This window comes from Triticum urartu, chromosome 3A (genome assembly GCF_056163025.1).
Source record: "Triticum urartu cultivar PI428250 chromosome 3A, HENAU_Tu73, whole genome shotgun sequence".
NCBI lineage: Eukaryota > Viridiplantae > Streptophyta > Magnoliopsida > Poales > Poaceae > Triticum > Triticum urartu.
Window position 1 is genome coordinate 172,109,147 of NC_141875.1, and position 72,089 is coordinate 172,181,235.

Consider the following 72,089-nt stretch of genomic DNA (forward strand, 5'->3'; position numbering starts at 1 on the left):
GGATCAGTGCCACTGGCATGTGTACCTACAGGCAACCAGTAAATGGGTAGAAGTTAAACTGCAATTGCACAAATTATGTGAAATACTGTAAGACATGGGATGCAGCTCACCTCGATGGCAAACAAAAGCATCGGCCGTTATGACCCTGCGTAAGTACATGGACATGCATGTTAAGTGCAACAGGGTTAGCATCCACTAAAAATAGCAAATGGGCAGCATCTCTAGTGATATCCTGAGTCATGTATTGTAAGTTTGTTGCTGGTATTGGTGAAATTGAGCTGGACACGGTAATATTTGATCATCACACAGTGTGTAGTACTGAAATAAACAAGGCATGAACATGCTTAATACATCAACCGTACAAATCATAGTCGTTGCAAGTGGTATTGGTAAGATTTAGCTAGTCAGATCTTACCTGTCAAGTCTTGGGGGGTAGTCGCTGGGGGACTTCATCTGCGCCAGAACCGGCACCATGTCGGAAGCGACGGCGGAGGCGAGGTGTTCCTCCGGGTCAACACGCACAACGGCCATCACGCCATGGACCGCCATCAGCTCCTGTAGGAGGGGATTTGGAGGCATGAGGATGTTTCACAGGCGCCATTTAAGCAATCAGGCGGGGGACGTGATAGAGATTGGTGGGTTACCTGACCGGATCCGAGAAGAATGTAGATGTGGTTGAAGCTATGGTTGCGGTAGCGGCGGTTTGTGATGTCGGTAGGGGGAGGCGCGAGGGAGGGGGATACTGATGGGAAGGGGGTGTGGTTGGAGGAATAAATTCTGAAATCGCGCGCCTAATGAAAATTCCGGTGCAAAATTTGAAACTTGGGCGGGGGAAACACACAACGCAGACGAAGCGCGTAAAATACTCATGTGCGAGAAAAAAGAAAGTTGGCAGAAAAAAGAAAGGCGGCCAAAAAAATGTACACGTGTACTTGATTTTTTTCGGTCAATGGTACGCCTAGTTTATTAGGAAATATCACACAGGTAACTGACTTATGGGTCATTAACACAAAAAACACAGACGGGTACGGCATAGAAACCATCTTTTGTGATCTTCTAATGATTAACGCAAAAAAACACACACGGGCACACATGCTAATCAACGCTCAAAGCCCTCAAAGGATGCTCTTACCGACATTGTACGTTAATACTACAATCTTAAAGTACTACTGGTAATTTGCTCTAATACTACAAACTTAAACTACTTCTCACATGCTGCCATCAGGGCATGCTGGCCAGACGTCGGTGTTCTCCTTCCTGGCCTTGTAGGCGGCAGCCCACCGTGCTTCGATCTCCGCCAAGCTCTCCTCACCATGGCATGGGCCTGTTTTTTCTTGTGGCAGTGGGACTCTCTTTTCTTGATTGCTTTCTGCCTTTTCCGCTCCTTCTGTGCGGCTTTGGCCACCTCTAGATCCACCACCCATTCGGCCATGGCAGCCTCAAAGTCCACCCATGTAACTGTCTGGCCGCCGGCGGCGATGAACTCGGCGCGGTGAGATGCCATCACTTCCTTACCATGTGTGCAGTCACGGACGGCGAGGAACGCGGCGCGACGGGATGACATCGCTTCCTTACCAGTTACTGTGCGTTGCGGTGCCATGGACGAGACCTGGAAAGAGCTCTAGGACGGAGGGGCCGGGCAGCCGTACAGTGTGGTGCGGCCGTACAGTGCGGTGGTATTCATCTCCGTCGCTTCCGGAAGCAGTGCGCGCTAAGCCTATTGTGTGTTGCGTTATGATTGGCTGGAACCCCAGCCACGTGAATTGCGCGTGTGCACCGTTGGATGCGCCGCGATGGAACGACAATCCACGTCCCTCACATCACACCCGTGCACCTGTAGCTGGATTGGATTTATATGCGCTAAATGCCTATAAAATGCACATAATCCCCTAAATATGGTAAATGAGCCCGAAAAAATGCCAAATTTGAACATGGTGATTTGCAGGGTGTATGTTCGTCGTAGAAAAAAACTCTTGGGCAAAGAACGAAGAAAATTTGGATTCCCCTTCAATCTTGAGGATTTACCTTTCGAAAGCATGGAACTTCCTCGGTGATGGTTCGATTTATGAAGGGCGTCATGACAACATAAGCCAAACCTTCTCAAGGCATGGTGAGGTCATACCATGGCACCATGCCATGCGTCATGTTTTTTAAGCATTTATTTTATTTTTTCTATAGGTTAAAACCCAACAAACAAACATTTGTGGTTGACTATTGCCACACATTTCATCAAAATATCTATCCATTCCTTGTAAAAGGCATGATAATTTACTAAATGGCACTATCATGGTTTTCTAGGCCATTCTCGTGGACCCTTTCATGCATCAATTGTTTGAACTTGAATTATGCGCATTAATGCCAAGGAAATGCACATAATCCCCTAAATATGGCAAATGAACCCCGAAAAGTGCCAATTTTGAACACGGTGATTTGCAGGTTGTATGCTTATAATAGAAAAAAAAACTCGTGGAAAAAGGACAAAGGAAATTTGGATCCCCCTTCAATCTTGGTGATTTCCCCCTCGAAACCATGAAACTTCCTCGGTGATGGTTCGATTTATGAAAGGCGCGCATCACGACATAAGGAAAACATTCTCCAATTTTTACCAGGGCATGGTGAGGCCATACCATGGCACCACGCCAGGCGTCATGTTTTCCAACCATGTGTTTCATTTTTTGTATAGTTGTTAACCGAGTAAACGGCGTGTTTATGGACTATTGCCACACATTTCCTTCAAATATCTGCCCATTCCTTGTAAAAGGCATGAGAATGTGCTAAATAACACAAGCATGGTTTTCCAGACCGTTCTTGTGCATCTTTTCATGCACCGATTGTTTGAATTTGAATTATGTCCATTAATGCCTAGAAAATGCACATAATCCCCTAAATATGGTAAATGAGCCCGGGAAAATGTCAAATTTGAACATGTTGCATTTGAGGCAGTATGTTGATTGTTCAGAAAAAAAGCTGAATGACAAACTTGGACGGAAATTAGGATTCCCCTTCAATCTTGGGGATTTCCCCTCTCAAAAGCATGGAACTTCCTCTGTGATGGTTCGATTTATGAAGGGCGTGCATGACGACATAAGGCAAACCTTCTCAAATTTTTACCAGGGCATGGTGATGTCATATCATGGCACCATGTCAGGCGTCATGTTGCTAAGCATTTATTTCATTTTTTCTATAGTTGAAAACCCAACAAACAGACATTTATGGTTGACTATTGCCACACATTTCATCGAAATATCTGTCCATTCCTTGTAAAAGGCATGATAATTTACTAAATGGCACGAGCATGGTTTTCAAGGCCGTTCTTGTGGACCCTTTCATGCATCGATTGTTTGAACTTGAATTATGCGCATTAATGCCTAGGAAATGCACAAAATCCCCTAAATATGGCAAATGAACCCGGAAAAGTGCCAAATTTCAACACGGTGATTTGCAGGTTGTATGCTCATCATAGAAAAAACTCGTGGACAAAGGACAAAGGAAATTTGGATCCCCCTTCAATCTTGGTGATTTCCCCCTCGAAACCATGAAACTTCCTCGGATGATGGTTCGTTTTATGAAACGCGCGCCTCACGACATAAGGAAAAAATTCTTCAATTTTTACCAGGGCATGGTGAGGCCATACCATGGCACCACACAAGGCATCATGTTTTCCAACCATGTGTTTCATTTTTTGTATAGCACGAGCATGGTTTTCCAGACCATTCTTGTGCACCTTTTCATGCACCAGTTGTTAGAATTTGAATTATGTGCATAATTAATTCCTAGAAAATGCACACAATCCCCTACATATGGTAAATGAGTTCGGAAAAATGTCAAATTTGAACACTTTCATTTGAGGCGGTATGTTGATTGTTGGAAGAAACTGAATGACAAACTAGCATGGAAAGGTGGTTTCCCTCTCGAAAGCATTTGAGGCGGTATCTTGGTGATTTCCCTCTCGAAAGCATTGAATTTCCTCGGTGATGGTTCGATTTATGAAGGGCGTGCATGATGACATAAATCAAACCTTCTCAGCTTTTAACCAGGGCACGGTGAGACCATACCATGGCACCATGCCAGCCGTCATGTTTTTCAAGCACATAATTCATTGTTGTATAGTTGATAACCCAGTAAATGACGTGTTTGTGGTTGACTATTGCCACGCATTCCATTGAAATCTCTGCCCATTCCTTGTAAAAGGCTTGAGAAATTACAAAATACCATGAGTATGGTTTTTCCAGACCGTTCTTGTGCACCCTTTCATGGACCAATTGTTTGAATTCGAATTACGTGCATTAATGCCTACAAAATGCACATAATCCCTAAATATTGTAAATGAACCCGGAAAAGTGTCAAATTTCAACACTGTGATTAGCAAGGTTTATGTTGATCATACAAAAAAACTCATGGATGAAGGACAAAGGAAATTTGGATTCCCATTCAATCTCGGTGATTTACTATCGCACACGATTCATCTATGTTGCCTCTGCGAACCATGTGTGTTCACTCACACATGCAAAAGGAAAAGAAAACACTCGCCCACTTCGTCCCCACTCACTCGCCGCGGACTCCTCCGCAACTCTGCACCCTAAGCTCGACGATTGTTGGCGGTGGGCGTAGGTCGCGCTCCAAACGGCACCGGATTTCACCTCCACCGCTTTTCGCCGCCTATCTGCACCGACATTCTAGACTCTGGTCGACTGGGGTTTTCTGCGGGATTGGGCCGGGGATTTTTCTCATGGAGAAGGTAATCAACTTAATTAGCGAAATATTCACTCATCTCTTATCGCAGTCCATCCGTCGCTGTTAATCAGCCGGCGGAAATCACCGTGGAACCATTTTTGTTCTAGCTGATTCATGGGTGTTCATTCATGTGTGCACAGTGCGAGCACAAATCGGGTAACTGTGGTCGTGGCCAGTCGCAAACGAAGTTCTATCTCACCATTCCAGATGACATCAGGGAGCGCTCGGTATGTTCAATCTGAACCTACCATGGTCGGCGTGGCCTAAATTTGTGAACATATACCGTTTGTTGCTACATTATCTATATATTTGCATTAAATCTTTGTTACATTATCTATTTTTAATTCTATATTTTTGTACTTTGCTTGCATCTATATATGGATATGTTCTATCAGTTACTCCCATATTTTCATCTTGCTCGGTTATTTCAATATATCTAATTTACGATCTTAATTTTCATTTCAAGCAGTACATCCCTTGCTTTGCAAGAACAGGAGTAGAAGGAAATCTTGGGCTTTACATTGCTGATGACTCCCAGGATGTCATATTGACAACGGAACATCGATTTACAATGATGGTTAGCGTAAAACTTGATAAAGATGGTCACTCCTATTTTAATGCGGAGCTTTGGAGAAAAATGTCTAATTGTTATGAAGTGAAAGCTGGCAATAAAATTCTAGTGCGTGCACCAGAGCTTGGTCTAATTAATATGGATGTTTACTTCCCCAATGTCATCAGCCGATCAAAGTCTGATCGAGGTTAGTGTCCTTTCAACGTTCTCCATGTTGTCATATTAGTATTTACGCAACCAATTGATCACTATTTAAGCAACCAATTGTGATATCATATTCTGACTCTGTTCCTAGGCAGTAACAAATTCTGCTTACCAATTTATGCGCACTATATATTCTTCTGCCATGTTCTGAATAAATAATACCTTTCCACCTTTTAAGCATGATATGTTGGATGCATAGTGAACGATCTGTATGTTACTAAGCATACCAAATTTCACTAGAAGGACTTGAAGCATGTCATAAACTTTGTTGATAATCTGACAGAGATAGCACAGCGTATGAACGCTAGATTTTGGATGGGATTAATTAGACCTATGGTGCACACACTGAACAAGACCAATTGTGTGCACAAAGCGTTGGTAAAAAGTCTTATTTTAATGTTGATGCTCATAAACTATATATATCTTCAATGATATGTTACAATTGTTTTTTATTCTACATGTCAACAGAAATTGCCCCCTGTAGCCATTCTGGGATCGATTTCCCGGCGTGGTCGAATTACACTTGTGCCTGCTAATAACGCCAAAGTGATTGCAAGGTATTGCATTTCCCGCAAAAATGGAACCATTCAAATTAACAAGTTCTCGCTTCTCGTGGCAATGCATCTATATTGGAAAATTGGAGACAGTCTTCTACTCCTGCTCTACCAAGGCACAGGATGGCTGTTCCTTTTCATTGACGAGATGCTGAGTCGCCGTGATCAAGCTGCTTCCAGTGGATAGTTGTGGTTGTTGGCCCTCAGCCTCTTAAAATGTGCTAGCTGTTACTATATATGTTAAGTATGTAGATATGGACCATATGGTTGTTGGCCCTTAGCCTCTTAAAATGCGATAGTTGTTACTATGTTAAGTATGCAGATATGGACCATATGGTTGTCAAAACTGTGTTACGAAGATCCTCCTTTTGTCGAATAGTGTAAGCACTATATATATGTTACTCAAATGTTGTTACCCAAGTTCATAAATTTTTATGGTAAGTATTAGTATCGTACACAGTTCATTGAGTTTAAGCGTGTGCCCGATGTCCAGAAGGCATTTTCATATTAACTGTCCATATTGCAAATTCACACACATGTTCACATAAGAAAACGTATGTGTAACACAATAATCATCGCACACGAGTACTCGCAGACGCATCATGTGCGATGCTCCTAGCCACCGCAAGCAACTAGTTTGCATTTTCCAAAGTTTTTTGTACACACAGAATCACACACAAAGTAATTGTATTGACTGTCTGTGCTGTAATTTCTCATCGCAAACAGTTCATCCGAGTCGGCTGTTTGCCACGTATCACACACATCTTGTTTACACGACTCGTTTGTGTTCTTTTGGCTCATCGCAAACAGTTCATCCATGTGAACTATATGTTGCATATCACACACACCTTGTTAAGTTGAACCATTCCTGTTGTGTTCCCTAATCGAAAACAGTTCGTCCGAGTTAACCGTATGTCGTATATCGCACACACATTGATATGGCTGCCCATTTCTGTTGTTCTACCTCATCGCAAATAGTTCGAATGAATTAACCGTGTGTCCTCCATCGCACACACATTGTTATGGCTACTCGTTTCTGTTGTTCTCCCTCATCTCAGACAGTTTGAATGGATTAACCGTATGCCCTACATCGCATACGCAACTAAAATCTTAACGATGTTTGATGCAGCCATCATCGCAAACGTTTTGCACCTTTTTGACGGGTTTTTTACACCACCGTTTGCGATTATTGCATCGCACACAGTTTCGGCAAAGGGTCTCTGATCGTAGTGTCGCGTTAGCAGTCCCCTGCAGTAGTGGGGGCATGGAGCAGACACCACAGTTTGGTTATCTTTTGCAAGCTGAAGCATTTGTGGCATCCAAGTTACCAATAACCTACAATCTACAGGTAAGTCTTTGCATAAAGGAGTTTGGATCAGTTACCAACATTTTCCTTTTTAAAATGTTTTTGATTGAATCAGTACTGAATCTTTTTTTGTGCTGATGCAGAAAAAGGCAAAGATTGCCAAAGTGGTTAATGACCTGTGCAAGGTTGTAACTGAACAGGTTGACACCTTCATTGAAGTAGTGGCCAAGATCGATGACAAGGAGCCCGATATTGATCCCTACGTACAACAACCATCAGCGGGAACCGACACGTCACGCCATGCTCCAAAAATAAAGAGACGGGTTTCACCTATTCAAGAAGAAGAGTTTGTTGAGGAGGAGTTAGAAGAAGATGATGAAATGGAAGCGGCGCTAGATGTTGAAGATAATGAGGACACAGGTGAGGATGAATCAGAGGAGGAGGACAAAGAGGAGGATGACAAAGAAGAAGATGTAGAGGAGGAGGAGGAAGAGGAGGAGGAGGAAGAAGAGGAGAAAGAAGACGAGGAGGACAAAGAATAAGATGACAAAGGAGAGGAGGAGGATAAGGACGAAGATAATGAGGCAGAGGAGGAGGAAGAAGAAGATGAGGCCAAAGAGGGGTGTGGAGACAAAGGTGTAGCAGTTGATGGCAGTAAGGGGGAAGGAGATAATGAGGAAGAATGCGAGGATGTTGATCATGATGATCAAGGGGATCCAATGGAGACAGTGACAGCAGCGATGATGATGATGACAAGGGCCCTGGTTCTAGGGGTACAGGCGGCAACACAACTAGGGGGACTAGCAGCACTGTCAACCCTAGCAGCAGCGGCAACTCAATGAGCAGCAAGAGCACACTACAGATGTGGATGGAGAAAAATTGCTGGAAAGATGAGGATTTTCCGAAGTCAAAGAAAAATGACAAAGTGGAGTCTCAGGGGAGCATTGATTTGTTCAAGCTGTGCAACCTGAAGCCAACTTTGCCAAACACTTTCCCCGTGCCAGACATTCATCACCAAGAGATGTGTCAGAACATCGATTTTGACATTGATCAAAAGTTGTTCTTATTAAGTAAGGCTGAAAAGAATCAAGTTGACATGGAGGAAGCAGGAAAGGGTCTTGACTGGGTTCATTCAAAGGAAAAATACATGAAATATTTGAAGCAGCTTCCAGATATAAGCTCCAGCAAGAGAAAGGCAACATCCGTGGCAAACCCTCATGTGGTCCAGAAGCGCAAAGCAGTTTCAATGAAGAATAATATGGAGTTGCCTCAAACCAAGCAACAAATGCTGAGCGCAAATGCTGAAATAAATGTGGAGAAGGAAGCTGTGGTGCCAACTGTAGTGAGCAAAGAGCCAATCACCACTCAAGATGTGACAACAATGCATGTTGAGCCTATAACCATCACAGGAGTTCAACAGATCAAGGGGAAGACTCCTCTTTCAGCAGTCCCACCTAAACCAGCTAAGTAGCAAAAGATTGTCAATTTTGCCAAGGGCACAAAAGGTCTGGGGTTCAGACACGAGACAGAACAATGTGCCACAGCCATCGATGCAGGAGTTCCAAGTTCAGCTAGATTGCTGCCATCTGAGGCTGGAAAGATGCCAACTGCAGATACTAGTGTACCAACTGAAGTGTCAATTAGCAGTGGGGTCACAGTCAAAACTACCACTATTGCTCAGAAAGCCACCCCTACAACTGCAAGCCCCAAGGTGCCAACTCATAGAGATACTTCAATGCCAAACACGGAAGGACGTGATCCAACTGCCAAACTGCCGTCTCCAAGAGCTCACAAACAGCATCCAAGCAAGCCTTCATAACCAAGAGCTGATTTTTAGCACACATTAACATAAGAGGAGGTGTTCAACATTGTAAGCAGGTGCAAGCCTCCTAGGCCACCAACTACAACATTATTGCGAACCAAATCAGCGAACGATGCACCTGTGAATGTGCCGCAAGGAGATGCCCTGGGCCTTCAACCCATACACAGATCAAACTCTTATAGCTATCATGGTGACGGGTACTATGATGCACCAACTTTTGACCTAGGAATAGATGGTGATGCTAAGCTTGCTACGGCACTTGCTCCAGCAGCACAAACAGGGGAAGCCAACGTGGTTGTCATATATGAGGGTGAGTTGGAGCCAGCAACTGGGAATGAAGGATGTGTTGCTACTAATGCTGGCAAGGGATTAGCTCACCGGCCAGATGTTGGATCACGAGATAGCTGCCACACCCCGATATGCTAGAACCAGCAGTTGGCACAAGTAGTTCTTCAGGACCACCTATTGCACGAAGACAGAGGAGGGTAATAAGGCCTGGAGCATCTCAAAGGTCCCCATTCATTGATTATAACAAAAAAGAAGACGTTCAACTCCAATGAGGCAGTCAACAAGCTTTACGCTAGGTTCAACTCCAATGAGGCAGTCAACAAGCTTTACGCTACCCTCTTGTATTGGGTCAAGCATCACCCAGGAGCAAATGATGATGATACCAGGTAAACTAACTCCCCACAGCCTATATACATATCTTTTTTAGTTGCACAATACCACCCACTTAGTTGCACAGCAAGCAGAGCATGTTGCACAGAACAGTGCTTTTAGTTGCACACTCTTGTTTTTTTAATACACATTTTTTGTTGTTGTTGTGACCCTTCAAGCTAACTTGTCTTTTATTTCTTTTAAAAAAATTCAGCCTTGAGATAATCAGGTATGGTGCTTTCTACATTTCTATAAAGGAGTTAGTTGATTCCATGAAGCATGTTCAATGGCTGTCAAGAATTGTTATTGAGACTGGAATCATACACATCATGGATAACTTACCATAAGGGTCAAAGAAGGTCGTTATGCCACTGAGGTTTCTGTAAGATTTTTCAAAACCTTTTTCCCCTCTTCTTTTTTGTAGCACTTTTTTTGACCAATTCAGGGAGTCCTTTCATCTAGTAAGGAGTTGGAGGCATGTTTACAATTTCTGTAGATCAATTTACAGCAAGGGATCCACAATGTGACTGAGATAAACAAGAAGTTTGAACACAAGAACCGTCTCGACAAGCAAGACTTGGTCAGTGTTGTGCCTAGATGATCCATCTCTTCGTTGGCACTCATAGCATGTTCAGTTGCACATGACACATCTATTAGTTAGCAAATACTTTCTGGCAACCTGTTTTAACTTCACCATTTTTACTATTTTCTTACCTACAACATGTATCTGTGTCTGAATCGTTCACGTGTGCAGGTCATGCTGTCAGTGCTTGAGTGCGCTGATATAAACGACCGCAAAGGAGGCAGGCATTATTGGGTCTTCAATGTCAACTTGAGGGACGGACGCTTTGAAGTTCTTGATTCAAGCAGGAAGCTAGACAACATTACCCAAAGTCCAGCATCGAGCACTTCCAAATTATTGACATTGACGTACCGAACCAACACAGCAAGTAAGACAAGAAGCATGACATTCTTCTCAATTTTTACCATCAATCTATATTTTTTAAAATTTTCTAGATGTATGCTACGTCTTGAGCTTGCGTTGGTTTTCCCCGAAGAGGAAGGGATGATGCAGCAGAGTAGCGTAAGTATTCCCCTCAGTTTTTGAGAACCAAGGTATCAATCCAGTAGGAGCCCATGCTCAAGTCCCTCGTACCTGCACAAAGCGATAGCTACTCGCAACCAACGCGATTAGGGGTTGTCAAGCCCTTCACGGTCACTTACGAGAGTGAGATCTGATAGATATAATATTTTTGGTATTTTTGGTATAAAGATGCAAAGTAAAAAGTAAAGGCAAAGTAAAAAAGCAAAGCAAGATTAAAGTAATGGATATTAATATGATGAGAATAGACCCGAGGGACATAGGTTTCACTAGTGGCTTCTCTCAAGAGCATAAGTATTCTATGGTGGGTGAACAAATTACTATTGAGCAATTGACAGAATTGAGCATAGTTATGAGAATATCTAGGCATGATCATGTATATAGGCATCACGTCCGTGACAAGTAGATCGAAACGATTCTGCATCTACTACTATTACTCCACTCATCGACCGCTATCCAGCATGCATCTAGAGTATTAAGTTAAAAACAGAGTAACGCCTTCAGCAAGATGACATGATGTAGAGAGATAAATTCATGCAATATGAAATAGACCCCATCTTGTTATCCTCGATGGCAACGATACAATACGTGCCTTGCTGCCCCTTCTGTCACTGGGTAAGGACACCACAAGATCGAACCCAAAGCTAAGCACTTCTCCCATGGCAAGAACTACCAATCTAGTTGGCCAAACCAAACGAATAATTCAAAGAGACTTGCAAAGATAACCAATCATGCATAAAAGAATTCAGAGAATATTCAAATATTATTCATAGATAGACTTGATCATAAACCCACAATTCATCGGTCTCAACAAACACACCGCAAAAAGAAGATTACATCGAATAGATCTCCACAAGAGAGGGGGAGAACTTTGTATTGAGATTCAAAGAGAGAGAAGAAGCCATCTAGCTACTAACTATGGACCCGAAGGTCTGAGGTAAACTACTCACACTTCATCGGAGAGGCTATGATGATGTAGAAGCCCTCCGTGGTGACGGCCCTCTTCTGGCGGAGCTCCGGAATAGGCCCCGAGATGGGATCTCGTGGATACAGAAAGTTGCAGCGGTGGAATTAGGTTTTTGGCTCCTGTTCTGATAGTTTGGGGGTACGTGGGTATATATAGGAGGAAGAAGTATGGCGGAGGAGCAACAAGGGGCCCATGAGGCAGGGGGGCGCGCCCTTGGGGGGGGGGGGCGCCCCCACCCTCGTGACCGCCTCTTTTGTTCCTTGGAGCGGGGTCCAAGTCTCCTGGATCACGTTCGGCGATAAAATCACGTTCCCGAAGATTTTATTCCCTTTGGACTCCGTTTGATATTCCGTTTATCTGAAACACTGAAATAGGCAAAAAACAGCAATTCTGGGCTGGGCCTCCGGTTAATAGGTTAGTCCCAAAAATAATATTAAAGTGGGAAATAAAGCCTAATATAGTCCAAAACAGTAGATAATATAGCATGGAGCAATCTAAAATTATAGATACGTTGGAGACGTATCAGGCATCCCCAAGCTTAATTCCTGCTCGTCCTCGAGTAGGTAAATGATAATAAGAGAATTTTTGATGCGGAGTGCTACTTGGCATAATTTCAATGCAGATCTTCTTAATTGTGGTATGAATATTCAGATTAGAAAGATTCAAGACAAAAGTTTATATTGACATAAAAAATAATAATACTTCAAGCATACTAATAAAGCAATTATGTCTTCCCAAAATAACATGGCCAAAGAAAGTTATCCCTACAAAATCATATAGTCTGGCTATGATCCATCTTCACCACACAAAGTATTCAAATCATGCATAACCCCGATGACAAGCCAAGCAATTGTTTCATAATCTAACTTTTTCAAAACTTTTTCAATCTTCACGCAATACATGAGCGTGAGCCATGGATATAGCACTATAGGTGGAATAGAATGGTGGTTGTGGAGAAGACAAAAAGGAGAAGATGGTCTCACATCAACTAGGCATATCAACGGGCTATGGAGATGCCCATCAATAGATATCAATGTGAGTTAGTAGGGATTGCCATGCAACGGATGCACTAGAGCTATAAATGTATGAAAGCTCAACAAAAGAAACTAGTGGGCGTGCATCCAACTTGCTTGCTCATGAAGACCTAGGGCAATTTTGAGGAAGCCCATCATTGGAATATACAAGCCAAGTTCTATAATGAAAAATTCCCACTAGTATATGAAGGTGACAACATATGAGACTCTCTATATGAAGAACATGGTGCTACTTTGAAGCACAATATATGAGACTCGCTATATCATGGTGCTACTTTGAAGCACAAGTGTGGAAAAAGGATAGTAGCATTGCCCCTTTTTTTTGGGCCTTCTTTTTTCTTTGGCCTTTCTCCCTTTTTTTATTGGGACAATGCTCTATGAATGATGATCATCACACTTTTATTTATTTACAACTCAACGATTACAATTCAATTCTAAAACAAAGTATGACTCTATATGGATGCCTCCGGCGGTGTACCAGGATATGCAATGAATCAAGAGTGACAAGTATGAAGAAATTATGAACGGTGGCTTTACCACAAATACTATGTCAACTACATGATCATGCTAAGCAATATGACAATGATGAATGTGTCATGATGAACTAGATGGTGGAAAGTTGCATGGCAATATATCTCTGAATGGCTATGGAAATGCCATCATAGGTAGGTATGGTGGCTGTTTTGAGGAAGGTATATGGTAGGTGTATGATACCGGCGAAAGGTGCATGGTATTAGAGAGGCTAGCAAAGGTGGGAGGGTGAGAGTGCGTATAATCCATGGACTCAGCATTAGTAATAAAGAACTCATATACTTATTGCAAAAATCTAGAAGTTATCAAAGCAAAGTATTACGCGCATGCTCCTAGGGGGGTATATTGGTAGGAAAAGACCATCGCTCGTCCCCGACCGCCACTCATAAGGAAGACAATCAATAAATAAATCATGCTCCGACTTCGTTACATAACGGTTCACCATACGTGCATGCTACGGGAATCACAAACCTTAACACAAGTATTCTTTAAATTCACAACTACTCAACTAGCATGACTTTAATATTATCACCTCCATATCTCAAAACAATTATCATGCTTCAATATTTTATTAGTATTCAACACACTCAAAAGAAAGTTTCACAAATCTTGAATACCAAGCATATTATTATTAAGCAAATTACCATGCTACTAAGAGACTCTCAAAATAATTTAAGTGAAGCATGAGAGATCAATAGTTTCTTTAAAACTAATCCACCACCGTGCTCGAAAATATCTAAGTGAAGCACATAGAACAAAATTATAACACTCAAAAGATATAAGTGAAGCACATAGAGAAAAATTATCTAGCTCAAAAGATATAAGTGAAGCACATAGAGCAAAACTACTACGCTCAAAAGATATAAGTGAAGCACATAGAGTATTCTATCAAATTTTAATTCATGTATGGCGCTCTCACAAGGTGTGTACAGCAAGGATGATTGTGGCATACTAAGACACAAAGACACAAATAATACAAGAAGCTCCAAGCAAAACACATATCATGTTGGTGAATAAAAATATAGCTCCAAGTAAATTACCGATGGAAGTGGATGAAAGAGGGGATGCCTTCCGGGGGCATCCCCAAGCTTTGACTTTTTGGTGTCCTTGGATTATCTTGGGGGTGCCATGGGAATCCCCAAGCTTAGGCTCTTGCCACTCCTTGTTCCATGATCCATCAAAAGAATTCACCCAAAACTTGAAAACTTCACAACACAAAACTCAAAATAGAAAACTCGTGAGCTCCGTTAGCGAAAGAAAACAAAAGACCACTTCAAGGTACTGTAATGAACTCATTATTTATTTATATTGGTGTTAAACCTACTGTATTCCAACTTCTCTATGGATTATAAACTATTTTACTAGCCATAGATTCATCAAAATAAGCAAACAACACACGAAAAACAGAATCTGTCAAAAACAGAACAGTCTATAGTAATCTGTAGCTAGCGCAAGATCTGGAACCCCAAAAATTCTAAAATAAATTTCTGGACGTGAGTAATTTATCTATTAATCATCTGAAAAAAGAATTAACTAAATATCACTCTTTAAATAAAAATAACAGCAGGTCTCGTGAGCGCTAAAGTTTCTGTTTTTTACAGCAAGTTCAACAAGACTTTCCCCAAGTCTTCCCAACGGTTCTACTTGGCACAAACACTAATTAAACACAAAAAAACACAACCAAAACAGAGGCTAAATAATTTATTAATTACTAAAAAGGAGCAAAAGGCAAGGAATAAAAATAAAATTGGGTTGCCTCCCATCAAGCGCTATCGTTTAACGCCCCTAGCTAGGCATAAAAGCGAGGATAGATCTAGGTATTGCCATCTTGATTCTTAATTCTTTTAGTGATGTTATGCTCGAATCCGGGAGGTTCCTTAAGTTTCCCTTCATATTAAGAGATCTTGAGATCTAAATAATCCAACCGCTTATTGCAAAGAGTAATTAACATATTCATGCGGTGAAGATTTCCGCTAACGCTCTTAAGAGGTTCAAGAGATTTTTGTAAAATCTTAGTTACTTCGCAAATTTTCTCAAAAACTTGCGTTTCCTCTTGGGTATGATGGGGCCCCTTTTGTTGAGGTAAAGTTCCTACTATACCTTCCATAATTTCATGAGCGATACTGGGATCAATTTCAATAAAATTGCCTTTGGCAACACAATCCAAAAGTTGTCTATGAGATATATTAAGCCCAACAAAAAAATTGCGAAGCAAAATTCCGAAATTTACTTCTAGGGTGCATTTACGATAAGATTCCAACATTCTAAACCAAGCATCCTTTAAGTTTTCTCCTTGCTTTTGTTTGAAGTGAAGGACTTCAAACTCGGGAGACATAGGAGCAGAAAGAGGACTAGCCATGAAGACAAGCAAACAAGCTAGCACGCGAGCAAACAAGAGGAAAACAGAGAGGGAGGATAGGGAGAGAGAGGGAGAATAAAACGGCAAGGGTGAATTGGGGGGAGAGGAAAACGAGAGGCAAATGGCAAATAATGTAATGCGAGAGATAGGGATTGTGATGGGTACTTGGTATGTGGACTTTTTGCGTAGACTCCCCGGCGACGGCGCCAGAAATCCTTCTTGCTACATCTTGAGCTTGCGTTGGTTTTCCCCGAAGAGGAAGGGATGATGCAGCAGAGTAGCGTAAGTATTTCCCTCGGTTTTTGAGAACCAAGGTATCAATCCAGTAGGAGCCCACACTCAAGTCCCTCGTACCTGCACAAAGCGATAGCTACTCGCAACCAACACAATTAGGGGTTGTCAAGCCCTTCACGGTCAATTACGAGAGTGAGATCTGATAGATATAATATTTTCGGTATTTTTGGTATAAATATGCAAAGTAAAAAGTAAAGGCAAAGTAAAAAAGAAAAGCAAGATTAAAGTAATGGAGATTGATATGATGAGAATAGACCCGGGGGCCATAGGTTTCACTAGTGGCTTCTCTCAAGAGCATAAGTATTCTATGGTGGGTGAACAAATTAATGTTGAGCAATTGACATAATTGAGCATAGTTATGAGAATATCTAGGCATGATCATGTATATAGGCATCACATCCGTGACAAGTAGATCGAAACGATTCTGCATCTACTACTATTACTCCACTCATCGATCGCTATCCAGCATGCATCTAGAGTATTAAGTTAAAAACAGAGTAACGCCTTAAGCAAGATGACATGATGTAGAGAGATAAATTCATGCAATATGAAATAAACCCCATCTTGTTATCCTCGATGGCAATGATACAATACGTGCCTTGCTGCCCCTTCTGTCACTAGGTAAGGACAACGCAAGATCGAACCCAAAGCTAAGCACTTCTCCCATGGCAAGAACTACCAATCTAGTTGGCTAAACCAAACGGATAATTCGAAGAGACTTGCAAAGATAACCAATCATACATAAAAGAATTCAGAGAATATTCAAATATTATTCATAGATAGACTTGATCATACACCCACAATTCATCGGTCTCAACAAACACACTGCAAAAAGAAGATTACATCGAATAGATCTCCACAAGAGAGGGGGAGAACTTTGTATTGAGATTCAAAGAGAGAGAAGAAGCCATCTAGCTACTGACTATGGACCCGAAGGTCTGAGGTAAACTACTCACACTTCATTGGAGAGGCTATGATGATGTAGAAGCCCTCCGTGATGACGGCCCTCTTCCGGCGGAGCTCCGGAACAGGCCCCGAGATGGGATCTCATGGATATAGAAAGTTGCGGCGGTGGAATTAGGTGTTTGGCTCCTGTTCTGATAGTTTGGGGGTACGTGGGTATATATAGGAGGAAGAAGTACGCCAGAGGAGCAACGAGGGGCCCACGAGGCAGGGGGGCGCACCCCCACCCTCGTGATCGCCTCTTTTGTTCCTTGGAGCAGGGTCCAAGTCTCCTGGATCATGTTCGGTGAGATAATCACGTTCCCTAAGATTTTATTCCGTTTGGACTCCGTTTGATATTCCATTTATCTGAAACACTGAAATAGGCAAAAAAACAGCAATTCTGGGCTGGGCCTCCGGTTAATAGGTTAGTCCCAAAAATAATATAAAAGTGGAATATAAGGCCCAATATAGTCCAAAACAGTAGATAATATAGCATGGAGCAATCAAAAATTATAGATACGTTGGAGACGTATCAATGTACTGCTTTTTCTCTAGTTTAAATGATTATTTGTTTTATAGATGTACAATCTATAGTTTTATAAGACTCACAACTAGTTTGCAATCTCTGTTCATTTTTATGTTTTTCTCATGGATTATCTAGCCAGTTGCACAGTGGAACATCAGTAGTTGCATAGTGGCACATAATTAGTTGCACAGTGCCACAGAGTACATAATCTTATTGGTTTTAAATTTCTATGACAAATTTTCCTTTCCCCACCGCAGCAATGAGTGTGGGCTGTTTGCAGTGCTTAACGCCATTGAGTGGAACGGTAGCCAACCGCCCAACTATGAGCCCAAGGAAGTACTTAACATTAGGAAGAAGATGCCATATGATTGGGTCACCAGCGTGCACAACTCCGCCCCATGGAGGAAGTTGCTGAGATATGACAAGGACTAGGTCAGTACTCTTTTTATGCTCTACCCTTTTTTAATGCCTTGCTGGTTTGCACAATTTTTTGATAGATTTTGTAGTTGCACACTAGTAGTAATTCCATTGCAACTCAATGTCATCACTTTTGTTGACACATTAGGAGCACTGGGCATACAACTGTTCAACAACAAAATATTAAACCATTTGCCAACAAAGGCACAAATAGCAACCATTTACACAGTGCATGAACTAGTTCAAGGAAAACAACTTAGAGAAGAGAAAGCATAGATGTTGAATGTGTCCAGTTGGTCCCAACATTGATAAAAAACCATCATTCTTTTCCTTTCCCCCTTTTTCCATACAAACGATGCAAGAGAATCATAGCGGCCTGAGTGGACACACAACGATAGTGTGCTCTGTAGACTGGCAGTGGCTCCATTTGTTTTTCTTCTTTGGGTGTAGCTCTAGCGCCGATTTGTACCGTCGACTCTTCGCCCTACCCTTTGTAGTATACCTTGGAGGATCCCTGGGCACAAAATCATCAGAGGCTTGTGCAGGGGATGCAACCTCCGACAGGGCAGTAGGACCAGTGTGCGTGGGCGCTGGACCATCACCAGATTGTGTTCGATCACCTATGGAATAATCATATAAAAAGTTTAGTATTTTTTGCGCAACCAAGATTGATGTTCTCTACAACCACACAACTCATGATGTGCAACTAACCGGTTGTTGTGTGCAAATTAAGTTGAAAAGAAAACTTGTAGTAGTACGGCCCGTCATGGAACTTGGATGGTAATCACCTATAGATAGAATGGGAAAACCAAGTTAGTTCTTTATCTTCATGCTCAAACTAACATAGCGCGCTCAACAGGGTTTTGGGGTGGTGCACATAGGCCGAATGAGTTTGTGTGCATGCGCAACTAGGTAGGCTGTTCTGTGCAACTAGGCACCATGATGTTTGCAACTGAAGTTACACACCTAGTTAGATGTGGAGTTGGGGCAGGTAATTAGTTGGATGATGAGCCCCTTGAGTACTTCCTATAGGGCCATTGAAGGAGCACGCGGGACACTACTTGTTGGGCCAGGTGGGGGAGGCGGTGGCGGAGCATGCCGTGTAGGGCCACGAGGTGGAGGAGGTCCTCGAGGGTTGCCATCACCTGATGGCCCCATAGCAGCGACCGGTTTTTTATTTTTCTTGGACTTGTTCAGGTGGCCAATCTCAGTACGTGCTCCGTGCATATGCTTGTACACAATGGCCTGTGCTGCATCAGAGCCACTCGCAAACTTGGGTAGTTTCCGAAAATCGTATATGATGTTTCTTTCCCTTATCTGCTTCTTTGATTGAGGAGGCATTTCATCCGGTTGCTCATACCCGGTCCCTGGCGCACTAGGAACAACAGTAGGTGTCCACCGTAGCATGTACCTTTCCGATATGACATCAACTCCAAGATGGGTGAACACCTTGAGGATGTGGCAACAAAGCATGTCGTCCTTGTTCATTTTGCAGCACTCACACAAATAGTAACCCGCCCCAACCCTTCCTGCACCAAGTAGTTTCAAGAACCATATTTGAAAACAAATTACTGGTTTGGTCTGAGCTCAAAAATATCAGCACCAACTTGGAACGCATTGTAACGTCTAATCAGCTCAAACTCTTCTCGGAACTTGCGGTAAAGGTCCCTAGTGTAGGTTTCGTAAGCTTGCCTCTCTATTGGGAAGTTGGACCATAGCTCATTCTCAAGGTGTCATGTCCTGTAATCATAGTAGCCTTCCTTGGCAAGGATGTGGTTCTAATTTTTTTTCATATTGCTTGACGAAGTTCAGCATTGAGTTGTGTGGGTTCACATATCTTTTTAGGACAGTGTTGAACCCCTCACTACACTGTGTAGACTGCAGGAAGGGGAAGAACCTTTGTTTGAAGTAGCACGGCACCCAAGTTGACCTGTATTCGTACAACTTCTCAAAGTGTGTGTGTGTGGGTGTGTCATAGCCTCGTACTTCATCATCGTCTGGAGTGAAGCTGAAGTCAACACAGTAGTTGAAATCATCAGAGAGCCCTGGATTTCGGCACAAAAGCCAACCAACTTTTTCCTGAGCCTTTTTCATGATGTGCCATCGACAACAGCGATGCACGGTGGTGGGAAAGATGTTGTCTATTGACTGCTTCATCACACCATCCTAATTGGGTATGAAGTTATCAGGAGGTTTGCCATCCATAGCCACTAGGAATGCTCGGAAAACCCAATCAAAGCTCGATGCCAACTCCTGCCTCACAAACGCGCAACCCAGCATGAAAGATTGGCCATGTCGGTTTATTCCGATGAAGGCCGCGAACAACATATTGTACATGTTGGTCATGTAGGTGGTGTCAAATGATATGTAATCGTGGTACGCCTCGGCATAAGCTTTTCAAGCTAAGCCATACACCCAAAATATGTTGACAACTTTGTCCTCTTCATCATATTTTACCTTATAGTAGAAGTCTGGATCGGTTTTCTGTATATCATTGAAGTGCGCAATTGTCTCAATCATGTCACCCTCCTTTGTGTCATCTCTACGGAAACTTGTACATAGATTTGTTATCGCCTTTGGTCCGAACGGCACCATCATCTCAGATCCATAAAGCTCTACCATTATATGCATCATACGTCCTGCATAATACAAAAAGAAACAATATATCTTTTTTTAGTCGCACAAATGCACACATCCAGCTACACAATGATATGACATGTGGTGGCATAGAGGATAGTTGCAAGAAATGGACAAGTAGCTGTGCCTTTAAAAACACTTGCATTTTGCACACAGGACATTGTGTAGTTGCACAATGAAGGTAATCTAGTTGCACAACAAGCACTAAAGTGATATAGAAACAGCATGGGAAGTTGGACACTAGTTGCACACTTAAGACATTTTAGTTGCACACTAGTACCATAACAGTTCCACACTGGACTGCCTAGAGGGAAACTTAATTATGTAAGGTATATAGAAACACACCTGTAGTCAAGTTGCAGTTATACAAGATGCACAAAAACACCTTTTTATTAGGAGAGATGCCTTGGTGTGATCTCAAGTATTTGGACAACAAAGGTTTGTTCACCAGCGGATGATTGTGGTCACGAACAAAGTGTGTCACCTCCCATCGCCCATCTAGCAACTTCACCAACATTGTTGCCTTGCATTGAGTCTACTTTATTGTCTCGCATTTCCAATTCTTCTTTTTCTTACTAGGACCAGCCTCCTCTTCAGCAAAGATTGGAGGTTCATCTTCCATTTCCTCATCACTATCAACAGGTTTTGGATCTGGTATGGGGTCCAGGATAGGAGGAGCCTCAACTCCTCCATCATTAGCTTTGGTCTTCTTGTACTTGTTGCAACAAAATTGTTGTTTTACCAATACATTGGTGAGAGTTGTCCGCCTATAGGTGTTCATCTTGACAGAGAAACCCATCCATAGGGCGTAGCTATTGTAGTGATCCTTAGCAATTTGAAGGCTGTCAAACCTCATGCCAACATAGGGTTCCATGGGTTGAGAACCAGCCTCATCCTCTCCTTCTTCTCCTTGCACATCACCGTCAACAGCACCTGCTCCTAGCTTAGTCCTGGTTGGACCAGGAACATTTGCCGCGGTGCCCGTGTCATCAAGAGTATGGCTCTCTGACTGCAAAGACACCACTACAGGAGCAACACAGGTTGATGACTGCCCTGCCACATTGTCATGGCCCATAGGGTTAGGCCCACGACTTGTCTGTGTGTAGTAAACAGAGAGCTCATTTTCTCTCCCATAATCAGCACTAGCTCCTAGTGGTACGCCGGGTTGCTGCTGATCCATATCATGAGGAATCTCATTGAGATCGGGAGGCAACTCAATGAGATCAATCATTTTCCTTTTTTTGCTACTGCCACACACCCCCTGCACATAAAAAAAGATGGAAGTGATGTCATCAGTTTAATCATGTAAGAGTGTTTCAAACAACCTAAAAACTTTTTTGTTTTTATGTGCTACAACACAATCATAAGAACTTGCATACCATTATGACAATCTTAATTGCAAAAGCTACATGTCTATAGCAGAATCTTTTTTATAATAGGTATGCATGTTTTTGAGTGCATAGAATGGTTATGTTAGTTGCACAGTTTATAGTAAATAGGTGGCATAGATAAAGAACATGACTTTTTTACTTCAGTATTTTTCTGACTTTTTCCTCTGTTTGCTACAATGTTCTGCAGGTTTTCTGTTGGCAAGGAGCTGATTTAGATTTTTCTGCACATAATTTGATGCTACAATTGAGATGGAAAATCCAGGTGAAAGAAGAAAGAAGATTTGGATGACAGATTATAGATATATGTTTCATCGCAGTTTATGTTTTTAATTCTAGTATATTGAACATATTTCTACACTATAGCTTTCCAATATGTGTGGGACAAGAATATATGCGTGACTATTTTACTATGGTTTGTGGTTTCATTAGCCTACTTTATTTTTCTGTTGCACAAATTGCTGGAGAAGTTGGTATGCATCATTGTGTGGTTTTCACAAAAGTTCTTTGTGTTTTGCTGCCATACTATAGATTTTTGGTTTTGGCGAGGATGCATGTTTCAGTTGGCCAAGATACATGTTCAGTTGGCCAGGATACATGTTTTTCAGCTGGCAAATATGCATGTTCAGTTTGGTCAGGATACATGTTTCAGCTGGCTAGGATACATGTTTTTCCTTTGCACATTTATGGATTTTTGGTTGCACAGATTCTACAGTTTTTACTGTGTTCATTTGCAAACAACAAGTTCAAGTCAGTAGAATGCATGTTTAGTTTTGTCTACAATGCATGTTGAGTTTAGCTAGTATACAAGTTTCATTCTGGCTATGATGCTTGATATCTGCAACTCATCCCCTATGCTTGATATCCCAATCAAATAGTCATTGTTATTTATTTTTATTGCACATATACTTCAGGTTTTTTAAAGTGTTCACTCACAAAACATCTAGTTCATGTGGGGTACAATGCATATTTTAGTTTGCCTAGCATGCATGTTGAGTTGCCAGAATACAGGTTCAGTTGTCTGGGATGTATGTTCAGTTGCACATATATGCATTTTAGTTGCACATATTCTTTTGACAGTCAATGTGTTCATTTGCAAACAATAACTATAACTTGGTAGAATGCATGTTTAGTTTTGGTAGAACGCATGAGTTGGCTAGACTCATGTTTTAGTTGGCCAGAAAATATGTCTTAGTCGACTTGTTGAACACATCTAGGGGGAAACTTGGCTGGCATGCATGTTACAAAACATGTTCAGTTTTGTTAAAGTTGATCTCAAACCATGTTTATTGTGCAACTAGAAAGCTGTTCAACTAAACCTAATGACTTGTGTTTAGTTGCACGTTAAACCAGGAAATTAACCAGGATGTAGTGCTTGTGCAACTAAACCTAATGACTTGTGTTTAGTTGCATGAACCAGAAAATAGTAGGCTTGTGTCCATGGTTGGTTTTAAGTTTGCAGACATGACACTCATGGGAGGGGGGGGAGGGGGTGTGATGTTGACAATGGGGTGATGTGCCAGATCCACACCAGTTCCACACTCTGGATTTGTGCTAGATCCATGGAGAAGGGGGTTTACATATGCAGTACAAGAGGGGGAACTAAAGAGGGGTAGAGGGGAATTACTTGCCTGATGTTGTTGCCTAGTATGATTTTGATCACCCTGCTCTTAGATCTCTTTTTTGAAGCAGTTTCTTCTACTTTGGGGTTGTCATGGCGGCTGTATAGAAGGAGGAGGAAGGGCCTAGGATCCCCTTCTTCCGTGGAGAAGAAGGCAGCGTGCGAGTGTGGGGGCGAGTGGGCGTGGGAGGGGCTGGGACACTGGGTAGGTACAGCTGGCCACGTGGGAGTGGACTTTTCTGTTCGAGATTGGCCGCTCGATTGATTCGGTTTGGTGGCCGCCTGTCCTTCCTTTTCTGTACCGTTGGGGTGGGGGAGGCATGGCCTTACGTTTTTAGGCCGGTCGCTCGATCGCACTAGTGGGCAACCGGCCACCCATTAGATGCGTCCAAATTTGTAACCCTATAAAAAACAGATGCTTACTTTCCTTTGTTTCAAGTTCTAAAAAATCCTTAAGCTAAATTCTTTATCTTTGTATTAAAGAGTCAAATTATGTAGCTCATGAGCTGGTTAGATGGTACGTGCTAATAATTCATCTCGTTGGATTGATGCCCGGATTTCATTATGATTCTGCTGGCAGACGATATATCCGTCCTTTGATTAATAAAGCAAGCTTTTCCTTAAAAATTCTTTGTTTCAGATTCTCGGAAAAAAACTTTCCTTTGTTTCAAAAGAAAAAGATGCATACTTTCCTTCACTAGATTCCTCTAAAAAAGACTTTCTTTTACTAGAGGCGATAAATAAATAGGAAGTTCCAGAAGAGAGACATGCGCAAAAGAAAAGTTCCAGAAGAGAGAACAACCCTAGAAACCTCTTCGACGGCGCAGCGAGGCGAGGCGGGGGTTCGGCAGCGGCGTCTCGTGGACTCCTAGCCAGCCCCTTCAACTCTTCGGGCTTCGGTGGTGAGGCGAGTTTTCCGGCAGAGGCGAGGTAGGCATCCTGCTCCATCTAAACTTGCCTCTACATTGTTCCAACTTCCCCACATTGGAATTTGGAACACTTAACAATTCTGTTGGGTTCGATTTCTCGCAGCCATGGCTGCAGCGGAGGAAACAGCCGTGGGAACCGCTGCGAAGGGGAGCGACCTGCACTCCTTCTCCAAACGCGGCGTCGCCGCTGATCTTGCTGCGGTGGACGACCAGACCCTCAAGGCGCTGGACGAGAAGTACATCATCGCCAGGGACCTCGACGCCGCCATGGTGCTCTCCAAGATCCACCACTTGGTGGGGCACAGCAAAGCCAGCATCGTCCCCTACGAAGGGCTGTCCTACCAGATTCACTACTAGATTTTTCATTATAATCGAGGGTCAAATTACCGTCGGATATTTCAGTTCACCGTCGGATTTCCCTATAACTGACGGTACACCGTCGGCAATCTCCCGTCGGCTGTGCTTCGTCGGCCATTACACTCATAGCCGACGGTACTGCTGGGTAATACCTTCTCCGAGGGTAATTAGCTGACGGTGAGCCGTCGGGCATGTTTTGGTTGCCAGCCGGCTCACATAAACTTGACGATTCATATAGCCAACGGTTCCCCGTCGGATATCTATTTTTCTGACTGTTATTAGTTCCCATCGGCTTTCGCAATAGATGACGGTATATTTGACCCTCCGGAGTTTGTTATAACCAAGAGGAGAACGATATCCTTCACGGATTGTTATAACCGAGAGGAGAATGAAACCGAAAAAGCCATTACGATAGCCGACTGTGTATACACCCCTTCGGGGATTCCTATGGTTGAGAGTCCAACAAAGACCATCAATATAGAGATTCACTGATAGTGAAGTCTCCGTACTTGAGATGTTTGTTGTATGGTAGGCCATTAGTCACCCCTCAAGGATTGCTTTCCACTTCAAATATACTCCCTCCGTCCTGAAATGTAAGATGTTTTTTACACTATGATAGTGTCAAAAAACATCTTATATTTTGGGACGAAGAGGGAGTATATCTCATAATTGCACAACGATACATGACCAAGTAACATATATTATATTTAGTGCAACTTCCAAAATACCATAAGCCTAATGACGTGCATCCAAATTACACTGTTCATCATGATCTATCTAGGAAGTTTGAAATGCAAAACAAAATAGTAACTAATATATAATGGTCCAAGCATTATGCCTAAGCTAAAATTGACCAAAACTTCAGAATTTCACTTTGTTGCATGTCCTGAAGAAAGATCATTAGACTCATCACCCTTCATGGATCATAACGCTCATCGCCATGTAGATCATGACAATCATCGCCACAGACATCATCACCCTTGCCATAGATCACGATTCCTCCAGTATTGTTTCACTAGACTAGTTGTAAGGGAGATGAAAATGATGTAATGTAGTTGAAATTTAATTGAGCATACAGTGACAAACTTTAGATCTTCTAACTGACTAGTTAGCTGCTATCTAGCAGTATGACTACACATTTACCTTTTGATCCTTCACATGCAATTTTCAGGGTAACATGAATCAGCAGGAACACATACTCAAAATAATAAAGATTGAGGACTACATGTTGCTCTGTATACTATAGAAATAATATACCAATAAACCACAGTGATTTCAATTTTATAATAAGTTTGCAACAGTTCAAAACACATCATGCTTTTCGAATTACTTGTAACATTCATATAATTCCAAGCACATGACAATTTTCTAATTAACTGTATTCATCATATCTCCAGAACCCCCATGTGCTATAGTTAGACCAAGATGGCCATGTGATATAGGAAAAAAATTCCTATATGAGTTCAACAAAATTTTACCCCTTGCACCGTAATTAAGATAGATTTAGTGTAAAGAAAACAGCTAGTCCATAGATAGATATCTTAGTTATGAGCCACAACTAGGAAAATAGGGCACAAGCAGGTGCATACATTATATATATAGTACAGTAGTACCACCTAGGCAATGTGGTAAGCTAAGAAATCAGCTAAAAAAAGAAGGTCCCAAAGCAAGTTATCTGTATAGCAAGGTCTTCAAAGGCATTGTACGCTGGCCAAGTGGTAAGTGTGCCTCAGACACAAGATCTCAAATAAAAAAAGGAAGGTCACAAAACAAGGAAGTCGATTGACAGGGCAGTTTTCTTATCAGAAGTTCAGAACTCAATGGTAGTGATGAAGATACATGTATTTTCGCATATATGTTTCTCCATGCGCATGTTGTCTAGAACTAAATTGGTGCATAACTAGATGGGATGTATGGCTAAGAGATGATGGACCAACCTTTTCAGTTTCATGTTGACAAACATCATCTCGTCCGCTTTCAAATACGACTTCATGTACCTAAGCTCAAAAGCATTGCATTATTGCTCTTCAGATAGTCCTAACTGCCACCTGCATGATAACATAGCGTGTATAAGAACAATAAGTAAGAACCCCTGCTCTACCCTGCTCTACATCATTGGGAAAGAACACACAAGACATGATGTTAACATGCCAGTGGATGCACAGCTTTAGGAACAGGAGCTAAATATTACAGAAATAATCCCTCCGTCCTAAAATAAGTGTCTCAAGGTTAGTATAACTTTGTACTAATGTTAGTACAAAGTTGAGACATTTATTTTGAGATAGAGAGAGTACAAAATACTGAAAAGAAAAGCAAAATCGAGATGAAAAAACTTACAAGTACATCTACAGACCAAAACTGAAGGAAAAAAGAACAAGGAATGTATGTACTACATGAATGGAGGACCTCTTCAATGTAAATTAGTTGTCTCGCAGGGAGAACTAGTTAAGTTATACAATAGTATGAAATATACATCCCAATCCTGATTGCACATGTTGACACAGTGTCTCTTCTGTTATGTACTACTCCCTCCGTTCCTAAATATTTGTCTTTTAGAGATTTCAAATGGACTACCACATACGTATGTATATAGACATATTTTAGAGTGTAGATTCACTCATTTTGCTTCGTATGTAGTCACTTGTTGAAATCTCTAGAAAGAAAAATATTTAGGAATGGAGGGAGTAGTACTAGTTCCAACTGCTGCAACTAGGTAGCCTTGATCAAACGTACATGCATCAACACAAGCTAGCTATCTCACCTCACAGGCGCCAAATGGCTACTTACTAGTTACTAGTCAATCAAACTATCTTTCAACACATAGGCTTGACTTTATTTTCCAAACTAATAGGCTTGCCTTTGTTTTTTAGCAATCATACAAAAAAACTATACCTAAACAGACATGCAACCAACGATGGCCATGGCCTCACTGTAGAACGTGAACCTCACCACCATAGTAGCCTGCCATGGCACCATCTCCTCAATCTCCCCGGTATTCAACTTGAAAGACACGAGAAAATCCTGCACCTCAACCACCAGAAAACAAGCCATCCATTACAATAGCACACATACGCCACACAGATGACCTGCTCGACGAATTGTGCAAAGGAAGTGGCGACCAAACCTGGTACTGGTGGGCGAAGGCGCGAGTGAGCGTGGTCCACTCGGCAACATCAGGTGGCCACTTGGATGAGGAGGAGCTTCAAGAAAGGGCAGATGGCTGATACATGGCGTAGGAAATGGAGAGATATAGAGCTGACAAAGAAGACCGCTGCGTTCCTGAATCCTGAGGAGCAGCGTCGAGCACCTATTGGTTGGGGCGACGAGGCCAAGCCGACCAGATCCGGCAGCATCATGGCCGAGGGCCGCTAGATCTGAGGGCCATGAAGATCGAGATGGGAGTTGAAGGGAGCAGGTGATGTTGCTAGACTAGGGAGGGCAACGAGGGTGGAAGTGCGCAGCGCCGCAGCCGGATCGATGGGTGACGGTAGGGTTGGCGCATGGCAGCGGGGAAGCGAGAAGAGAAGATGCAGCGTGGGAGGTTTCAGAGGGAAAAGGGGCGAGGGATGGGAGGACATGGGCACGTGGCCGATAGAAGATGGGCCATAAAATTTGGTAAGTGGCAAGAGGGAAATAGTGGCAGGGGGTGAAATGGTTCCTTTTTTTCTTAGAAGTGAAATGGTTATTGATACTACTCCCTCGTTCCAAATTCCTCGTCGCTGAAATGGATGTATCTAGAACTAAAATACATCTAGATACATCCACACTTGTGACAAGTAATTCAGAACGGAGGGAGTACCTGATAAAAGAATTTATATAAAAAATATTGTACATGCAACACATATTCAGTCAGAAAAAAATCGAAAGTAATTATTTCCAGGTTTGTCATAAAATGTAATTGTGGCAACCACACAATGCAACTCCAAACTTGACAAAGAACTACGAAGGACAAACCAGGCACACCACGTGGACCCGCCGTCATAACTTCGACTTCACGGTGACGAACAAATCGAGGCAATCCCACAGGCACGTTGGAGAAGTGCCGACTACCACAAACATTGTTGCGTCATTGACATTGCTCCCGCCATCATCGTTGCCACGGAAGCCTGGAAGCCACAACCTCGTCATACACGGTCCTTCTTGCTGATGTCGAACTTCTAAGATGAAGCGCCCGGGAGGAATACGGAACCAAAGTGTTGCCATAGTCACACAAGATCAGGGGTTTCACCCAGAGTGGTCGTGATGGCCCGATCCGCGTGGGAGGGGTGTGACAGAAAAAATAGTTATGCATACATGAAGGTCAATGATGGTCACAGCCGTCGCCATCACTCGGCACAACACAAAGCTGAGACGGGGTCTTCACCCAAGCTCCCACACCACCTCAGCCGCACATCATGCCGCATAGGCTCCGGCAAGCCAACCAACCACCACCACCATCGAAGCTGCCACCAACAAAGAAGTCCCAAGATCCGCAGCAGCCATCAGCACCTCGCGGAGACCATCGGTGGCCAACCTCCATCACGAGGCCCGAGATCCACCAACGGTCATCTAGACGCAGAGCCACCGAACGCAGCACGAGCCGCTATGCCCTATCGAGCACCATGACGTCAAGGAACAAAGGAGCACCGCCCCGAGGCCAAGAACCAACATGGTTCCGAGCCGCAAACATACATCAGACGCGCCGACCGTGCTCTATGGAGACCAGAACTGCTGCACCGTAGCCATGGGTCTACACACATCAGCGTACCACATGGTCCACCGCGCCACCACATCTGCACTCTGCAGCCACTGCTCTAGCTTTTGGGAAGCACGCAAGAGCACATCTGAGTGACAACTACTTAAGCACATGGCACCGGCCGACACCATGTATGCAACATCCGCCATCGCAACCGTCAGATCTTGGTGCTAGGACCCAAATCCTCATTGAACTAGACCGCCCCATGGCCCGCTTCGCCCGAGTAGCAGTCCCTCACTGTGCCATCGCATGACCCCATGGCGGCAGATCCATGCTACTGAGCCCCTTGTGCACCTGCACCGCCACACGACACTCCATCGTAGCACCACAAGCCACGAAGAAACACCACGCCAGCCAGGACTAGAACCACACGCGTTGCATCAGATCTGCACCCCATGCATAGCACTAGTACCAGCCACGACTACCGACCATGCGGTAGGGACCATGCATCATCTCGGCTTCCTCGTACCCACGACGAGCCTCCTAGCTCTCCCCACTACACCTCCGTGCCTCCTACATAGCCCCACCCAAGCTGCAGGACCACCTCGCACCATGATGTGACCCATGTGCGACGGGTTTGCACCGGTCGGGCCACCCCGGATGCCTGCAACTTAGCTCCTTGCGTCACCCCTTGCGACGCCACCTCACCACGTAAGTGCGAGCATATCGCGCCTGGGCGCCCACTAAAGTGGCCGCCCCGCGCCACCCAACCGCGAGCATGATGAGGAAATGGCCACACCGCCACCGTCGTGTGACCTTTGCTCGATGACGCCTGCCGGTAGAGGCGACTGCAGCATGGGCGGTGGGTGTGACCTAACTGATTCCAGACATGTTTTGATGCGGGGACCTAATTTTTGAAATTTTCTTATACAAGAATTATCTAGAATATAACATCGGTCATTCCACATGTTTAACGACGTCGTCCGTTGAAACATATCACCGAGAGTAAAGGTTAACCGTCGGTTATTGCTATACCCCGTCGGGTATTTTCTCAAATAACCGAGAGTCACATAAGTACCGTCGGCCATTTCAACTCATAGGTGAGAGTTTTGTTTTCAACTTCGGCTATTAAATTCCACCGTCGGGCATTACATGTATTCCCCGAGGGTGTAGCAAGAACCGCCGGGCATTACGCTGAACCGTCGGACATTAAATTGGATACTCGAGCATGGGATTTTTACTATCGGGCAATCTAGTATACCGTCGGCTATTAGTACTAATACTTGTGAGTTGGCAATAACTGTCGGCGATTGAAACTACCGTCGGCTATTACTGAAATAACCGATGACCCATCGGCTATTAGATTTCACCATCGGAAATATGGGGATTTCTAGTAGTGATTCCGTGTCGCGACCCGGGGCAGCACGAGTATGACCCCACACTCCGGCAGCCTTGCCTGCGCCGCGGCAAGGTCGAAACTTGCACGGTCGGCAACCCCAGGACCTCGCGCAAGGCCAAGATCTTCACGGCCAGTGGCGAATCTATGGAGTAAATGTAGGGTAGGCTCAACTGTAATTATGCCATTGAGATGGGCTGGGAAACAACAGGTTTGCTGCACTGGGGTCTAATCTTTGGTACTAAAAAAGAAATTACTCTTGTTGGAGGGCAGGCTTAAGCCTGTTAAAGCATGCCTAGTAGATTCGCCCCTGATCACGGCCACGCTATCCTTGGTCAAGAAGACCGTCCTGAGTGGCCATCGCTTGTTTAGCGACGGTCTACGCTAGGGCGATGAAGTCTTCAAGTAGGACAAGAAGACCGTGGATGATGCCTGGCTGGACATCTGCTGCCTACTCGAGTGCCCAAGGGCATCTCTCAAAATGCTTGAACTTGGTCCGGGGACGGTCGTTGGGCCGCTGATATTCACAATGGAAGATGGCGCAGAGAACCATTGCAGGTCATTCGGTCCGAGTGGAGCCCGGGTAGATGAGGGGATCTCTAATATTACTGTCGAACAAGGTGCAATGGTCAATTTCATCCTACTAGTCCAGAGGGATGATGTTTTTTGGGATTTTGCTCGGTCGCAACTCCGCCACGAATTGAATTGTGTGGTCATGACAGGCGGTGATGAGGAACCAAATGTCATGACACGGGCTTTCCTGCGCAGACTCAAGGATTGTTTGTCTGTCCCTGTGTATGCGCTCACCGATTCAGATCCAGAGGGAATTTCGATCTTTTGTACCTACATGTTTGGATCAATAGAGATGCCATTTGACAATGTGGGTCTTACCATTCCTGATATCAAGTTGATTGCGTATATAGGTGATGATGCCCTTCATTTGAGTCACCTTCAATCGCTGGCCAAGCACGACAGATCGATTCTTGAGGGATTGTGTGCCCAAAAGCATGTAATAGGTGATGAACAATTGAGGGAGAACATACATTTAATGATGAACAGGGGCTTGAAATGCAAAATCGAAGCTTTATATTATCTTCAATACCCTCCTACTGACTACATCCGCAAAGCAGTAGGCAAGCTGGAGGACATCTAAGTAGCTCGTTGTGTTTAACTTTGGTAGAGAGACATCTATGTAGTTTGCTATATTGACTTTAGAGAATAATCTTCTAAGTTAGTTCATGTTGGGTGTGCAAACTATGGTTACTACTAGATTGTGCATGCACTTATGTTGTCACAATCTAGGTTATTAATGCTCCAGATTTTATATGACATTAAGCAGCTTGTTCCTGTTTTCGCTGTTTTGTTACAAGGAAGCCTTTATATTTCGGCTCACCTGAAATTAGATTTTGGCAGGTTTTTTCAGAGGTGAGGTATTCTCTCCAGGTTGCAAAATCTTCGATTAGAACCATCATTCCTGGAACCAACGGTGCTACGGATGTCCCCATACCATATTAGTTTTTTTGTGGCAATAGCGCTGGTAGTAGTATTGATCAATTGTGAATACAAAAAAGTGTGCCTAGGCGCTAGGCGGCAACAAAACGCCTACCGCTTAATCAAGCCAGGTCTGCGCTTAAGTGTGCCTAGGCATGCGCTTAGGTGAGGCAAGTGTTAGGCGGTGTCAAAATGTACAATTAACGCCTAGTGCTTTCTTTATCCTTTCAATTCAGACAATATTTCCTTTTAACCTCCATGTTTCTTCGGACCATATTTCTGTAAGGAAACTTTGAATTTGTGTAACAAATCTAGTTTCAGTAAGAAATAAAGATAGTTGAGATTCTTCTGGGCAATGAAAGGCCTCAGTTTGAGTTTGGGCAACAATAGTCTTGGTAATCAGAATATAAGATATAGTTGCACCTGCAAGTAGCATGTATTGTTATTTATCTCCCACTGTTAAGGCATGATCTAGGGACCTTTAACGGTTGATCACTGAAGTAGTCAAGCATCTTTTTACTTTATATGATGTAGCAAGGTTGATGACTGCCCAACCTTTTTATCTTGCAATGGTTTTGGAAAATTATTTAATGTGTATAAAGTAAAAGGATGTACATTCTGCACTGCTCTATGTTGAGAACATTGAAGAGCACATCATTTTGCACTGCTTGTAGAATGGGAATCACATTTGGATGACATCATACTTAATTTGTAGTGTGGCAACTAGCAAGTAGCATATCTAGTTGGAAATCACAAGTTGATGCCGTTTTCAGGAAGAACTGTGGTAATACTTGGATCCTGGAAGTGCATCTTCCTTACTTATAACGAATAATAGCAATATACATAAGGGATTGAATGATCAAAGATCTGGTCGCGGAGTAGCCCCCAACCCAATGTCGGCTAAGGATATCTGAAGCAATGTCGGGACCCCGATCCTAAGTCACACCGATCTAGCATGTAACACATCATATCACTTTGCGGCCTCACACACGGTATCCCCACAGGTGCCACATTACCTGGCCCGGGACCGTTTGCGCCTATTGGCTTACGTATATGATGGTGTTGTTAGCATCCATATGAAAGAGAACCCGGACAGACATGACTAGTCATAAACCCAAGGTGGTACTAAGTTATGGAAACATGCATACATGACCCAGCAATGCCCATGTCGGTCAACATACGAGTGAATCCGGGCTGTAGCAATGCTAACAGGACTCCGGTAGTCATTGCGAGACATTCCCTGAAGGGCAGACACATGAGCAAATAAGGACACATGCCGGTCAATCCATGTGTTCCGGAGTAGTAGCAAGCTACCAAGGCTCAGTGGAAGCACTGGGAGGCATTTTCCCATAAAGTAGGCTACCAAGAATAAACAACTAGGTGTCGGATCCCACACATACCAAGCATTTCAATATCATACACACAATATGCTCGATATGTATAGATACAACATGGCATCACAACATAACTCTACAACTCATATAGATAAAGCCCCAGAAGAGCCACATAGCATTCAATACAAACAGGGGTCTCATGACCTATCATTCAGAGCATACAAACAACGGAAGCATTACATGTCTGAGTACAGACAACTACAAAAGAAAAGGGCTGAGAAGCCTGACTATCTACAAGACCCTCCCAAGGGTACAAGATCGTAGCGGGGATACAAGCTACTCGTCGAAGTCACTAGTGTAACCAACTGCAAAACATAAATAAGCAAACGTGAGTACGAAGGTACTCAGCAAGTCTTACATCGGAACTATCTACATATGCAACATTATCAACAAAGGGGGTGGTGGAGTTTTAACAACAGCAAGCCAGCTTTGACTCAGTGGCTGACCTATACTACGAGTATCAGAAACTTCTTTGAGGTGAGAAGACGCACACGAGTCCACATATTCACCATATCAAAACTTCACTATGGATCCGTTCCCATCTCCCTACGAGAAGGCCATCCATAGCACTCACGCTTATTTTGCGTATTTTGGTGTATCCACTTCAAGTTTTCTATGTACTACATAAGTCCTCCAAGTTTCCATATCCGAGAAAAAACGGCTATTCGAATAGATAATGTTAACCCTGCAGGGGTGTACTTCTTCACACACGCTCTCGCCACTTATCGCCTTGTACATGTCATGTACCTCGGCAACCTTCAAGCGGAAGCCGGGCGAGGGTGTCAGCCACGACCTGACTAACCACACAAGTCTCTCATCCAGGTTTATTGCCTATTCGAGTTCCATCCGCAAGGAGTTCCGGCCGAAGTCTCTAGTACGGCCCGAAACGATGTGTGTAGGGTTCCCAAGCCCACCATCCGGGTGCCACTTGGTACACTGTGCCATGGTGCCTAGTCTGTCCCAAGCCCGTCCCATTGGACACCACCTGGTAGATAGCTAGCACTACCTACAAACGCTAGAAACTAGTTGCAACTCCTGGACAGAGATCAAGTAGATTAATAAGCCAGGAGGGGCCAGATAACCGAAACCCAATGTGTGGTAGTAACTGGACTTGGATAACATACACAGAACTCAGTGCTTAGGGACGGTTCCAATGAGACAACCCACCATGTACTCCTACATGGCCTCTCATCGCTACCTTTACCAAAACGTGTTCACACACTTAGCCTTTATTGATAGGACATGTTCACCATTCCGATTCATTCCCTATGAATGAGACCTGACACAACTCTAAGCATAGCTGGCATAAAGAAAACAAGCATGGATGAGTAGGAATATCAAGGCTCAAGCAACTCCTACTCATGCTAGTGGGTTTCAACTATTTACTGTGGCAATGACAGGTCATGCAGAGCAATGGGTTCAACTACCGAAGCAAAAAAGTAGCAGTTGAATTGCTGTTGTCCTAATGCAGTATAAGGAGCAGGAGCGAGAGAGTGGGATTTTATCGAAATGCTCAAGGGGGATTGCTTGCCTGATAGATCAACGAAGGGGCACTGCTCCTCTGACAGGTACTCGGGAACACCTTCCGGAGTGGAACCTATCGAGAAGAAACGGTGCCGGCAATCAATACACAAACAAATGCAACAATACGATGCATGAACATGACATGTGCAAATGCTAGTGTTTGGGCTAATGCAAGATGCTACCAAGTTGGTTGAAGCCCATTTGAATCAAAGATTCAAATGCAAATTCAAAATGAAGCATTTAAAATGCCCATATTATGTTTTCACTTATACAGCATGTATAAGATGGTTTTTCATGCATGGAAATGGCATAAATGGATTCCTTGCATTTTTCTGATAATTTTTCATATATAAATTATTTCATAATGAGCTACGGTTGAAATTCTATGAATTTTAGAAGTTTATATCAATTTCTGGATTTTCCTGATTTATTTTTAAACCAGAAAATGATTAATTGCATCAGCATGACAGAGGTATGACGTCAGCGAGTCAACCGCGGCTGACCAGATCAAACCGGACCAGCGGGTCCCACTGGTACCGGACCAGTGGGTCCCACTAGTCAGCGACCCAGTCAACTAACTAAGTTAGTTAGCCATACTAACTGGGTAGGACCCACTAGTCAGTGACTGTAGTAACTAACCTAACTAGTTAATTAGTGCTAACTAGAGTAATTAGTCGGGAGGGGCCCGCAAGTCAGTGAGAGAGAGGGGGAGGTCAAACCGGGTAGTGGGGTCAACCCACGCCGGTCAACGGGTTAGCGGTCGCTGGCGTTTAGCTGCCGGCGAGTCCAGACACGGCGGTGCGCTGCAGGATTCTCCTACAGAGCGCCGTTTGGCGCGCGGAGCACATCTACGGGATGCGGACGCTTGTCCACATCCAACCGTGGTGGTGGCGCGACCGGAGTGGCGCCGGCGATGATGAGTGCGGCGGCCGGATTTCGGCCATGGGGGGTTTTGATGTTGCGGGGCACGGGGGAGGCTGGGAGCGGGTCCGCTCGACTCATCGGAGTGCACTAAGTGCAACGGCTAGCTCGGTTGTGAGCTGCGGCGGCTGTGGCCACGACGGCTAGGAGTTGCGGCGGCGATGGCTTCTGCCGTGGTGGAAATGATGCCTACGACGCGGGAACGAGGGGGAGAAGAGAGGGGAAACGGGGAGATGCTCACAGAGATCACGCGAAGCAGCACAGCGGGCTCGGGGGAGACCTGGTGACGGCAAATCTATGGTGGTGGACAACGGAGCCCGAGGTGGAAGACGATGGCGATGGCGGCGTTCCAGGGCGTCCGACACCGTGCGTCTCGACGAGGAGGCGTAGCCCACAGCAGCGGAGTGCGTGGACACAACGGAGGGGCGAGGGGACAGCGGGGAGTGCGTCGCCGGTGAGCTGCGGCGATGGTAGCGCTTCGGCTATCGCGGGAGAGGGTGATAGAGGAGAGGATGAGGGCGAGGGAGAGTGAGAGGGGCCTTGAGGTGCGTGGCGACGCTGCAGGGGTTCGCGGAGAAAGCAGGGAGGCAGGAGGTGGCCGGGCGCGTGGCCGCGTGCTCGGCGTCCTCCTAGCGCGGTGGAGACGACAACTGGCAGTGCCAGTCGGTTGGGCCGGCCTGTTGGACCGCTGGGCTGCACAGTGCCCGGCTGCACAGGTAATTGGCCAAGGTAAGTTTTCCCATTTTTTGTTTTCTTTTCTATTTCTCACATTTGTTTTTGACTTAAAATAAATACTAGCACAATTCTAAAAATGTTGAGATTCCTTGTGACCACTAGTTATAAAATACCAGAGGCCCTCACCAATTTCCAACATTTTTGGAGCCTTTAAAATATTTATATTATTTAAACAGCTCCAATTCAAATACATATGGGTTCATTCAAAAATCCAAAATGTTTAGCAAAAATGTGCAGCACCTCTGGTTGTTGTTTCCAACATTTTCAAAAGACCATGAACATTTTTGAAGAGCATTTTGGGTTCATTGAAATTCCATTTTTAATTTGAATCTTTTTGAATTTGCTTTGGTGCTAGGGTTTGAAACATTCCCCATTTCAATTTCATTTGAAACTTAAACATGATGCACAAAGCAAGCCTAGATCCTACCAGAACTAGGGATGTGACAACTTGTTGGAAATATGCCCTAGAGGCAATAATAAATTGGTTATTATTATATTTCCTTGTTCATGATAATCGTTTATTATCCATGCTAGAATTGTATTGATAGGAAACTCAGATACATGTGTGGATACATAGACAACACCATGTCCCTAGTAAGCCTCTAGTTGACTAGCTCGTTGATCAATAGATGATTACGGTTTCCTGACCATGGACATTGGATGTCGTTGATAACGGGATCACATCATTAGGAGAATGATGTGATGGACAAGACCCAATCCTAAGCCTAGCACAAAGATCGTGTAGTTCGTATGCTAAAGCTTTTCTAATGTCAAGTATCATTTCCTTAGACCATGAGATTGTGCAACTCCCGGATACTGTAGGAATGCTTTGGGTGTACCAGACGTCACAACGTAACTGGGTGGCTATAAAGGTTCACTACAGGTATCTCCAAAAGTGTCTGTTGGGTTGGCACGAATCGAGACTGGGATTTATCACTCTGTGAAAACGGAGAGGTATCTCTAGGCCCACTCGGTAGGACATCATCATAATGTGCACAATGTGACCAAGGAGTTTATCACGGGATGATGTGTTATGGAACGAGTAAAGAGACTTGCCGGTAACGAGATTGAACAAGGTATCGGGATACCGACGATCAAATCTCGGGCAAGTATCGTACCGATAGACAAAGGGAATTGTATACGGGATTGATTGAATCCTTGACATCGTTGTTCATCCGATGAGATCATCGTGGAGCATGTGGGAGCCAACATGGGTATCCAAATCCCGCTGTTGGTTATTGACCAGAGAGTTGTCTCGGCCATGTCTGCATGACTCCCAAACCCGTAGGGTCTACACACTTAAGGTTCGATGACGCTAGGGTTATAGGGAAAGTATGTACGCTGTTACCGAATGTTGCTCGGAGTCCCGGATGAGATCCCGGACATCACGAGGAGTTCCGGAATGGTCTGGAGGTAAAGATTGATATATAGGAAGTATGGTTTTGGCCACCGAAAGTGTTCCGGGCATCGCCGGTAGTGTACCGGGACCACCGGAGGGGTCCGGGGGTCCACCAGGTGGGGCCAGCGGCCCCGGAGGCATACATGGGCCAAGTGTGAGAAGGGACCAGCCCCTAGGTGGGCTGGGGCGCCTCCCGACCAATTCCCATGCGCCTAGAGAGAAGAGGGGGCAAACCCTAAGGGCAGATGGGCCCTAAAGCCCATGCCTAGTGTGCCTCCCTCTCCCCCCCACTTGGCCGCCACCCCAGATGGGGATTGGGGCTGCCGCCACCCCTAGGGTGGAAACCCTAGGTGGGGGTACAGCCCTCCCTCTCCCCCTATATATAGTGGAGGCAAAGGGGCAGCCCAACACATGAAGTTCTTCCCCTGTTGGCGCAGCCCTACCCCTCTCCCTCCTCGTCTCTCGTAGTGCTTGGTGAAGCCCTGCTGGAGTTCCGCGCTCCTCCACCACCACCACGCCGTCGTGCTGCTGCTGGACGGAGTCTTCCCCAACCTCTCCTTCTCCCCTTGCTAGATCAAGGCGTAGGAGAAGTCACCGGGCTGCACGTGTGTTGAACGCGGAGGCACCGTGATTCGGCGCTTATATCGGAATCAACCACGATCTGAATCGCTTCGAGTACGACTCCTTCATCCGCGTTCTTGCAACGCTTCCGCTTAGCGATCTACAAGGGTATGTGGATGCACTCTCCTTCCCCTTGTTGCTAGATTAGTCCATATATTGATCTTGGTGATGCGTAGAAAATTTTAAATTTCTGCTACGATCCCCAACAGTGGCATCATGAGCTAGGTCTATGTGTAATTTCTATGCACGAGTAGAACACAAAGCAGTTGTGGGCGTGGATATTGTCAATTTGCTTGCCATTACTAGTCTTATCTTGATTCGGCAGCATCGTGGGATGAAGCGGCCCGACTGACCTTACACGTACGCTTACGTGAGACTGGTTCCACCGATTGACATGCACTAGTTGCGTAAGGTGGCTGGCGGGTGTCTGTCTCTCCCACTTTAGTCGGATCGGATTTGATGAAAAGGGTCCTTATGAAGGGTAAATAGAAATTGGCATATCACGTTGTGGTTTTGGCGTAGGTAAGAAACGTTCTTGCTAGAAACCTATAGCAACCACGTAAAAACTTGCAACAACAATTAGAGGACGTCTAACTTGTTTTTGCAGCATGTGGCATGTGATGTGATATGGCCAAAAGGATGTGATAAATGATATATGTGATGTATGAGATTGATCATGTTCTTGTAATAGGAATCACGACTTGCATGTCGATGAGTATGAAAACCGGCAGGAGCCATAGGAGTTGTCTTAATTTATTTATGACCTGCGTGTCAACATAAACATCATGTAATTACTTTACTTTATTGCTAAAGCGTTAGCCATAGTAGTAGAAGTAATAGATGACGAGACAACTTCAAGAAGACACGATGATGGAGATCATGGTGTCAAGCCGGTGACAATGATGATCATAGAGCCCCGAAGATGGAGATCAAAAGGAGCAAAATGATATTGGCCATATCATGTCACTATTTGATTGCATGTGATGTTTATCATGTTTTACATCTTATTTGCTTAGAACGATAGTAGCTTCAATATGATGATCCCTCACTAAAATTTCAAGAAAAGTGTTCCCCCTAACTGCGCACCATTGCGAAGGTTCGTTGTTTCAAAGCACCACGTGATGATCGGGTGTGATAGATTCTAACGTTCGAATACAACGGGTGTTCACGAGCCTAGCATGTACAGACATGGCCTCGGGACACATGCGGAACACTTAGGTTGACTTGACGAGCCTAACATGTATAGACATGGTCTCGGAACACGGAAGACCGAAAGGTCGAACATGAGTCGTATAGAAGATACGATCAACATGAGATGTTCACCGTTGATGACTAGTCTGTCTCACGTGATGATTGGACACGGCCTAGTCGATTCGGATCATGTTTCACTTAGATGACTAGAGGAATGTCTATCTGAGTGGGAGTTCATTAAATAATTTGATTAGATGAACTCAATTATCATGAACATAGTCTAAATTGTCTTTGCAAATATGTTGTAGATAAATAGCTCACGTTGTAGCTCCCTGTTTCAATACGTTCCTAGAGAAAGATTAAGTTGAAAGATATTGGAAGCAATGATGCGGAATAGGTCCGTAGTCCAAGGAGTGTCCTCACTGCTACACAGAAGGCTTACGTCTTTGATGCACCGCTCGATGTGCAAACCCCTACAACGTCGTCTGTGGATGTTGTGAACACCTGATAGACACATCCTGATGACTACTTGATAGTTTAGTGCACCATACTTTACGACTTAGAATCGGGATTACAATGACGTTTTGAACGCCATAGAACATATGAGATGTTCCAAGAGCTGAAATTGGGATTTCAGGCTCATGCCCGTGTTGAGAGGTGTGAGACCTTTGACAAGTTCTTTTGCCAACAAGATGGAGGAGAATAGCTCAGCTAGTGAGCATGTGCTCAGAATGTCTGGGTGCTACAATCACTTAAATCAAGTGGGAGTTAAACTTCCAGATAAGATAGTGATTGATAGAGTTCTCTAGCCACTATCACTAAGCTACTAGATCTTCGTGATGAACTATGACATGCAAGGGATGGAGTTGATCCCGAAGCTGTTCATGGTGCTTAAGACCGCAAAAGGTAGAAATCAAGAAGGAGAATCAAGTGTTGATGGTTTAACAAGACCATTGGTTTCAAGAAGGGCAAGGGCTAGAAGGGAAACTTCATGGATGGCAAACCAGTTGCCGCTCCAGTGAAGGAACCCAAGGTTGAACCCAAACCCGAGACTGAGTGCTTCTATTGTAAGGGGAACGGTGACTGGTAGCGGAATTACCCCAAATGCATGGTAGATAAGAAGGCTGGCAACTTCAAAGTATATACGTGTTATTAATGTGTACCTCACTAGTACTCCTGGTAGTACCTGGGTATTGGATACCGGTTCAGTTGCTATTATTGGTGACTTGAAGCAAAAGCTACGAATTAAACCGAGACTGGCTAAGGGCGAGGTGACGATGTGTGTTGGAAGTGTTTCCAAAGTTGATGAGATCACCATCGCACGCTACGTCTGCCTTTGGGATTAGTATTGAACCTAGATAAATGTTATCAGGTGTCTACGTTGAGCATGAATATGATTAGATCATGTTCATTGCAATACGGTTATTCATTTAAGTTAGATAATAATGGTTATTCTGTTTACATGAATAATACCTTTCATGGTCATGCACCCTATGTGAATGGTTCATTGAATCTCGGTCGTGGTAATACACTTGTTCACGCGAAAAGAAGTAGAGATAATAATGATAGTACCACTTTGTTGTGGCACTGCCGCTTAGGTCATATTGGCGTAAGATGCATGAAGAAACTCCATATCGATGGATGTTTGGAGTCACTTGATTTTGAATTGCTTGACACATGCGAGCCATGCCTCATGGGCAGGATGACTAAGACCCCGTTTTCAGGTACAATGAAATGGGCAAGTGACTTGTTGGAAATCATACATGCTGATCCGTGTGATCCAATGAGAATTGAAGCGTGCGGTGGATATCCCTATTTTCTCATCTTCACTGATGATTTGAGTAGATATAGGTATATTTACTTAGTGAAGCACAAGTCTGAAACGTTTGAAAAATTCAAGCGATTTCAGAGTGAAGTTAAGAACCATCATAACAAGAAGATCAAATTCCTACGATCTGATCGATGAGAATTTCTGAGTTATGAGTTTGGCAATCACTTAAGACATTGTGGAATTGTTTCATAGTTGAAGCCACCTAGAACACCACTGGGTTATGGTGTGTCCGGACATCGTAATCGAACCTTACGAGATATGGTGCGATCTATGATGTCTCTTACCGATCTACCGTTTTCATTTTGAGGTTATGCGTTAGAGACAGCTGCATTCACTTTAGATAGGACACCATTTAAGTCCGTTGAAACGACGTCGTGTGAACATTGGTTTGGAAAGAAACCAAAGTAGTCATTTCTTAATGTTTGGTGCTGCGATGCTCAAGGCTTCAGCCGGAGAAGCTCGAACCCAAAAGCGGAAAAACACATCTTCATAGGATACCCAAAGGTGACAGTTGGGTATACCTTCTATCTTAGATCCGAGGGCAAATTGTTTGTCGCTCAGAATGGGTCCTTTCTCGAGAAGGAGTTTCTCTCGAAAGAATTGAGTGGGAGGAAGATAGAACTTGATGAAGTTGTCGAACCTTTGTTTCAACCAGAGAGTGATGCAACATAGAAAGATGTTTTCTGTGGAGCCTACGTCTGTTGAATAGGAAGTTAATGATAGTGATCATGAAGCTTCGGATCAAGTTGCTATCGAACCTCGTAGGTCGACAAGGATATGTACTACTCATGAGTGGTACGGTAATCCTGTCTCAGATATCATGTTGTTGGACAACAATGAACCTACGAGCTATGGAAAAGCGATGGTGGGCCCGTATTCCGACAAATGGTTAGAAGCCATGAAATCTGAGATAGGATCCATATATCAGAACAAAGTATGGACTTTGGTGGACTTGCCCGATGATCGGCAAGCCATTGAGATAAATGGATCTTTAAGAAGAAGATGGACATGGGCGGTAATGTTACCATCTATGAAGCTCGACTTGTGGGAAAGAGTCTTTTCACAAGTTCAAGGAGTTGACTACGATGAGAATTTCTCACCCGTAGCGATGCTTAAGTCCGTCGGAATCATGTTAGCATTAGCTGAATTTTTCGATTATGAAATCTTACAGATGGATGTCAAAATAAGTTTTCTTACCAGTTTTCGTAAGAAAAGTTGTATGTGATACAATAAAAGGTTTTGTCGATCCTAAGGATGCTAAAAGGCATGCTGGCTCCAGCAATCCTTCTATGGACTAGAGCAAGCATCTCGGAATCGGAAGTTTTGATGGAGTGATCAAAGCTTTTAGGTTTATACAATGTTTGCTAGAAACTTGTATTTACAAGAAAGTGAGTGGGAGCACTACAACATTTCTGATAAGTATATGTGGATGACATATTGTTGATTCGAAATGATGTATAATTTCTGGAAAGCATAAATGGTTGTTTGAAGAGTGTTTTTCAAAGGAAGACCTGGATAAAGTTGCTTACGTATTGGGCATCAAGATCTATAGAGATAGATCAAAACGCCTGATGATACTTTCAAAGAACGCACACCTTGACATGTTTTTTGAAGGAGTTCAAAATAGATCAGTCAAAGAAGGGGTTCTTACCTGAGTTGTAAGGTGTGAAGTTGAATAAGACTCAAAGCTTGACCACGGCAGAAGAAAGAAGAAGGATGAAGGTCGTCCCCTATGCTCTTGTCATAGGCTCTATACAGTATGCCATGCTGAAGTACCGCACCTAATGTGTGCCTTCCCACATGTCTGGCAAGAGGGTACAAAGGTGATCTAGGACTGGATCACCAGATAGCGGTCAAAATTGTCCTTAGAGGAATAAGGAAATGTTTCTCGGTTATGGAGGTGATAAAGAGTTTGACGTAAAGAGTTACGTTGATGAAATCTTAACACCTATCCGGATAGCTCCGAGTAGAGATACCGGATACGTATAATGGAGTAACAATTTGGAATATCTCCAAGTGGAACGTGGTAGCAGCATCTACAATATGACATAAAGTTTTGTGAAATACATAGGGATCTGAATATGGCAAGACCTGTTGACTACAACCTCTCTCACAAGCATAACATGATCAAACCCAGAATTCATTGAGTATTAATCACATAGTGATGTGAACTAGATTAGTGACTCTAGTAAACTCTTTGGATGTTGGTCACATGGCGATGTGACCTGTGAGTGTTAATCACATGGCGATGTGAACTAGATTATTGAATCTAGTGCAAGTGGGAGACTGTTGGACTATATGACCTAGAGGCAATAATAAATTGGTTATTATTATATTTCCTTGTTCATGATAATCATTTATTATCCATGCTAGAATTGTATTGATAGGAAACTCAGATACATGTGTGGATACATAGACAACACCATGTCCCTAGTAAGCCTCTAGTTGACTAGCTCGTTGATCAATAGATGGTTACGGTTTCCTGACCATGGACATTGGATGTCGTTGATAACGGGATCACAACATTAGGAGAATGATGTGATTGACAAGACCCAATCCTAAGCCTAGCACAAAGATCGTGTAGTTCGTATGCTAAAGCTTTTCTAATGTCAAGTGTCATTTCCTTAGCCATGAGATTGTGCAACTCCTGGATACCGTAGGAATGATTTGGGTGTACCAAACATCACAACGTAACTGGGTGGCTATAAAGGTTCACTACAGGTATCTCCGAAAGTGTCTGTTGGGTTGGCACGAATCGAGACTGGGATTTGTCACTCCGTGTAAACGGAGAGGTATCTCTGGGCCCACTTGGTAGGACATCATCATAATTTGCACAATGTGACCAAGGAGTTGATCACGGGATGATGTGTTACGGAACGAGTAAAGAGACTTGCCGGTAACGAGATTGAACAAGGTATCGAGATACCGACGATCGAATCTCGGGCAAGTATCGTACCGATAGACAAAGGGAATTGTATACGGGATTGATTGAATCCTTGACATCGTGGTTCATCCGATGAGATCATCGTGGAGCATGTGGGAGCCAACATGGGTATCCAGATCCCGTTGTTGGTTATTGACCGGAGAGTTGTCTCGGCCATGTCTGCATGACTCCCGAACCCGTAGGGTCTACACACTTAAGGTTCGATGACGCTAGGGTTATAGGGAAAGTATGTATGCGGTTACCGAATGTTGTTTGGAGTCCCGGATGAGATACCGGACATCACGAGGAGTTCCGGAATGGTCTGGAGGTAAAGATTGATATATAGGAAGTATGGTTTTGGCCACCGGAAGTGTTCCGGGCATCACCGGTAGTGTACCGGGACCACCGGAGGGGTCCGGGGGTCCACCAGGTGGGGCCAGCGGCCCCGGAGGCATACATGGGCCAAGTGTGAGAAGGGAACAGCCCCTAGGTGGGCTGGGGCGCCTCCCCACCAAGGCCCATGCTCCTACAGAGAAGAGGGGGCAAACCCTAAGGGCAGATGGGCCCTAAGGCCCATGCCTGGTGTGCCTCCCTCTCCCCCCACTTGGCCGCCACCCTAGATGGGGATTGGGGCTGCCACCACCCCTAGGGTGGAAACCCTAGGTGGGGGAGCAGCCCTCCCTCTCCCCCTATATATAATGGAGGCAAAGGGGCAGCCCAACACACGATGTTCTTCCCCTGTTGGTGCAGCCCTACCCCTCTCCCTCCTCGTCTCTCGTAGTGCTTGGTGAAGCCCTGCTGGAGTTCTGCGCTCCTCCACCACCACCACGCCATCGTGCTGCTGCTGGACGGAGTCTTCCCCAACCTCTCCTTCTCCCCTTGCTAGATCAAGGCGTAGGAGACATCACCGGGCTGCACGTGTGTTGAACGCGGAGGCGCCGTGATTCGGCGCTTAGATGAGAATCAACCGCGATCTGAATCGCTTCGAGTACGACTCCTTCATTCGCTTTCTTGCAACACTTCCGCTTAGCGATCTGCAAGGGTATGTAGATGCACTCTCCTTCCCCTCGTTGCTAGCTTACTCCATAGATTGATCTTGGTGATGCGTAGAAAATTTTAAATTTCTGCTACGATCCCCAACACAACTCGCCCCCACTCGAAAGAATCTCGTCCCGAGATTCAGGAGTCGGTGGAAAGAAAGCAGGGTACTCAAGTCGAAGACGATCTTCTCGCTCCCAAGTAGCTTCTCTCTCGGAATGTTGAGACCACTGAACCTTGAGAAACTTGATGTTATGACATCGAGTGACACGCTCTGCTTGATCAAGAATGCGAACAGGGTACTCTCGATATGTGAGGTTATCTTGGAGATCAAGCGTTTCATGGTCCACTCCGCGGATGGGATCCGAGAAGCAACGCCTGAGTTGTGAGACGTGGAAGACATCATGTACTTGAGAAAGATGTGGGGGTAGTTCCAACTGGTAGGCAACCTCTCCTCATTTAGCGAGAATGCGAAAAGGACCACTGTAACGAGGAGCCAACTTGCCCTTGATACCGAAATGATGGGTACCCTTCAAAGGAGTAACCCGAAGGTAAGACTTGTCGCCAACTTCATAAGCCACTTCCTTATGATGACGGTCATACTGGCTCTTTTGACGAGATTGGGATGTTTTGAAATTCTCACGAATGATGCGAACTTGCTCTTCTGCCTCCTGGATCATATCCGGTCCAAAGAATTGTCTTTCACCGGTTTCTGACCAGTTCAAAGGTGTTCGACATTTTCGTCCATAGAGAATCTCAAAAGGAGCTTTCTTAAGACTGTAGCTATTGTTATAAGCAAACTCGGCGAAAGGAAGACACTTCTCCCAATCCATACCGAATGAGATAACACAAGCTCTAAGCATGTCTTTGAGAATTTGGTTGACCCTTTCCACCTGACCACTTGACTGAGGGTGGAAAGCAGTACTGAAAGAAAGATGGGTTCCCATGGCATTCTAGAAACTTTCCCAAAAATGAGAGGTGAAAAGACTGCCATGGTCTGAATTGATCTCTAGTGGAACACCATGGAGTGACACTATTCGGGAGATATATAAGTCAGCGAGATGACTAGCAGTGATACTCTCTCGAACAGGTAGGAAGTGAGCCACTTTGGAAAGACGATCAATGATTACGAAGATAGCATTATTTCCTTTCTTGGTCCTGGGAAAGCCGGTGATGAAGTCCATACCAACTTTGTCCCATTTCCACTCGGGAATAGCTAAAGGTTGAAGGGTGCCAGCAGGTCTTTGATGCTTTTCCTTAACGCAACGACAAACGTGTCGGTGGGAACGACACCTATGGGATCACAAGAATCCCTACTATGGTTGTGGGGCGCGGGGTCGTGAGACGAGCGGATCAAACAGATAGCACACGGTTCATTTATCCAGGTTCGGGCCACCGGGATGCGTAAAACCCTACTCCTGCTTTTGTGGATTGTATATCTGTGTTCTTGAGCTAGCTGTGGGGCGTGAGGAGCTCCAAAAAGCCGAATCCTCCTCCTGGTCGCCTCGGGCCTCCTTTTATAGGAAAGGGGTTGCCACAGTGGCACACAGGAGGTGGAAAGGGTACAGTGATGTGAGGTTATCCCTCGCAGTACATGACAAGGCGCATTTAATGCATCTTGCCCAGGTGTCCTTGCTTTATCGGGGACGGGGGAGAGCCCTGTCTCATCCGTCGCCGCTCCCTCTCATGTCGACACGCGCCCTGGCCAGCGGCGCCCGCGGTGCCATGTAGGCAGGCAGGCAGCTCAGGTGGCGCAGTGGTGGGTCTCCATGAAGATCCGCATGCCGCCATGCAGGTGCCTGCCCAGCTGGTTGGGTCGGCAGCTACATGCGAACGGCGGTGGAGGTTTGACTGGCGTGGGCCTGATGGTGGCCCTACGGGTGTTCTTGGCAAGGGCCTTGCCGGGGCCCCGGCAAGGGTCTTCCCGTGGCTCTTGATATCATCCCCGGCAAGGCTCTTGCCGGGGGCCTTGTGGTCCTCCTTGGCTAGGATCCCGCCAAGGATCATCATCTTCTAAAGGGTGTATCTGATCTTGAATGTCTTCACAAAGATCTGCATGCCACCATGGGGATGTCTCCCGAATCCTTGCCCCATGGGGGCACTGGACTCAAGGGTGACTCACTCCGTAGGTGTGGGGCGAGCTACCACGGCAAGGGTCTTGCCGGGTTTGCTAAAACCGCCTCCCGGCAAGGATCTTGCCGGGGGGGTCCGCTTTGTCCCCTTCGCTCTTTGTGGTCTTGGCCTTGGCGTCGTTCTGCTTCTCCTGAGCTTCGGCCTTACCTTGGCTCACCTCCCTTGCCTTGCTCAGTGTGGTGGTGCCCGTGGCTCAGACTGCCCGTGCACAGTTATAGGGGTATAAAAAGTGTACCCCTCTTTTTGTACACCGACAGGAGCCCCCGGGCCTGGGCCACACGTAAGCGCAATCGTGTCGTTGGGCTAGGCCCAAAAACGGTGCGCGGGTAGGCGGGGAGGTTTTTACCATGGTAAGTTTCTTCGCGCGCTGCACTTCCCATGCTTCCCGCGCGCGCCGCGGCGTGGGGAGGCGTGTATGACGTGGGCGGCATGCGTGGGGTTGCTTCCCGCGGGCATGCATCACATCACAGTTAATGTGAAAGGAGGCGGCCCGTGTTTTTCCCCCATAAGAAGGAATAAACGTGGGCGCACTGCTCACTTTCTCCTCTTCCCTTGTGCCTTTTCCAATCTCAGAGCCGCCATTCCCTCTCTTCCTTCCTAAGCTTTCGCTGTCGCCCGCCGCCGCTTCTTTGCCATCCCCCTTCCTCAGCCCTCTGAACTTCTTGGTCACCATGGCTCCCAAATTCGCCAAGGGCAAGGGGGTGGCTAAGGGCGCCGGGATGGTGGAGCCGCCGGAGAGCGCGCTGTCGGGGGACCGGACGAAGTCCGCCTTCTTCTTCCCCTCGACAGTTGATGTTCAAGAGCTCCGGTCCTCCTTCAAGCCCCTATGGGGAGTGAAGACGGGGGGAGAGGATTCGGGACACTCGGCGACGCGCGTCATTCCTGCCGCTTGCGCTGATCCTGCCCCAAAACGGCACCCCTTCTTCATTGATTACTTTTCTTGCGGGTTATGCCCCCCTTTCTCCGATTTCTTCTGCGACGTTATGCGCACCTTCGGCTTTCACCTCTTGGATTTTACTCCGAATGCGGTGGCGTGCATGGCTTTCTTCGTGCATCTTTGCGAAGGCTTTGCCGGGGTGCAGCCCAACATGGCGCTCTTCCGCCATTACTTCTTCCGTCGAATCCAGCCGGGAGGAGCCGTCTCTGGTTGCATCACCTAGATCCCAAGATCCAAGGGGGCGTACCCGGACGGTGCCGTGAAGGAGAGGTGGGAGGAATGGCGTGGCCGGTGGTGCTGGATTGAAGATGAAAACCCGCCGGAATTCTGCAAGGTCCGCCGAGTGCCGCCGGTCCGCGGCAGCGATTGGAGAGATGTCGACGACGCCGATGCGAGGCTCACCGTCGCCACCACCAGGATTCTCCGGCTCACCCAGGCCGGACTCACCCTTGAGATGATCGGGGCGGACTTCATTCGCCACCGGATCGCCCCGTTGCACAGCAAGGGGAGGCCAGCTTGGCTCTTTACGAACCCGGCTGACATTATGCGACTCCGCCCCGGCCTCGATCACAACTTCACAGTGCTGGAGCATGCCCACTTCTGCCAGCGGCTTTTCCAGCTTGATGTGTGTCGCAATGGCAAGGTCGAGCGGTCCGGCAAGGCCGCGAGGGCTGCCGCAAAGGTTGGCAAGGCCCTCAAGGGGCCATTTTTCAAGCTGCCAGTGGTGGTGGTCCCATTGTGCAACAATTCGCGTCAGTCTGAGATCATCGCCATGATGCCGGACTGTAATGCGCACAGCCCTGTCCCGAGCTGGGAGGAGCCAAAGGACGAGGATGTGCAGCAATTCTTCGACACCCTGAACAAGGTGTTCGTCAATGTCGACGCCAAGCAGTGGCTTATCATGGACACCACCCAGTCAGAGCTGGACTACATCGCCACTAGGGCGAGGGAGGCACAGCTTGCCATGGAGGCCGGCAGCGCCGGTAGCGTGGAGGACAAGGCCGCAACGGCAGCGGAGGAAGAGGAGCTCACCCGGTGGGCGGCGGCCTCCCGGGAGGTCAGCAGTGCCGACACTGGATCTCCGCTCGTTGAAGAAGCGGTCGACGAGTCGTCGGGGCAGGAGGAGGACGTGGCGGCGGGCTCGACGCCAACTAGGGGAAGAGGGCGAGTCCCGCGGCGGGCTGGCTCCGGTGAGCCGGTCCATCCCGGCAGGGCTGCGCGGCCTCAATTGACCCTGGAGGGGTCTGGGCGCCACACGAGGGCCACAGCAGCCAAGAGGCTGATGAAGGCCGCTGAGAAGAAGATGACAACAGCCCCTTCCTCATCCGGGCGCGCACAAACCCAGCCGCCTCCTCCGGCAAGTGTCGACTCGGATGATGATGTGGAGCTCCCTTTTGATCTCGGGCCTCTCAGCCCGGAGAGGAAAAGGAAATTGGTGGAAGAGGAGGAGACGGATGTCGAGTAAGTTCTCCGTTCCTTACTGTCATTTCCATTTCCTCGAATTGGTCGCTTGTCTTGATCCATTTTTGCTTCCTTAGGGAGACAGAGACGTTGGCCCTGAGGGTGAAGAGGGCGAGGACCTCGGGGAGTAGCCAGCCCCCGGCTGGGGCTTCAAAGACACCACTGGTGGTGCTAAGCAGCCCGGACAGCAGCCCCCGGCGCAACCCCCAGCGTAAGTTCATCACCCTCTTCTTACTCGACATGTGGTAGGTGCTCGATGCTATGATGCTGACCTTGCCGGGTTTGCAGGAGGGGAGCGGCAGCAGGAGGAGCCACAGAGGGCTACTCCTGACACACCACCCCCATCGACTACGCCGCCGCGGGGGGCGTTCCCGGCAAGGGCATCAAGCACGGAGCCCACACCCATGATGGAAGAGGGGAACTTGGGCGCTGGTGGCTCTGCCACGACGCCAAATGCTGCCAGAGAGGGGACTTCTTCTTCACAGCCTGGCACTGGTGAGTCGCCTGTCCTTCGTCTCTGTTTTTGCCTTACTCTTTTCTTGGCTTCATTGCTCCCGTTGCTGCCCAGGCCCTCCTTCAACAGGTATGGAGGACGTGGATACCGTTGCTGGGAACATTGCTGAGGAGGCCGCCAAGGATGCTGCCAAGGACACCGCGACGGGGGCCGCCAAGGCAACCAACGAGGCTTCTGCCGAGGGCGCCAGCGGTGGACCTGCCGGTGAGGCCGGCAAGGCCTCCGCCGAGGAAGAGGTGGTGTGTGACCAGCCTTCCTCCTCCTCAACCTCGGGCCCCGGCAGATATCTGAAGGTGGGCGACGATCTCTTCGTCCACCTCCCAAGGGCATCAAGCCGGGCGCCCTTTGAAGGGGAAGTTTTCAACGGCGAGGTGCTTGCCGCCACCGGGCTCGAGGTGGTTGATGAGCCGGGTGTTGGTGGCGACGGTTCTCCAGTAGAGCAGATTTTCCGTGCCATGGGGGCCAATTTCCGGAAGCTCCAAGTCCTCTACCGTGCTCGCCTGGACAAGGTCAAGTCCAGGATGGCAACGGTGGACAACGCGGAGGTGGACTTCAAGGCGCGCGTTACCGAGACGCAGACCTGGTTCCACCAGGCTCACAAGGAGCAGAGGGCCTTTCAGGAGAAATTGGCCGAGCGCGATGTGGAGCTCACCATGAAGATGGCCGGCATCGAGAAGGCCCAGGAAAAGGCGGCGAACTTGGCTGCCGCGGCCGAGGCCGCCCGGAACTAGCATCAAGCCACCTTGGATTCCCAGGAAGAGGACCTCACCACGCGTGAGGCGAAGCTTGCCGCAGCGCTCCGTGGCAAGGATGAGGAGCTCGAGGCCCTTGTCGCGCAGCGGACTCGCGAGCTGGAGCAGAGGCACAAGTTGGCACTCGATGCCTAGGCTCTGGCCCATGCCAGCAAGGTAAGGGAGTTGGAGGTGGTGCGGGACGAGCTGAAGGAGCAGGCCCTCAAGCTGTCCAACGAGAAGAGCACACTCAACAGCGCCTTGGTGGAGGCGCAAGGAGCGGTCATCAGCAGGCCTGGGGAGCTCTCCGAAGTGCAAAACTCCGTCAGAGACCTCAAGCTGAAGTTGGAGGATCTCGAGAAGATGCTGTCGGAGAGCAGGGCTTGGGAGGAGACCTTGACCAGGAGCCTAGAGGAGGAGAAGCAGCTGCGGGCGAACGAGGCCGCCTCCCACCAGGATTATGTGGCAGGCAAGAACAGATGGATCAGCCGTCTGGAGGAGGTTGCCGGCAGGGTCACCTCGCAGTTGGCCACCATGGGGATGCCACAAGTGAGGTATGCCCCTGAGCGCAGCGAGACCGTCAACACCAAGTTGACCCTGTTCTTCGAGGGTGTCCTTAGAGCCTTGGCTTATCTTCACTCCAACAGGACGACCACGCTGGCCGAGGAGGCCCAGCGACTTTGCCGGAGGGTCGTGACCAAGGTCCTCACCAAGACGGCGTACTGGAATCCTGATCTTGACTTCGCGGCGGCGACGAAGAGCTTGCCGGATGGAGCTGACCTCACGGTGCTCAAGGAGCGCATCAAGCCCATCACCGACTGCATCGATGAAATCAAGAGGGTGGAAGGCCAGCGCCGGGATTAGGCATCCCGTTCTTCTTCGCCGCTACGGGTTCTCGACCAAGACAGATTTTATCTTTAGTTAGAACCGCAGCTATGATGTGATGTAATATAACATTGAAGTACTCTTAATTTTCATGCATGTTATTTCCCCGTTTGATTCCTCTTTGTATGCTTGCCCTATGTCGATCGGGAAGGCTTGCCGGCGTGGAAGCGCCTAGCGGCGTTTTGGGGACGGATCCCCATGGCCAGCCGGGTACGCGTGCTGCTGGACGAGCCACCTTTCCGTTCTGAATGCGGCCGCTCGAACTGTCGAGATTGACTCGAGTCAGAATCGGGGGCGTTGCTGATCGCGGAAGGCTACTCTGCCATTCTCGACGCAGCCGCTTGAGCTGTTGAGCGGACTCGAAACTGGGCAAGGGCGTTGCCGATCGTGGTAGAGCCCACTTGCGTGCAGGTTTCTCATACAAAGCAAATATCTCCGGGGGGGAATAACCTCAAATAAGAAGGGTAGCACAAATAAGGGTTCAGTGCAACTTAGCTTCTGTTTGCGATCGCTCGAGTGTCGATCTTCTGGCCTCCTTTCTTCTTCAAGGGTCACGAAGATGAAGGAGTGCCGGGCTAACTGCTAGAGCCGATTCTCACAACTGTGCCCCCTACCTGGCGCGCCAAAGATGTCGGTGGGAACGACACCTATGGGATCACAAGAATCCCTACTACGGTTGCGGGGCGCGGGGTCGTTAGAAGAGCGGATCAAACAGATAGCACACGGTTCGTTTATCCAGGTTCGGGCCGCGAGGATGCGTAAAACCCTACTCCTTCTTTGGAGGATTGTATGTCTGTGTTCTTGAGCTAGCTATGGGGCGTGAGGAGCTCCAAAAAGCCAAATCCTCCTCCTGGTCGCCTCGGGCCTCCTTTTATAGGAAAGGGGTTGCCACAGTGGCACACAGGAGGTGGAAAGGGTACAGTGATGTGAGGTTATCCCTCGCAGTACATGACAAGGCGCATTTAATGCGTCTTGCCCAGGTGTCCTTGCTTTATCGGGGATGGGGGAGAGCCCTGTCTCGTCCATCGCCGCTCCCTCTCGTGTCGACACGTGCCCTGGCCAGCAGCGCCTGCAGTGCCATGTAGGCAGGCAGGCAGCTGAGGTGGCGCAGTGGTGGGTCTCCACGAAGATCCGCATGCCGCGACGCAGGTGCCTGCCCAATTGGTTGGGTCGATAGCTGCATGCGAACGGTGGTGGAGGTTTGACTGTCGTGGTCCTGATGGTGGCCCTACGGGTGTTCTTGGCAAGGGCCTTGCCGGGGCCCCGGCAAGGGTCTTGCTGTGGCCCCTGCTATCATCCCCGGCAAGGCTCTTGCCGGGGGCCTTGTGGTCCTCCTTGGCTGGGATCCCGCCAAGGATCGTCATCTTCTAAAGGGTGTATCTGATCTTGAATGTCTTCACAAAGATCTGCATGCCACCACGGGGATGTCTCCCGAATCCTTACCCCATGGGGGCAGTGGACTCAAGGGTGACTCACTCCGTAGGTGTGGGGCAAGCTGCCACGGCAAGGGTCTTGCCGGGTTTGCTAAAACCGCCTCCTGGCAAGGATCTTGTCGGGGAGGGGGGGGGTCCGCTTCGTCCCCTTCGCTCTTTGTGGCCTTGGCCTTGGCGTCGTTCTGCTTCTCCTGAGCTTCGGCCTTACCTTGGCTCACCTCCCTTGCCTTGCTCAGTGTGGTGGTGCCCGTGGCTCAGACTGCCCGTGCACAGTTATAGGGGTACAAAAAGCGTACACCTCTTTTTGTACACCAACAAACATCATAGTTGGCAATATACTGAGCGATTTCTCTCTTCATCCTAGTCCACCAGAACCTCTGGCGTAGGTCCTGATACATCTTGGTACTACCGGGATGAATCATGAGAGGAGGCCTCCTTAAGGATCAGTTGCTGCATCTGTTGACATTTGGGGACCACCAAACGGTTTCCAAAGTAAACAACACCTCGTTCATCCATAGAGAAACAGCCAGCAACTCCCTTGGAAATATTTTTCTTGATCCAGGAGATTCCCGTATCATGCTTCTGAGCCTCTATGATCTGATCTGGAACCATGAGGAGCTATGTGAAGGTTAAGCTTACAGAATTCCTCATGGAGGGGTGGTTGACACTGTTGCAACATGAGGTTGTTGTAATAGGATTTACAACTTAAAGCATCAGCCATGACATTGGCTTTGCCTCGGGTGTAGGTGATTCCTAAGTCTTAATCCGTGATCAACTCCAACCAACGTCTCTGTCTGAGATTTAGATCCGGTTGGGTGAAGATATACTTGAGACTCTGATGGTCAGTGTAGATTTCGCAACGGTTAGCAAGAAGGTAATGTCGCCAAGTCTTAAGTGCATAGACTACGGCTGCAAGCTCTAGATCATGTGTAGGATAATTTCCTCATGTGGATGCAACTATCGAGATGCATGGGAAATCACATGACGATCCTGCATAAGAATGCAACCTAGTCCTTGACGCGAAGCGTCGCAATAGATAACAAAGTCTTTAGTGAAATCCGGTGGCACGAGTATGGGTGCAGAAGTCAGGCGTCTTTTCAGTTCCTGAAAACTGTGCTCACACTATGGGGTCCACTCAAACCTTTTATCTTTCTTGAGAAGTTCTGTGAGGGGTTTGGCCACTTTGGAGAAGTTTTCAACAAAGCGGAGACAATAACTGGCTAGACCAAGGAAACTCCTAACTTGTTTGACCGTTTCGCGTGGAGTCCAATCGAGAACGGCTTTGACTCTCTCGGGATTGACAACAATGCCCTTACCAGAGATCACGTGGCCCAAATAGGTCACTTCTGGGAACCAAAATTCACACTTGGAGAACTTGGCATAAAGGCGATGCACTCTGAGTTTTTCTAACACAAGCCTAAGATGTTCGGCATGCTCTTCCTCGTTCTTCTAGTAAATAAGAACATCATCGAGATAAACCACGACGAACTTATCTAAGTACTCCATAAAGATCGAGTTCATCAAGCGGGATAAAGTAACTGGAGCATTGGTTAGGCCGAAAGACATCACGGTGTACTCGTATTGACCATAACGAGTGACAAAGGCCGTTTTGGGGATGTCCCCATTTCTGATTTTGATTTGGTGGTAGCCTAACCTCAAATCCATCTTGGAAAAGACTGAGGATCCAGCGAGCTGATCATACAGGTCGTTGATCATGGGGAGCAGATACTTGTTCTTTATCGTGACCAAATTAACAGGACGATAATCTACAACCATTCAATCCGTACCATCCTTCTTCTTGACGAAGAGGACATGACAAGCCCAAGGAGAAGAACTGGGACGGATGGAACCCTTTTGCAAGGACTCATCAAACTATTTCTAAAGCTCGGCTAACTCCAAAAGTGCCATCTTGTATGGTCTCCTAGAGATTGGAACAGTTCCTGGGATAAGTTCTATGACAAACTCTACATCTCTGTCAGGTGGGACACCTGGCAGTTCTTCTGGGAAGACATCCGGGAAGTCATGGACTACCGGAATATCTTCAAGGTCTGGAAGAGGGCTGGCATTAAGAGAATAGAGTTGACACTTTGCAACTCTAGTGGAGACAATGACTATTTTGCCAGATGGATGTGTAAGTTGAACAAATCTAGTGTAACAATCGATCTTGGCATGATGAGCTGTCATCCAGTCCATGCCCAAGATGATGTTAATATCTGAAGACTTGAGAGATATCATAGAAGCAAGGAATACTAGTCTGTCAACAAGGGTTTCATTACCATGGCTTACCTTGGAGGTTTGCCATTTGGAACCAGGGGTCTGAATTATTAGTGGAGTTGGCATATCACAAAATGACATGTCGTGTAACCGAGCATACCCTTCAGATATGAAGGAGTGAGATTCTCTAGTATCGAACAAAACTGAAGCTGGGTGACAATTGACAAGAAGCGTAGCTAGTACGACATCAGGATCATCTTGAGCTTCTGTAGATGAGATGTGGTGCACACATGCTTGGTCAGTGGTGGTTGGCTTGGTACTGATCATCTTGCCTGATGGATTTTCACGGCCAACAGACTTCTCAGACTGGGGTGGAGTATAACTGGACTGAGGGAAGTCACGTGCATAGTGTCTTGGTTCTCCGCAGGTGAAGAAAGTTCCTGAGGTAGGACGTGGACCCACATTGGCAAGTGGTCCACTAATAGTCCTGGGTGGAGCAAGTTGCTGAGCTGGGTGAGGCGCCACATCGGATGGCCTCGGTGCATATCTAGGTGGAAGAGCTGAGTTCGGAATCCAAATCCACCGCTTCTGAGAGCCAGAGCGGGAGGAAGAACCCAGATCACGGTTGTGCTTACGAGACTCCTCGTAAGTGAGCTGAGCCGTCTCTGCATTGATGGCCTTGTTCACAAGAGCCTGGAATGTATCACAATGGTGCAGGTGGAGATCACGACACAGCTTGGGGTTGAGATCCTTCCGGAATCTAGCCTGCTTCTTGGCGTCCGTGGACACTTCTTCTGTAGCATAGCGGGCAAGGTTTCCAAACTCTCTACTCTAAGCATCAACAGTCAGCTTACCCTGCGTAAAACTACAGAAATCTTCCCTCTTGTGGTCAATGAGAGCCTGAGAAATGTGGTGCTCACAAAAAGACTCGATGAAATCCTTCCAGGTAGGAATCTAGCCAGCTGGAAGCATAGCCTCATAGCTCGGCCACCAAATACTAGCAGGACCTTCCAGGTGATAGGTAGCATAGGTGACCTTGTCACCTTCAGCCACGTTCACAGAATGCAGCTTAAGAGTGATGCTACGGAGCCAGTCATCTGCATCAAGTGGCTCAATGGAATGATGGAAGGTGGGTGGTTTCAAGCCAATGAAGTCGGTGATGGAAACCAACTTCTTACGCTGATGTGCGGTGTTCTGCTCAATCTGTGCCAACACGCGGTTAGTCTCACGCTTGTTCCTTTCGGATGCTAACAAGAACTCCGCCATCAAAGGCTGGTCAGGAGGATCCTCATCCCTACCATCTCCGTGGTTCTTGCAATGAGCAACTGAACCTCGGTTAGCAGACGACATCCTGGCATAGAAACCAAGGAAACAAGGATGGAATTAGCATCAACATAAGGATGCGGAATGTAATGCAAAAGCATTGGAAACTCTTGAAATCCTAGGACAATTTCGGCAGCATAACGGCTGTAAATGCACAAAAAGGATTTTGAGACATTCATCAAAAGAATAGCATAATCACTCAGCATCATAATATCAAGGTTCTAGGTCAAACTGATGGCACACGGAAGTAGTAGAACTGTACGGAGACACAAACTCAACAATCCTAAGACTTTACGGTTTAGTAACACATCAACCTGAGAGATAGAGGAGAAGCCTAGTCCTTAACCCTCGTAGAAATGAAGAGGCTGACTCAGAAAGAATGACATGAGCTAAAGGAGTGAAAAGAGTTCCCTTCCACAATCAATTCCCTTATATAACGAAAGCATTTCTAGACTCAACTTCGACCAGTTTGGCTTGGTAATCCTACAATTAGTCAAGCTCTGATACCAACGCTGTCGGGACCCCGATCCTAAGTCACACTGATCTAGCATGTAACACATCATATCACTTTGTGGCCTCACACACGGTATCCCCACGAGTGCCACCTTACCTTGCTCGGGACCGTCTGCGCCTTTTGGCTCACGTATCATATAGTGTCGCTAGCATCCATATGACAGAGAACCTGAGCCGACATGACTAGTCATAAAACCAAGGTGGCACTAAGTTATGGAAACAGGCATACATGACCCAACAATGCCCATGTCGGTCAACATACGAGTGAATCCGGGCTGTAGCAATGCTAACAGGACTCCGGTAGTCATCGCGAGACATTCCATGAAGGGTAGACACAGGAGCAAAGAAGGACACATGTCGGTCAATCCATGTGTTCCGGAGCAGTAGCAAGCTACCAAGGCTCAGTGGAAGCACTAGGAGGCATTTTCCCATAAAATTGGCTACCAAGAATAAACAACTAGGTGTCAGATTCCACACATACCAAGCATTTCAATATGATACACACAATATGCTCGATATGTATAGATACAACATGGCATCACAACATAACTCTACAACTCATATAGATAAAGGCCCAGAAGAGCCACATAGCATTCAATACAAACAGGGGTCTCATGACCCATCATTCAGAGCATACAAACAACGGAAGCATTACATGTCTGAGTACAGACAACTACAAAAGAAAAAGGCTAAGAAGCCTAACTATCTACAAGACCCTCCCAAGGGTACAAGATCGTAGCTGGGATACAAGCTACTCATCAAAGTCACTAGTGTAACCAACTGCAAAACATAAATAATAAAACGTGAGTACGAAGGTACTCCACAAGTCTTACATCAGAACTATCTACATATGCAACTTATCAACAAGGGGGTGGTGGAGTTTTAACAGCAGCAAGCCAGCTTTGACTCAGTGGCTAACCTTTACTACGAGTATCAGAAACTTCTTTGAGGTGAGAAGACGCACACGAGTCCACATATTCACCATATCAAAACTCCACTCTGGATCCGTTCCCTTCTCCCTACGAGAAGGCCATCCATAGCACTCACGCTTATTTTGCGTATTTTAGAGTATCCACTTCAAGATGTCCATGTACTACATAAGTCCTCCAAGTTTCCATATCCGAGGAAAACAGCTATTCAAATAGATAATGTTAACCCTGCAGGGGTGTACTTCTTCACACACGCTGTCGCCACTTATCGCCCTGTACACGTCATGTACCTCGGCAACCTTCAAGCGGAAGCCGGGCGAGGGTTTCGGCCACGACCAGACTAACCACACAAGTCTCTCGTCCAGGTTTATCGCCTATTCGAGTTCCATCCGCAAGGAGTTCCAGCCGAAGTCTCCAGTACGGCCCCAAACGATGTGTGCAGGGTTCCCAAGCCCACCATCCAGGTGCCACTTGGTACACCATTCCACGGTGCCTAGTCTGTCCCAAGCCCATCCCGTCGGACACCACCTGGTAGACAATTAGCACTACCTACAAACGCCAAAAACTAGTTGTAACTCCTAGACAGAGATCAAGTAGATTAATAAGCTGAGAGGGGCCGGATAACTGGAACCCAATGTGTGGTAGTAACTGGACTTGGATAACATACACATAACTCAATGCTTAGGGACGGTTCCAATGAGACAACCCACCATGTACTCCTACATGGCCTCTCATTGCTACCTTTACCAAAACGTGTTCACACACTTAGCCTTTATCGATAGGACATGTTCACCACTCCGATTCATTCCCGATGAATCAGACCTGACACAACTCTAAGCATAGCTGGCATAAAGAAAATAAGCATGGATGAGTAGGCACATCAAAGCTCAAGCAACTCCTACTCATGCTAGTGGGTTTCAACTATTTACTGTGGCAATGACAGGCCATGCAGAACAATGGGTTCAACTACCTCAGCAGAAAAGTAGCAGTTGAATCGCTGTTGTCCAAATGCAGTATAAGGAGCAGGAGCGAGAGAGTGGGATTTTGACGAAATGATCAAGGGGGATTGCTTGCCTGATAGATCAACGAAGGGGCACTGCTCCTCTGACAGGTACTCGGGAACACCTTCCGGAGTGGAACCTATCGAGAAGAAATGGTGCCGGCAATCAATACACAAACAAATGCAACAATATGCTGCACGAACATGACATGTGCAAATGCTAGTGTTTGGGCTAATGCAAGATGCTACCAAGTTGTTCGAAGCCCAGATTAAAATGCAAATTCAAAATGAAGCATTTAAAATGCCCATATTATGTTTTCACTTATACAGCATGTATAAGTTAGTTTCTCATGCATGGAACCGGCATAAATGGACTCCTTGCATTTTTCTGATAATTTTTCATATATAAATCATTACATTCCGAGCTACGGTTGAAATTCTATGAATTTTAGAAGTTAATATCATTTTCTGGATTTTCCTGATTTATTTCTAAGCCATAAAATGATTAATTGTGTCAGCATGACAGAGGTATGACGTCAGCGAGTCAACCGCGGCTGACCAGATCAAACCTGACCAGTGGGTCCCACTGGTCAGCGACCTAGTCAACTAACTTAGTTAGTTAGCCCATACTAACTAGGCAGGACCCACTAGTCAGTGACTTTAGTAACTAACCTAACTAGTTAATTAGTGCTAACTAGAGTAATTAGTAGGGAGGGGCTCGCAAGTCAGTGAGAGAGAGGGGGAGGTCAAACCGGGTTGTGGGGTCAACCCACGCCGATCAACGGGTCAGCGGTCGCCGGCGTTTAGCCGCCGATGAGACCAGACACGGTGGTGCACTGCGGGATTCGCCTACAGAGCGCTGTTTGGCGCGCGGAGCACATCTATGGGATGCGAACAACGACGAGTGCGGCGACCGGAGTTAGGCCATCGGGGTTTTTGATGTTGCGGGGCACGATGGAGGCTGCGAGCGGGTCCGCTTGACTCGCCGAAGTGCACTGAGTGCAACGGCGAGCTCGACTGTGAGCTGCGGTGGCTGTGGCCACGAGGCGAGAAGCTGCGGCGGCGATGGCTTCAGCCGTGGTGGAAACGACGGCTACGACGCGGGAACGAGGGGGAGAAGAGAGGGGAAACGGGGAGATGCTCATGGAGATCACGCGAAGCAGCACAGCGGGCTCGGGGGAGACCTGGTGACGGTGAATCGATGGTGGTGGACGGCGGAGCCCGAGGTGGAAGACAATGGCGATTGCGGCGTTCCAGGGCGTCCGGCGCCGTGCGTCTCGACGAGGAGGCGTAGCCCACAGCAGCAGAGCGCGTGGCCACGACAGAGGGGCGAGGGGACGGCGGGGAGCGCGTCAGCGGTGAGCTGCGGCGATGGTAGCGCTTTGTTGTCGTGGGAGAGGGTGACAGAGGAGAGGATGAGGGCGAGGGAGAGTGAGAGGGGCCTGGGGGGGTGCGTGGCGACGCTTCAGGGGGTCGTGGAGCAAGCAGGGAGGCAGGAGCTGGCCGGGCACGTGGCCGCGTGCGGCGAGCGCGTGCTTGGTGTCCTCCTGGCGCGGTGGAGACAACGACTGGCAGTGCCAGTCGGCTGGGCCGACCTGTTGGACCGCTGGGCTGCACAGTGCCCGGCTGCACAGGTAAGTGGCCCAGGTAAGTTTTCCCATTTTTTGTTTTCTTTTCTATTTCTAACATTTGTTTTTGACTTAAAATAAATACTAGCACAATTCTAAAAATGTTGAGATTCCTTGTGACCACTAGTTATAATACACCAGAGGTCCTCACCAATTTCCAACATTTTTGGAGCCTTTAAAATATTTATATTATTTAAACAGCTCCAATTCAAATACATATGGGTTCATTCAAAAATCCAAAATGTTTAGCAAAAATGTGCAGCACCTCTGGTTGTTGTTTCCAACATTTTCCAAAGACCATGAACATTTTTGAAGAGTAGTTTGGGTTCATTGAAATTCCATTTTTAATTTGAATCTTTTTGAATTTGCTTTGGTGCTAGGGTTTGAAACATTCCCCATTTCAATTTCATTTGAAACTTAGACATGATGCACAAATCAAGCCTACATCATAATAGAACTAGGGATGTGACAAGCAAGCATGTAAAAACAGAGTTGGGGTAACGCAACAAAACATTGTCCCTTAGTGCTTCAGTTCCACTCTGAGCTCCTTGTGATGTGACCACTTTTAGAGAAGTGGGATTCACTGCTTTCTTTTCAGATATCTTACTGGCATTAAATTTTCAGTGAAAAATACTGGACGTGTTTTTGTTCACCTACTTGGTTAGTAGCATGAGATCAAATCTGGTGATCGAGAAAATGTCGATTTGTGATCGTATTTCTTTAGTTTTACTACATCGTCATTATCGATGCCGCTGTTGACGCCTTTATGTTGCCATTGGTCCTATGCTTTGTTAAGTTGTTCATCCTTACAAGAGCTGGGTGCACGTCTCCACAAGGATTTGTTTGCTGTCATTCACTCGGGATGGTTGCTGAATATTAGTCGGATAACAACTACTTCCGCCGTCTCATAATATAAGGCATTTTTGCAAACTAATATAGCTTGCAAAAACGTCTTATATTGTGGGATGAATGGGGTATATTTGGATGATTTTGCTCTATCGGCAGTAGCTGGGAAATGATCTCCAGCACATGATAGAGTTACTGAAAGTAGGTCAAATAGAGATGGAGGTAATCCAAATATAGTTGCTATCGGACATCACATTCTTTTACAACCGTCCTCAAGACAGCCACCTTTGCGGTCGGCTATGGCTAGAAGGACACTAGCAGCAAACTTCATGACGGTAGCTGGTGCTCAGCCCAGGGCTCGGGAAGCGACTTTTTTTCGTGAATACGCAAATTTTGCGTATCTTTTCATTGATAGAAGAAAGAGAATGAATACAAATGAGGTACAACTCATGCACGAATGCAAGATACTATGAACACGGTGCCTAGACGAGGGAAAGAACAAAGACAAAGCATGCTTGGCCTGAACAAGCAAATGACATAGCTAAACCAACTAACTAGGGAGGTAGTCCAAATCAACGCGGATTCTGACAACCACAAGTCCAGCACCGGGGACATTGCAAACACACAAAGCGACACCTTCTGGAAGGAAAACGACGTCGTGGCGCCATCATCATCCAATCCGAAGAATCAGACCTAGGGTTACCCCTGGTGCCAAGCAAACGACGTAGATAAACCAACTAACTAGGGAGGTAGTCCAAATCAACGTGGAGTCTGACAACCACAAGTCCAACACCGGGGACGCTGCAAACACACAAAGTGACACCTTCTGGAAGGAAAACGACGTCGTGGCGCCATCATCATCCGATCCGAAGAATCAGACCTAGGGTTTCCCCTGGTGCTCGAAGATGGGCGTGGAGAGAGGCCATGACAACGCCTCCAAGGAGGGGACGACACTCGCTAGTGCCACCGTTGCCAGCCGGCAAGCCAAGCAAGGTTTTCTCCCTAGCCTATGTCTAAGTAATCGCAAAGCCACTAGACTAGGAACCGGGAGTCGGACCCACACATAGATAGAAAAACCGGCACCACCAGAAGGGGAGCCACGCCGAACACACGAACCATGAACATGACAAGGGGCGAGGCAGCAAGGTGGCTGGGGTTGGGAAGACGGCAGGATGAATGGGGCCGATGCAGGGGACACGACAGTGACCGGACGCCGACGAGCCAGGAACTGGAGGAGACGCAGATTCGGTTCGCTGAGACCGACGCCGTCAGGACACCGGCAAGCCATAAAGGCTGGAGGAGACACAACCTCTAGAGCATTGGGGCCGGCGTCACACTAGAAGAGGCATCGACGACCCAAGGACACTAGAAAATGCAGGTCGAGGGCCATCACGTCCAGAGGTACACCGGCAAAAGGTCCATCGCAAAGACACATGCGCCTGCAGAACCCGAGCAGGCACGCCGCAAGGGGTAGCCACCGCTGGGGGGGGCACCACTGGAAGCACACCAAAAATCCGTCATCTTGGAGTCATGGCCGCAGATCGGGGAAGAGAGCGCCATCACGGCACCACAAGGGCGCCCCGAGGCCAGCTGAGGAGCACACTGAAGGAAATATGCCCTAGAGGCAATAATAAAGTAGTTATTTATATTTCCTTATATCATGATAAATGTTTATTATTCATGCTAGAATTGTCTTAACCGTAAAGTTAGTACATGTGTGAATACATAGACAAACAAAGTGTCTCTAGTATGCCTCTATTTGACTAGCTCATTAATTAAAGATGGTTATGTTTCCTACCCATAGACATGTTTTGTCATTTGATGAACGGGATCACATCATTAGAAAATGATATGATGTACAAGACCCATCCGTTAGCTTAGCATAATGATCGTTTAGTTTTATTGCTATTGCTTTCTTCATGACTTATACATGTTCCTATGACTATGAGATTATGCAACTCCGGAATACCGGAGGAACACCTTGTGTGCTATCAAATGTCACAACGTAACTGGTTATAAAGATGCTCTACAGGTGTCTCCAATGGTGTTTGTTGAGTTGGCATAGATCGAGATTAGGATTTGTCACTCCGTGTATCGGAGAGGTATCTCTGGGCCCTCTCGGTAATGCACATAACTATGAGCCTTGCAAGCAATGTGTCTAATGAGTTAGCCACGGGATGATGCATTACTGAACGAGTAAAAAGACTTGCTGGTAATCAGATTGAACTAGTTATGATGATACCGACGATCGAATCTCGGGCAAGTAACATACCGATGACAAAGGGAATAACGTATGTTGTTATGCGGTTTGACCGATAAAGATCTTCGTAGAATATGTAGGAGCCAATATGAGCATCTAGGTTCTGCTATTGGTTATTGACCGGAGATGTGTCTCAATCATGTCTACATAGTTCTCGAACCCGTAGTGTCCGCATGTTTAACGTTCGATGAAGATTTGTATTATGAGTTATGTGTTTTGATGAACCGAAGTTTGTTCAGAGTCCCGGATGAGATCACGGACATGACGAGGAGTCTCGAAATGGCCAAGACATAAATATTGATATATTGGAAGGTTATGTTTGGACACTGGAATGGTTTTAGAAAGGTTTGGGCATTTTCCGGTGTACCGGGGGTTACCGAAACTCCCTCCCCCCCCGGGGAGTTAATGGGCCTTCATGAGCCCTAGTGGAGAGAGGAGGCGGCGGCCAGGTGGTGGTGCCCCTCCCCCCAAGCCCAATCCGAATTGGACTAGGGTTGGGGGGCCGGCCCCCCTTTTCTTCTCTTCTCCTCCTCCTTCCCTCCTTCTCCTAGTGGGAATAGGAAAGGGGGGGGGGCGAATCCTATTTGGGCCGGGAGTCCAAGTAGGACTCCCCCCATGGCGCACCCCACCTTAGGCCGGCCACCTCTTCTCCCTCCTTTATATACGTGGGAGGGGGCACCCCAAAGGCACACCAAGTATTCTCTTAGCCGTGTGCGGTGCCCCCCTCCACAGCTACATACCTTGGTCATATCATCATAGTGCTTAGGCGAAGCCCTATGCCGGTAAATTCATCATCGTCGTCGCCACACCATCGTGCTGATGGAACTCTCCCTCGTTCTCAACTGGATCAAGAGATCGAGGGACGTCATCAAGCTGAATGTGTGCTGAACGCGGAGGTGCCGTATGTTCGGTACTTGGATCGGTTGGATTGCGAAGACGTTCGACTACATCAACCGCATTACTAAACGCTTCCGCTTTCGGTCTATGAGGGTAGGTGGACGCACTCTTCCCTCTCATTGCTATACTTCTCCTAGATAGATCTTGCGTGATCGTAGGAAAATTTTGAAATACTACATTCCCCAACTGTGGCATCCGAGCTAGGTCTATGCGTAGATGTTATATGCATGAGTAGAACACAAAGAGTTGTAGGAGATAATAGTCATACTGCTTACCAGCAACGTCTTACTCTGATTAGGTGGTATTGTTGGATGAAGCGGCCGGGACCAACATTACATGACCACGCTCATGATACTGGTTCTACCGACATGCTTCGCACATAGGTGGCTAGCGGGTGTCTGTTTCTCCAACTTTAGTTGAATCGAGTTTGACTATGCCCAATCCTTGTTGAAGGATAAAACAACACACTTGATGAAAAATCGTTGTGGTTTTGATGCGTAGGTAAGAACGGTTCTTGCTAGAAGACTGTAGCAGCCACGTAAAACTTGCAACAACAATGTAGAGGACGTCTAACTTGTTTTTGCAGGGCATGTTGTGATGTGATATGGTCAAGACATGATGATATATAAATTTTTGTATGAGATGATCATGTTTTGTAACAGTTATCGGCAACTGGCAGGAGCCATATGGTTGTCGCTTTATTGTATGAAATGCAATCGCCATGTAATTGCTTTACTTTATCACTAAGCGGCAGCGATAGTCGTAGAAGCAATAGTTGGCGTGACAACAATGATGCTACGATGGAGATCAAGGTGTCAAGCCGGTGACGATGGTGATCATGACGGTGCTTTGGAGATGGAGATCAAAGGCACAAGCTGATGCTGGCCATATCATATCACTTATTTTGATTGCATGTGATGTTTATCCTTTATGCATCTTATTTTGCTTAGTACGGTGGTGGTAGCATTATAAGATGATCTCTCACTAAATTTCAAGGTATAAGTGTTCTCCCTGAGTATGCACCATTGCTACAGTTCGTCGTGCCGAGACACCACGTGATGATCAGGTGTGATAAGCTCTACGTTCACATACAACGAGTGCAAGCCAGTTTTGCACAAGAAGAATACTCACGTTAAAATTAACGAGCCTAGCATATGCAGATATGGCCTCGGAACACTGAGACCAAAAGGTCGAGCGTGAATCATATAGTAGATATGATCAACATAGTGACGTTCACCATTGAAAACTTCTCCATCTCACGTGATGATCGGATATGGTTTAGTTGATATGGATCACATGATCATGTAGATGACTAGAGGGATGTCTATCTAAGTGGGAGTTCTTAAGTAATGTGATTAATTGAACTTTAATTTATCATGAACTTAGTACCTAATAGTATTTTGCATGTCTATGTTGTTGTAGATCAATGACATGTGCTACCATTCCTTTGAATTTTAATGTTGCACAGAAGAATTACGTCCTGGAAGAATTACGTCCTGGAAGCTAAGTTGAAAGATGATGGTAGCAATTACACGGATTGGGTCTGTAACTTGAGGATTATCCTCATTGTTGCACAGAAGAATTACATCCTGGAAGCACCGCTAGGTGCAAGACCCGCTACAGGAGCAACTCCGGACGTTATGAACGTCTGTCAGAGCAAAGCTGAAGACTACTCTATAGTTCAGTGTGCCATGCTTTACGGCTTAGAATCGGGACTTCAATGACATTTTGAACGTCATGGAGCATATGAGATGTTCCAGGAGTTGAATTTAATGTTTCAAGCAAATACCCGGATTGAGAGATATGAAGTCTCCGATAAGTTCTACAGCTGCAAGATGGAGGAGAATAGTTCTGTCAGTGAACATATACTCAGAATGTCTGGGTATCACAACCACTTGACTCAACTGGGATTTAATCTTCCTGATGACGGTGTCATTGACAAAGTTCTTCAATCACTACCACCAAGCTACAAAAAGCTTCGTGATGAACTATAATATGCAAGGGATGGATAAGACAATTGCCGAGCTCTTCGCAATGCTAAAGGCTGCGGAGGTAGAAATCAAGAAGGAGCATCAAGTGTTGATGATTAACAAGACCACTAGTTTCAAGAAGAAGGGTAAAGGGAAGAAGGGGAACTTCAAGAAGAACGGCAAACAAGTTGCTACTCAAGTGAAGAAGCCCAAGTATGGACCTAAGCCTGAGACTAAATGCTTCTAGCGCAAAGGGACTGGTCACTGGAAGCGGAACTGCCCCAAGTATTTGGCGGATAAGAAGGATGGCAAAGTGAAAGGTATATTTGATATACATGTTATTGATGTGTACCTTACTAATACTCGTAGTAGTGCCTAGGTATTTGATACTGGTTCTTTTTCTCATATTTGCAACTCAAAACAGGGGCTACGGATTAAACGAAGATTGGCTAAGGACGAGGTGACGATGCGCGTGGGAAATGGCTCCAAAGTTGATGTGATTGCCATCGGCAAGCTACCTCTACATCTACCTTCGGGATTAGTTTTAGACCTGAATAATTGTTATTTGGTGCCAGCGTTAAGCATGAACATTATATCTGGATCTTGTTTGATGCGAGACGGTTATTCATTTAAATCAGAGAATAATGTGTGTTCTATTTATATGAGTAATATCTTTTATGGTCATGCACCCTTGATGAGTGGTCTATTTTTTTTGAATCTCGATAGCAGTGATACACATATTCATAGTATTGAATCCAAAAGATACAAGTTTAATAATGATAGTGCAACTTATTTGTGGCACTGCTGTTTAGGTCATATTGGTGTAAAGCGGATGAAGAAACTCCATGCCGATATACTTTTGGAATTACTTGATTATGAATCACTTGGTGCTTGAGAACCATGCCTCATGGGCAAGATGAATAACACTCCACTCTCCGGAACAATGGAGCGAGCAACAGACTTATTGGAAATAATACATACTGATGTATGCGGTCTGATGAGAGTTGAGGCTCACGGCGGGTATCGTTATTGTCTGACCTTCACACATGATTTGAGCAGATATGGGTATATCTACTTAATGAAACATAAATCTGAAACATTTGAAAAGTTCAAAGAATTTCAGAGTGAAGTGGAAAATCATCGTAACAAGAAAATAAAATTTCTACGATCTGATCGTGGAGGTGAATATATGAATTATGAGTTTGGTCTTCATTTGAAACAATGCGGAATAGTTTGGCAACTCACGCCACCTTGAACACCACATCATAATGTTGTGTCTGAATGTCGTAACCACACTTTATTAGATATGGTGCGATCTATGATATCTCTTACTGATTTAACACTATCGTTTTGGGGTTATGCTTTACAGACGACTGCATTCATGTTAAATAGGGCACCATCTAAATCCGCTGAGACGACACCATATGAACTGTGGTTTGGCAAGAAACCCAAGTTATTGTTTCTTAAAGTTTGGGGCTGCGATGCTTAAGTGAAAAAGCTTCAACCTGATAAGCTCGAACCCAAATAGGAGAAATGTGTCTTCATAGGAAAACCAAAGGAGACTGTTGGGTACACCTTCTATCACAGATCCGAAGGCAAGATATTCGTTGCTAAGAATGGATCCTTTCTAGAGAAGGAGTTTCTCTCGAAAGAAGTGAGTGGGAGGAAAGTAGAACTTGATGAGGTAATTGCACCTTCTCCCGAATTGGAAAGTAGTTCATCACAGAAATCAGTTCCAGTGATTCCTACACCAGTTAGTGAGGAAGCTAATGATGATGATCATGCAACTTCTGATGAAGTTACTACCGAACCTCATAGGTCAACCAGAGTAAGATCCGCACCAGAGTGGTACGGTAATCCTGTTCTGGAGATCAAGTTACTTGACCATGACGAACCTACGAACTATGAGGAAGCGATGATGAGCCCAGATTCCGCTAAATGGCTTGAGGCCATGAAATCTGAGATGGGATCAATGTATGAGAACAAAGTGTGAACTTTGGTTGACTTGCCCGATGATCGGCAAGCAATAGAGAATAAATGGATCTTCAAGAAGAAGACTGACGCTGACGGTAATGTTACTGTCTACAAAGCTCGACTTGTTGAGGAAGGTTTTCGACAAGTTCAAGGAGTTGACTATGATGAGACCTTCTCACTTGTAGCGGTGCTTAAGTCTGTCTGAATCATGTTAGCAATTGCCGCATTTTATGATTATGAAATTTGGCAAATGGATGTCAAAACTGCATTCCTTAATGGATATCTTAAAGGCGAGTTGTATATGATGCAACCAGAAGGTTTTGTAGATGCAAAAGGTGCTAACAAAGTGTGCAAGCTCCAGCGGTCCATTTATGGACTGGTGCAAGCCTCTCAGAGTTGGAATATACGCTTTGATAGTGTGATTAAAGCATATGGTTTTATACAAACTTATGGAGAAGCATGTATTTACAAGAAAGTGAGTGGGAGCTCTGTAGCATTTCTGATATTATATGTGGATGACATATTCTTGATTGGAAATGATACTGAATTTCTGAATAGCATAAAAGGATACTTGAATAAGAAATTTTCAATGAAAGACCTTGGTGAAGTTGCTTATATATTGGGCATCAAGATCTATAGAGATAGATCGAGGCACTTAAATCGACTTTCACACAGCACATATCTTGATAAAGTATTGAAGAAGTTCAAATGGACCAGTCAAAGAAAGGGTTCTTGCTTATGTTACAAGGTGTGAAGTTGAGTCAGACTCAATGCCCGACCACTGCAGAAGATAGAGAGAAGATGAAAGTCATTCCCTATGCCTCAGCCATAGGTTCTATCATGTATGCAATGCTGTGTACCAGACCTGATGTGTGCCTTGCTATTAGTGTAGTAGGGAGGTACCAAAGTAATCCAGGAGTCAGTGGTACAGTGACGTACTATACAAACAGTTTTTAAGCCCTTTTCGTGACGGCATTTGGAACCGTCGCCAAGTGAGTGTGGGCGATAGGGGGGTCCTTCCCACACGACCCAGAAATCGTCGGGGATAGGCCCTCCCGGGACACAGGCTAGGGCCGTGTGCGATCGGGCGAGGCATCGAAACCAAATCATTTCCGTAGGTATGTACATCCCACACGGTAATCTGAGAAAAACATTTCCGTAGGTATGTACATCCCACACGGTGTAACAGCCTGGATTTTGGCACTTTTCTTTCTCTTTTTGATTTATTGGTTTTTGCTATGTTTTTCGTTTTGGAGTGGTTCTGTGGCCCTGTCACCTAGGAAATCATCTTCATTTCCCCTCCCAAGTGGCTTATCATCCTCAAAACCTTGCTAAAATCATGCCACTCCACTGCTTGACCAAACCCTAATTTCTTTTCTAGGGAAAACTCCTTTTTCTATTAGAGGAATAACCCTAATGGCCCTAGGTTGTGAAGCAACCTATATTTCTGTCCATCCAAAAATCCCCAAATAATTATTATAAATTGTTTGGGTCATATATTCGACAAATATGGCAAAATATTTCATTGGCCATATTTATCATCATGCTCAATAAATTCATTTCCTATTCTGTGCTAAATGGAACATTGTGAAGCAAGTGCTATTTATCTTTGCCCATTTGCCCCAAAACTTTTTGGGCATGATATATCATCCAAATAATTGACCTGTGCCAAAATTCAACTTTATTTGGTTAGGCAAACTTCCTCAGTGATTTTTCAAAGTTCCTATCCGAAGGAAGCCTTTGTGAAGGAAGTGCTATCTAGGGTTATCCAAATGAGTTGAAATTTTGCACACTCATGTGCTCATAATATCTCACTCCTACAAATTTCAGCCCCATCCCTTGATCTATGTGAGCAAAACATCAAATCTTTGGTTCTGTCAATATTTTCAGGTTGTGAAGCAAGTATATTTTATATTGCTTCATTTTTCCTGAAAATTTAGCAGAGCATTCTCTTACACAAATAACTTCTATCCACCAAATTTGGCACCATTTCACCTAGGCAATATTTCTCTAAAATTCTTGCAAGATTCTGGTCAGCAAGGATGTTTGTGAAGCAAGTACCATTTTGGTGAATCCAATTGGTATGAAATTTTTACAGCACCTTTATCTGGCCAAATCACTAAGCCCTGCCATGTTTTACCTCAAGTGGTTACTCCATGTGAGTGCATCATCCAAATCTTGATTCTGGACCCATAATGTGAGTTACAAAGCAACTATATTAGTTTGTGCTCCATTATGCCTCAAAACCTCCAGGATCACAGTCCTTCCATACATAATCACCCCCGACAAACTCTTTGGCGCCAGTAAAATCCCTGTTGCTCAGTAGTTCTCACCCAAGTTTGTTGTA

The 72,089-nt window shown here is 45.9% G+C and overlaps 2 protein-coding genes and 1 long non-coding RNA gene across 3 annotated transcripts; 1 reads left to right on the top strand and 2 right to left on the bottom strand.

Moving 5' to 3' along the window:
• Positions 1–21,010: 21,010 nt before the first annotated feature.
• LOC147979081 (uncharacterized) lies at positions 21,011–21,917 on the bottom strand. Its single transcript, XM_087516704.1, has one exon. It carries the CDS (start codon positions 21,889–21,891, stop codon positions 21,196–21,198), a length of 696 nt encoding a protein of 231 aa, XP_087372830.1. The 5' UTR covers positions 21,892–21,917; the 3' UTR covers positions 21,011–21,195.
• Positions 21,918–24,703: 2,786 nt separating this feature from the next.
• Positions 24,704–32,179, top strand: LOC125543498 (DNA topoisomerase 6 subunit A3-like). The gene is given in 3 exon segments (XM_087546716.1): positions 24,704–24,942; positions 31,029–31,162; positions 31,329–32,179. Coding segments are annotated over 3 exon segments (1,224 nt in total).
• On the bottom strand, positions 25,640–28,529 carry LOC125543499 (uncharacterized). The gene is made up of 3 exons (XR_007298537.2): positions 28,080–28,529; positions 27,848–27,976; positions 25,640–27,003 (listed from the first exon to the last, which is right to left on the bottom strand). It is a non-coding gene; the product is annotated as an uncharacterized LOC125543499 (long non-coding RNA).
• Positions 32,180–72,089: the final 39,910 nt, after the last annotated feature.

What these genes read in the sequence shown, in the direction of transcription:
- LOC147979081 (XM_087516704.1), bottom strand. Translation starts at nt 21,891, where the DNA reads ATGATTGATCTCATTGAGTTGCCTCCCGATCTCAATGAGATTCCTCAT.